The following is a 72,089-nucleotide window of genomic DNA, read 5'->3' as shown; positions in this document are numbered from 1 at the left end:
TATAGCAAAAAGTCAATTTATACTATTTCTTTTAACTTCAAGAAAGCTGGCAAAATGGCCGAGGGGTCCCAAACAGCAGATGGCCCATCTTTCATTCCACGTGACGCTTCTTCTGGCTCCCCTTCTCCCAACTCAGGGTACTCACTGGTGGTTATGTGCAAATCACTTAAAAAGCCAAGTTTATTCCATTGTAGTCACATTCCACAATTTCACTTTCACTATGGAAAAACTTAGAGAAAAATTTACCCCTGAGGGTCTTATTACTAAAATTGGACTCACATTCTAAGTACCACTAACACTCTGAAATGGGTTTTGAAGTTGGAACTCATTTATCTGCTGTTCAGTAGGTGTTTGTAAAACACCTGTTACATACCAGCAGCATAGTAACAAGCTGAAACGACTCAGGGCTGGCATTCAAGAAGCTCAACACTTAAGTGAGGAAGGAGCAGTTAGATACTACACACCAAGTAGGTGTATTAATGGAGTGAAGAACAACTCAAATAGAAGCATAAAGAAGCATCTAGACAGACCCAGGGGAAAAGAGGTTACAAAGAAGGAGAGGAAGTAGAGGCATTTGTGCTGGGATTTAAAGGTGGAGTTTGCAAAGGGTTCCAGATATAGGAAGAGGAAGCAGCCCATGGAAGGGCTGGAAAGAGGGGCCTGGGCTTTGCCCGTCACAAGCACAAAGGCAGCACATGATATGTAGAGGCTAGGAAAGCCCACAGAATGAACATGTGTGGAGGACTGGGTCATGAGGCACGCTCTCCACTTTGTAAAGGTGTGCGGAGGTTTATCTCACATGCCCTCAGTCTTAAAACTCTGCTTTGGATCTGCGCCTCAGCTCCATTAGAAACCCCTGTCTGCTCTATGCTGAGAGTCTGTCCTACATGCGACCCCTCCTGGTCATGCCAACCTCTCTCTCCTGCTGTTCGGAAATGGCCTGTCCTAAATGATTTCCTGTGTCTGTTAAACTTTGTTTAATTTCTTCTTAACTGTTCCTTCTATGTCTACCATGGCTAGAATGCAAGATCTGTGAAAGAGATGCTTAGGTTTATCGCAGCCCACTGGTTTATTCCCAGTTCCTTGAACAGTGCTCACGCAGACTTGGCACTCAGTAAACATGTACAAAGCGTGAGTGAATGAGTCCACCAGGGAAGAAGAGGAAGGCCAAACAGAAAGTCGTCTGTCCCTCCTTCTCCGGGCTTTACCTGTTTTACATATCAGTGTTTCTTAGAAGTTGTAAATGCAAATCAGATTCCAATGCTTAAACAAACAATCCTAGAAGGAAACAATTATGATGGCCTCTAAGATTTCTAAGCACTGTGATGTGATCCAACTTGATGTTGAGATCCTAATGTGCAGATGAGACAGAGGCTCTAAGGCTAGAAGGAGGGAAGGCAGCTAAGGAGGGCCCTACTGGGCTACAGGACAGGAGCTGAAACCTGTATTCAAGGGGAAGCAGGGAGAACTTGGGAATAGATGAGATAAGTGAGAGGGACTTTTAGAAGGAAGAATCCTCAGATTTGGATGTGGAGCAGGTCAAGAGAAGAAAAACTCTAAGAACTCCTCTCAGTTTCAGGCTGAGACAAATTGCACAGAAGGTGACAACATCAAGTGACACGGTGGAGATGGACGGGGCAGTCTGGAGCTTAGGGGGTACCTGGGTGACAGTGCCCAGCTAGGCATTTGAGTATAGATGGTCCCTGAACTACAATGGTTTGACTTACAATTTGTTTTTACTTTATAACGGTGTGGAACTGATATGTATTCAGTAGCCACCATACTTCGAATTTGAATTTTAGTCTTTTCCATGGCTAGTAATATGTAGTATGAGATTCTCAAGACGCTGGGCTAAGTCATCTAACACAAAGCCTGTCTATAATAAAGCACTGAATAGCTCATGTAACTTATTGAATTCTGTGCTGAAAGTGTTTTGAGCATGTTTAAGGTAAGCCAGACTAAGCTATGTTGTTCAATAGGTTAGGTATATTAAATGCATTTCAACTTATTATATTTTCAACTTACAATGACTTATGGGAACATAGCCCAGTCATAAGTCAAGGAGCATCTGTACAAGACCCTAGAACTCAAGAAAGAAACAGAAGTCACTGGCATTTGAGAGGTGGATGGAAGCATGACCTAGAGTGAAGTTATTCAAGGAAAGTGTGAAGAATGATAAAATAAGAGCACAAAAAACACTCAGTGAGAGGCACAAGCATCCAGCCAGCATGTGTTTAGAGCTTGATGGGCCTCAGTTTTTATCCTGGCACCACAATACAGTGTCCAGTACACTGTATCCAGTGTATTGAACTCTTCAGAGCCTCAGCTTTCTCCTCCTCCAAACAGTGGGAATGATACTTCCCACTATTGAGATACTTCCCATTTGAATGATACAAATTCAAATAGGAGACAGTGTAAAGAACTTAGAACATATGAAGTATTTAATGCATCTGAGCTGTCAGCATTACATATCAGGTAAAATGATGCCAGATAAATTAACACTTAATAGGAAGAACAGAGTCACCAACCTAAAGAAGAAAAGTGTTTCAGAAAAGGAGTGAGTGGTCAACTGTGAAGTATTGCTGACAAAACAGACAACATTTCGGAAATGCCAGTCAAGTCTGCAGCTGAGTTTTTTGATGACTCTGCTAAAAGCAGAGCAAAGGGAGTGGTGAGTACAGAAGCCAAATGGAGTTGGATGGGATGAGAACTCAAGGAAATAAGATTTAAATCAAGCTCAGCCTCTCTGTAGCTCTGTGATGTTGGAACAATTACTTAGCCTCACTGTGAGTTGTAGTATGAATATTTGTCCCTTCCAAAACTCATGTTGAAATGGAATCTCCAATATGGCATATTGAGAGGTGATTGTGTCAGGAGCCTCTGATGTTATGAGTGTATTAATTCATGCGTGGGTTAATGGATTGATGCATTAATTAATGGACTATCATGGTAGTGGAACTGGTGGTTTAATAAGAAGGGAGACCTGAACTTGAACACTCAACCTTTTCACCACATGATGCCCGGTGCCATCTTGGGACTTTGCAGAAAGTCTTCACCAAGAAGGCTCTTGCCAGATGTGTCCCCTCAACCTTGGACTTCTTAGCCTCCAGAACTGTAAAAGATAAAATTCCTTTTCTTTATAAATTACCCACTTTTACAGAGTCTGTTCTAAGCAATAGAAAACAAAACAAGACATTGTGTCTCAATGCCCTCATTATAAAATGGAAATAATAAAATGCTTATGACCGTATCTGGCCAATGACAGGTGATCTTCCATTGCTTTGTCTCTTCGTTCCAATAGCAAAAAGAAAAAAAAATGGAAAAAGAACCAGCCATTGTATTTGATGCTGCTTCAAACACTTCAGCACAGAAGTACATTGATAGTTTAGAAAATAGCCACACAGGAAGAGAACATGAGATGCTAAAAATGAAATTTGCATAAGGTATCCAAATAATTGTGTAAAAATTTAATCACTCTATGCAGTCAATGTTTTATTTTTCTCTTTTCTTAGATCAGGTTTCCTTACCCAATGGTTACTCTCACCATAATTAACTGTAATTACACAGTGACTGGACAAACCCCCAAAATGTATTTTCTTTACATTGGCCATCAGTGAAACTGACTAACATGCTCACAGTCTTAATTTAATTTTAACTCCCTTTGACTTCAAAGGACCCTGTTTTGAGTTTGGCAGTAAATTGCTATGTGCCCTGATGAGGAAGTATTTATAGGGTTTCTGGGCCCTACTATTAAATGACCAGTCTGCTATTTTTCTTGCTCAAATGACCTCATTTTCTTAGAGCCAAAAAAAGGCTCAGCAGCCTCCTTTTCCTTCTCAGCCATCTTACTTATGGGAGCTGAAAGAAAAGGAGTAAGAAGCTACATTCCCCCAAGCCCAGAGTAGAATCTCAGTGTATTCATTTCCTGCCCGGCCTCCCTTTGGGGAAAGGTGAGCCTTTTGTTCCTCTGCTGGTGGGGACAGAGTTAACATGACCCAGAAGAGACAGAATAGTCTTTCCCCTCTTCTTATTCTGGCATGCCTGCTCTTCACTTCAATGTCTATTTGCACAATCATAAATTCTGAACTCAGGAGGATAATCCCAGCCAAAGTCTACATGTGCCGGATACCATAATGTAAACTGCATATGTTGCAAGAAGCTGTTAAATGCAACCAGTGAATGAAATCATGGCCAGCTGAATATTTGGGGCTCTGGATTTCCTCTCCTCTGTAAACCAAGGCTTCTCCTCTCGATTCTAACTTTCTGACATGCCCATAAACAAAGGTATTTTTGGCTACCAGAGCCCCTTGAGATACTCAGGAATAGCCTCAATTCCAGAGTTAAAGTTCAGGCTTTGCTCAAGGGTACCAAGGGTCAGCCCAGCAGCTCCTTTTCCTCCTTAGAGTCAGCAGACAGTGATGTGCACAAAAAGTACCCAAAAAAGCTTCACTTCTATTCTTCACGGGCCCATCCCCACTGCCTTCCACTGAGAAGCTGACAACGCAGTCTAGTTTAGGAGGGATGAATCTAGTCCACAAAATTAGGTTAGTAGTAATCCGAGCTTCTATCCCGCTAGGGTGGTATGTGAGCCATTTTAGCTCTCCTGCCTCCCACCTCCCTGGGGTTGCACCCAAATCTCAAGTGCTTAAGGGTTTTATTTCATTTTCGTGGCTATAAAGGAATACCTGAGGCTGGGCAATTTATAAAGAAAAGAGTTTCTTTTGGCTCATGGTTCTGCAAGCTGTACAAGATGCATAGCACGAGCATCTGCTTCCAGTAAAGGACTTAGGCTGTTTCCACCCATGGTGGAAAGGAAAAGGGAGCTGGCATGTGCAGAGATTACATGACAAGAAAGGAAACGAGAGAGTGGGGAGGTTCCAGGCTCTTTTTAACAAGTAGCTCTGGAGGGAACTAATACAGTGAGAACTGGCTTGTTATCTTGAGGATGGCACCAAGACATCCTTGAGGGCTCTGCCACCATGACCTAAACACCTTCTGTTAGGCCCTGCTTCCAACACTGAGGATCGCATTTCAGTATGAGTTTTGGAGAAGTCAAATATCTAAACCATAGCATTAAGCAATCCCCAGGTGTGAGAGGCAGACATCTGGCCCTTGATGTCCTCTACATGGAACAGCATCCACTGAAGCACACATCTCCCTCCCTGATCCCTGGCTATTGGTCTATGCAAGGTGATGCTAAGGCATCCATTCATCTTCATCTGGTCCCTTCTGCTCCAGCTGTATTTAAGCTACAATGTTTGGTATTCCTTCTGCTATTTCCAAGCCTTTCATCTGAGTTCTAAGAATTTCTGTAAACATTACCTTTCTGAACTTGTCTTGTCTCCTCAGGTCACTGCCCAGGCACTCTGTGGCCTGCTAGCTTCTGTGTTCTTGTTACTTTCCCTGAGAGTCCAGAATCCAGCTCTGAAGCTATTGCAAAATGCCACTCTGTAGTTCAGTAAGTTTCACTCAAGAGAGGAGGAAAGATTATACTCCCGGAGGCTAAATGTAAACCTCTCTAAATATATAACAGGGAGAGGAGAATTAAAGAAAGTAAGACAACTTTATTGCAATATGTATATATATATATATATATATATATATATATATATATGTATGTGTGTATTTGGAGCTGGGAAACCATGATTCCATGATTCATTGTCCTCAGGAATCATATCTCATGCCATGTTCTCTTTTGCAAGACATTGTCTAAAACTGATTCATTGCAATATTTTTCCATATATATTTATAACATATATGCACGTATAAAACTATATATGTCTACATATATCTCTATATATTTATATAGAGATGTGAATAGCTTCAAGCAGAAAATATTGAAATATGTCTAGTGCTCTGGGTACAAGGTTTGAATTTTTATTATTTAGGGACAGGCAACTTTGAAAAGTTGCGCCTGTTGCACATTTCACATAAGAAGAATAAAATGGAAATATAATAATAATGATAATTTTAAATATTTCATTCAATATGAAACATCAATCTTTATATATTAATATTTTATCTGAGAAATGAGTTATCTCAAGTCATGCAGCCAGTACATATGCACATATACTCAGGGAGAAGGAAGTAGAAAGACTCTGGGTTCTGAATATGGGGATTCCACAGGAACAAATACCAGACTGAAATTCCGTAGCGTCAGACAACTCACAAAACCCCTTTAGGGCTTCTCCATGCCCGTTTAGCCCCGTCCAATCACCAAGAGCCCAGAGCTCATATACAAGCTATATCTATATATCCCATTAACACAGTAGCATAAAAAATTAAAATCACCATCATCCTCTCCTCTCAACACTGCCCACTCAATTCATTCCCCTTTGGTTAAGTGATTAAGTGGTTATGAGATTAGAATCTCAGTATAACAGGAATAGGAGAATTAAAGAAAGTAAGACAAGTTTATAGCAATATACATACATATTTAAGTATGTGTGTGTGTTTGCATATATATTTTCTTTTAATATTTTTCTGTTTTTTATGTGTGTATATATGTGTGTGTGTGTGCGTGTGTGTATATATATATATACACACATCTTACAACCCAGAAATATTTACACATAATATTATGAAGTGTGTTTCTCCAGTTGTGTGTGTGAGTGTGCATTTATTTGTTTTCAAATGTATTTAACAAGATTGGAATAAAACAGTTTGGCCTTTCATGCTTTGCCTGCTTAGCATTTTGTCACGTTTACTTTGCACTATCTCAATATTTTTCAAGAAATGAATTTTAATGTATGTTTGGCATATTGTACATTTATGAAAAATGATGAACATTCAGGTTATTTGCAATGTTTGATTATTATAAATAGCACTATAATAATACTCTGATGATCACCTTTGTGCATAGCTTAATCACCTTCACTTGAGAAATATCTAAACAAAAAAGATAACATTCTTTTAAGTAATTTAATGTATGTTGCCAAATTACCCTCTGAAAACAATTTATTAATATTCTATCATCCAGCCCCCTTATGAGCACTGGTTTTATCTTTGACCTTCAAATAATTAAAATAAATATATCTGTATATTTGTATATATCTAAATATATATTTTATATAGATATAGATATCTTCAGTCAGAGAGAACTGAGATATGGCTAATGCTCTGAGTGTAGGGTTTTCATTTTTTGTTTTGTTTTGTTTTGAGACACAGTCTCACTCTGTTGTCAGGTTGGAGGGCAGTGGCACGATCTCGACTCACTGAAACCTCCACCTCCCGGGTTCAAGCAATTCTGCCTCAGCCTCCCGAGTAGCTGGGACTACAGGTGCGTGCTATCAGGTCCAGCTAACTTGTATTTTTAGCCGAGACGGGGTTTCACCATATTGGCCAGGATGGTCCTGATCTCTTGATCTCATGATCTGCCGGCCTTGGCCTCGGGATTATAGGCGTGAGCCACCGAGACCAGCCAGGGTTTTCATTTTCGTTATTTAGAGACAGGCAACCTTGAAAAGTTTCACCCACTGAGCATTTTACAAAAAAAAAAAAATAAATGAAAATATAATGATAATTTTAAATATTTCATTCAGTATGAAATATAGATCTTAATGTATTAATATTTTATCAATAGGTTTAATTTTATTTGATTATTAATTATGTGTAGTAGGCTATACATATCTCTAAAAGTATCAGGTCTGAATCCCTGAAGTATGCAAATGTTAGCTGTTTTGAAAAATTGATTTTTGCAGATGTGATTAAGTTAAAGATCTTGAGGTGAGAGGTTATCCTGGATTATCTGGGTGGGTCTTACATGCAATCATAAGTATTCTTAAAAGAGAAAGGAAGTAGAAAATTAGACACACGGAATAGAAAGCAGAGATTGAAGTGATATGATCACAAGATAAGGAATGTCTGTGGCCACTAGGAGCTTCAAAAGGGATTCTTCCCTAGATCCCACAGAGGAAGAACAGCGTTGTTGTTGACCCAGTGAAACTACTTTCAAACTTCTGAACTATAGAACTATAAGAGTATAAATGTTTGTTGTTGTAAGCAGCCAAGTTTGTGAAATTTGTTACAGCATCTATAGCAAACTAGTACAGGTTTAATCTATCTTCATGTATGTATCGACCACTGTGTTTCTTCCTGTGTTTAAAATGCCTATTCATTACATTTCTTGCTCATTTTTCTAACAAAAAAAATTGTTTTTTCCTTTTGATTTTTCAAATACATTGATAACTTTGCATTTATACATTTTTATTTATATATTTATAGCTCTGTCTGTCTTGGTGGTGCAAATAGTCCCCAAATATACAATAATACATCTTTTAAGTTTTTGGATGAATATGGGTTTTGAGTTTTTTGTTTTAAAATCTTTCAACATGTTCATCTATAATTTCTTATTTTGCTTTTATGTGATGTCAGATGGATGCCCACCTATATTTTCTTCTGGTCATTAATGATTTCATATTTTATGATTATCTTTTTCTTTCATATAGAATTTCCTCTGGGGAGTGATATGAGCCAAGTATCTAGCTATTTTCTCCAATAGTTACCCAATTGTTACAGAACCATTTATTCAGTAATCATCTCTTTTCATTGATTTAAAGTAGTATCTTTATCCTTTGATTAATTACACACTGTGGTTTGTTTCAGTCTTTTTATTCTATTCTATCATCATCTATACTTAATTATAGCTGCTTTATAAAAATCCTTTAAAATCTAGAAACACATGTCTCATATGTATTGTTCTTTTTTAAACATTTCGAAAACTTTACAGATTAACTTTAGGATTCCTTTGTAAAGTTAAAGAACTCATTTAAGAACTTTTATTCGAATTGCATCAAACTTACCAACTGATTTTCAAACCTAAGTCTTTGGGATCCACATATGCATTTAAAATGCTGGCATGTTTTAACAGGAACATAGGGTGGCTGCATGCTAGTAGGGAGGTAGACCCAGATGTAGACAGGGAACGTTGTTCTAAATGCTAGATTTCGTCAGGCATGTGTAAGTATAATTTTCATTTGTTGCCTCTGAGTAGTCTATGAACTCTCTCAAAAAAAACTTCTAGCATTTCTGTTGGCTTTACTCTACTGGGCAATCCTTACTATGAACGTTTTGGATTTCCTGAGTAAGACTTTTTCACAGTTCTCTTACTGGTTTCATTTATTTTTTTTCCTTTGAGTTCTGGGAGAATTTCTAGAATTTTCTTTCATTTTCACTCATTCAGTTTATCAGTAGTTGCTCACTTCTACCTTGTGGTTTTAAAGTCTCTACTTGCATTTTTATTTTCATGTGGTCTTTTATGATTTCATATTGTTACCTAAGACATTTTAAAATTTTGCAAATGAAATATCTACTTGAGTAAAGTCGAACATATACATTACAAATGTTCAGCAATTTCCATATCCATTGCAGTAGTTTGAGCCTCATAGAAAGAGTGCTGTTCTAAATCTAAAGAATGTTTTATTTTAAAATTGCTCTAAATCTAAAGAATTTTATTTTAAAATAAAAATATTTATTTAAAAAATGTTTTTATTTTAAAATGTTTTTGTGCCATTGGTTTTTCTCCATTTGTGCTTTTTTTTCTTTTTTCGTTTTTGACAGAGTCTTGCTTTGTCACCCAGGTGGAGTATAGTGGCATGATCTCAGCTCACTGCAACCTCCTCCTCTCGGGTTCAAGCGATTCTCCTGCCTCAGCCTCCTGAGCAGTTGGGATTACAGGCACCCACTACCACACTTAGCTGAATTTTTTATTTTTAGTTGAGATGGGGTTTTGCCATGTTGGCCAGGATGGTCTCAAACTCCTGACCTTAGGTGATCAGCCCACCTCAGCCTCCCAAAGTGCTGGGATTACAGGCATGAGCCACCCTATTGGACTATTCGTGTATTTTTAAAATGACTTGTATATGCTTGTTAAGAGCTGAAAATTATAAACTATTAAGAACTGACATGGTTTCTCTCATAGATTTTGTGAGTTTCTACAAGAAAAAAAATACCTTTTATGTTTCAAAAAGAAAAGAGAAAGGTACAGATTTACACTGGTTTTATATTTTACCAGTGTAGAAATTCATCAGTATTTGGAGACTATGGACATGCCAAGCTGGAGGTAGTACATTCAGAGTGACTTGGTATTTTCATTGATGAACTTCTCCTAGGTGAGGTGAGACAGTCAGTAATTGTTGGGAACCATTCTCCATATTCTGTTGTCTATGCCAGGATTATGAATTGCTGTCAGCCAATTGCTCAGTGCAGTCTTTGTAACCAGACTGGTACCAAGGACAAACCGATGAGACACAGATGTCTTTTCAAATCATCCCACACTATGCCCAAACAAAAACCTCCATCACTCCAAACCTTGGGTGGGTGGGGAGATTGAAGAGATTTGATTGGGTCTCTTTGGTTTACTTATCTAGCAAACTTCTCTTTCGTATGCAGGAAAATGCACAGCTTGTTAGCCAGATAAGGTAGATTTTGACCCACATGATATTAAAATGTTTTTCAAGTTTCTGGAACTTGCTTTGCACCCTTCACTAGTTTTCAATGCAGAATAAACCCCATCATTACCAATAGGTAATTTTTGTGGAACTCTAGAGGCAAGAAGTTACTGGCATGTGTTTAAGTTCTTAAAAGTTTGGAAACACATTTTAGAAATTGGAAAACACTATAACCTATTTCTGTCAATGTCAACACCATTCTAACTGTCATCTAGGTTTTAAATTGGTATTGTTACTTTTAACTATTCCCTCCCAGTCTTAAAGCAGGCCCCGAGTTTTTGAAACTTTACTTGCAGTTCCATCTTTCTTTTTGCTTCCTGTGACTAACATAGACTAATTTCTTCCTCTCATGGAATCTCATGTTTCAAGTTATTCCCAGCTCTGCTCCTCATTCCAGTCTATCCTACATACCTGTCTCAGTCCATTTTGTGCTGTTATAACAGAATACTGAGTAATTTATAATGGAAACCCAAGATCAAGGGTTTGCATCTGGTGAGGACTTTCTTGCATATCATAGCAGAAGGCACCATGTGGTGAGAAAGTGCAAGAAAGGGCCAAATTCACTTTTATAACAAATCCACTCTCATGACAATGAACCCACTGCCATGACAACAACATTCATCTATTGATGAGGACAGAGCCCTCATGACCTAATCATCTCTTAAAGGCAAGGCCCTCTCAACACAGTTGCATTGGGGTTTAAGTTTCCAGCTCATGAACTTTCGGGTACCCATTCACATTATTGCAATGTCCCTGAGGTTGATCTTCTCAAAATATCTCCAACCACCAGTGGCTTCCACTATCAACCAAATACAATTAAACTGTTTTTAAGTTTCCTTTCCCATTATTCGGTTTCTTCATAAATAAAAAACTTTATTTCAATCACTCCTTGACACAAATTATTCTCACCTTTAAGTACCGTATCTGAAATAAGCAATGCTTGATTTCAATTCCAAGCTATAGTTCATGCTCTTTAGCCTGCTTAGAATCTCCCCTTCAGGCCCCTGTGTCAGACTGTCAGCATCAGGAATACATGGTCACGTCCTGTGTATCTTCACAAATCCTCAGCACCTAGCACAGTGCCTGGGTCATGGTATTAAACAGTTACTTATTGAGTCATACTGTCTTCTATCTTTTGTATCTTTTCTAGTCCCACATTATACCATAATCTTTGACATCTGTGATAAATACTCAAGGCTTATCCATTGATCCAGATTCTTGCTTTTTATAATTATTTTTTAAGTTTTTCTTTGGGACATAATATAGATCAATATTTCATAAATGTTTTATTGATGATGAAAATAAAGAATATTCTCTGTAGGATACAAAAATCAATATATGCACATTTACACATATAGCCATATTAATTATATTATTCAGGACTTACATAACTAGTTTAATTTTTTCTATTTGATCTATAAAAGGTGTAGATATGTATGTTACAGTCTTCTACTACCATTAAAATTCTGTCAATTCCTCCATTTTCTAAAATTCTCTTATCTATTACAATGAAATCTATGTCTATCAACTTTCAAATAGATAAGCAGAATAACTATAAATTGTAGACAAGGGATTTATTGTAGCCATTAGACAGTATATAATTGTGGGAGGAACTAGGGAGGAGGGCATGTCTGATGAGGGGATTTGGAGGAGCAGAGAAGTAATTAACAAGCTACTTTGAGAAACCTAGTGCATCCATCATTAGAGTGAAGCCATGGAGAAAAGAAATACGTGGAAGAAATCTACAGAGCCACAGCCAAGTGTTTAGGTATGGACCAGCTGGAAAGAAGAATTGAATATACAGTTGAAACATTCAAAGACAAGGGGAACTCTCTGACCCCTCTAAATCTGTTACCACTACTGACCACCATAACCTTCTGTCTCCAAAATCTCATGCAAGTACTCCTCTATTCATCACTAAATTGGAAGAGGATTCCAGGAAAGATTAAACAACTTGATAATACAATCCAGCACAGCTCAATCTTTGTCAATGTGGCATCCATACACACATTTTTTAACTGTGTTTAACTTTTAAATAAAGATAATACAAAACCATGCTCTATGTTGTATGATGCAAATAGCCCTCACACAACCTAAAGGTATCCCTCTTCCCAGAAAGATGACACCAAGGTCTCCAAACTCCCATATCATTTCATCCATTTGGGGCCAATATTTGTAAACACAAGGTTAAGAATATGGAAGGAGGTAAAAGATATTAGCACATCTTATGTTAATTGGTATGGAAATTGAACAGTTAAAAACATAAATAAAACTATATATCTATGAAATGTATTTAATGATGTATACATCTATAGTTACATATCAAAATGGATATATAGATATATAGCTGTACATATGTACTTACATATCGATAAATATCAAAATTTGCCTCTAAGCAAAGAAAAAATGATATTTTTGGTTGTGTTATTATTGCTAGTGTTTATAAGTTCTTTATTTATTCCACATTCTCTTTCCTTCAGCTGGTCATGATTCCCTAGCTGGACTGACATCCTTACTTCTGGGGCATCTGTACATTAGCAGCCCTACTTATCTTAACTATCTGCCACCATGTTATCTGTCAGTATCAAGCTTCGGTGGTGGCATTTTTTGAAAAATCTTATTTTAATATCTTAATCAGTATTTTAGTAAGAATTATTTTAGTAAGAGGCTACACAAGGAGTCTTAAGCCAACTATCATTTTGAGTTACAATTTATATTAACTGATATGTAAACAGACATATAAGCCCCCTCAAAAGCATTTATTTAATGGTCACTATATTCCAAGAACTTATGCTGAGCTTGGGGAACACTGAAATGTTCCCAAGGAGTTCGGATATAGTAGGAGGCATGTGCAGTATAAAGCTGTGATTTCAGTAGAGTGGAATCTATTATAATCTGTGGAAGCTGAAATAATTGGCTTTGCTGAAATACTGAATGGAAACATTACAAAGGAATAGGTATTTTCCTAGGTCTTGAAGAATGAGAAGGAGTGTCCCAAAGGGACATTTTAGGGAAAAGCAATCAAGGACAAAAAGCAGCATATGCAGAGACAAGAATAAATATCAAGTTGAAAAGTCATCTCTGATGATATAAAAGCAAAGGTGTAACAGGCAATAGTTAAGAGACAGAAAGAAGTATAGAAATGGAGGGATGAGATATTAATGGTATCATCATAAAAAAGGGAGTTAAGAGAACAAGTGTTTGCAGAATATGATATGAAGTTTTAAGTATAATGTTTGAAGTTGCAGATGGAGGCAAAAGTGGAAACTTAGAATTCTTACTTAACTATATTACAAAGAAGTGGGAGAAGTCAGGGAAGGTATGAGCTATGCCAATCTCCAGAAAGGTAGGAGACTTCAGACTGCTATAACAATGATAAAGAAAATAAAGCTATGACATATTTAGATGTTTGGCAAGAACAAAAAAGAAAAAAGAAATAGTTAAAGTTAGATTGACCAAAAACATGTTATGCAAAACATGACACTTTTCAGAGTAAAAGCAGATGCTATTAAAAATTATGCATGGAAAAAAATAAATAGGCATAAATCTGTGCTGAATTGGGGAAACTGGGAAGTTTTGACATTGCCTTAGTCCATTTTATGCTGCTATTACAAAATACCACTGATTGGGTAATTTATAATAAACAGAAATGTTTTGACTCACAGATCTAGATGTGGGAAGTCCAAGATCAAAGTGCTCGCATCTGGTGAGGGCCTTCTTACTGCATCATAATATTGCAGAAGACGGAAGGACAAGAGGGATGGAGAGAGCAAGAAGGCACCAAACTCATTCTTTTATAATGGTATGAATTCAACCAATGAGAGGAGACACCTCATGGCCTTATTTTGTACATCACATCTCAAATGTCCCAACTCTTAATACTGTTACAATGGCAATTAAATTTCAACTTGAGTTTTAGCGGGGACTCAAACCACAGCAGTCACCATACAGGAAAAGGATCAGTTGACATTTTCTCTATCACTTCATTTTTCTATGTGCATATTTTTGATTGTGAGAACTAACAAAACCCTCATTGCTTTGCCTTTTCTTTTTTATTCTTTTTTTTAAAATTGTTCTTTAGGTTCCGGGGTACATGTGCAGATCATGCAGAATTGTTACATAGGTACACACGTGGCAATGTGGTTTGCTGCCTCCATCTCCCTGTCACCTACATCTGGCATTTGTCCCCATATTATCCCTCCCCGACCTCCCCACCCTCTACCACTGTCTCTCCCTTGCCCCCCCCCAGCAGACCCTAGTGTGTGATGCTCCCCTCCCTGTGTCCATGTGTTCTCATTGTTCAACTCCTGCCTATGATTGAGAACATGTGGTGTTTAATTTTCTGTTCTTGTGTCAGGTTGCTGAGAATGATGGTTTCCAGATTCATCAATGTCCCTACAAAGGACACAAACTCATCATTTCTTATGGCTGCATAGTATTCCACGGTGTATATGTGCCACATTTTCCTTGTCCAGTCTGTCATTGATGGGCATTTGGGTTGGTTCCAGGTCTTTGCTCTTGTAAACAGTGCCACAATGAACATACGTCTGCATGTGTCCTTGTAATAAAATTTTTTATAATCCTTTGGGTATATACAAGGGTAATGGAATTGCTGGGTCAAATGGAATTTGTATTTCTAGGTCCTCAAGGAATAGTCACATTGTCTTCCACAATGGTTGAACTAGTTTGCACTCCCACCAACAGTGTAAAAGTGTTTCTTCTTCTCCATATCCTCTCCAGCATCTGCTGTCTCCAGACTTTTTAATGTTCACCATACTAACTGGCATGAGATGGTATCTCAATGTAGTTTTGATTTGCATTTCTCTAATGACCAGTGATGATGAATATTTTTTCATATATTTATTGGCCTCATATATGTCTTCTTTTGAAAAGTGTCTGTTCATATCCTTCTCCCACTTTTGGATGGGTTTGCTTGTTTTTTCTTGTAAATCTGTTTTAGTTCTTTGTAGATTCTGGGTATTAGCCCTTTGTCAGATGGGTAGATTACAAAATTTTTTTCCCATTCTGTTGGTTGCTGGTTCACTCTAATGATTGTTTCTTTTGCTGTACAGAAGCTCTGGAGTTTAATTAGATCCCACTTGTCCATTTTGACTTTTGTTGCCAATGCTTTTGGTGTTTTAGTCATGAAGTCCTTGCCTATGCCTATGTCCTGAATGGTTTTGCCTAGGTTTTCTTCTAGGGTTTTTATGGTGTTAGGTGTTATGTTTAAGTCTTTAATCCATCTGGAGTTAATTTTAGTGTAAGGTGTCAGGAAGGGGTCCAGTTTCTGCTTTCTGCACATGGCTAGCCAGTTTTCCCAACACCATCTATTAAACAGGGAATCCTTTCCCCTTGCTTGTTTTTATCAGGTTTGTCAAAGATCAGATGGTTGTAGATGTGTGGCATTGCCTCCAAGGCCTCTGTTCTGTTCCATTGGTCTATATCTCTGTTTGGTACCAGTACCATGCTGTTTTGATTACTGTAGCCTTGTAGTATAGTTTGAAGTCAGGTAGTGTGATGCCTCTGGCTTTGTTCTTTTTGCTTTGGATTGTCTCGACTATGCAGGCTCTCTTTTGGTTCCATATGAAGTTCAAGGTAGTTTTTTTCCAGTTCTGTGAAGAAAGTCATTGGTAGCTTAATGGGGATAGCATAGAATCTATAGATTACTTTAAGCAGTATGGTCATTTTCACAATATTGATTCTTTCTAACCATGAGCATGGAATGTTTCTCCATGTGTTTGTGTCCTCTCTTATTTCCTTGAGCAGTGGTTTGTAGTTCTCCTTGAAGAGTTCCTTTACATCCTTTGTTAGTTGTATTCCTAGGTATTTTGTTCTCTTTGTAGCAACGGTGAATGGGATTTTGTTCATGATTTGGCTCTCTATTAGTCTGTTGTTGTTGTATAGAAATGCTTATGATTTCTGCTCATTGATTTTGTATCCTGAGACTTTGCTGAAGTTGTTTATCAGTTTAAGGAGATTTTGACAAAATAGACAGACCACTACCCAGATTAATAAAAAAGAAAAGAGAGAAGAATCAAATCGATGCAATAAAAAATGGTAAAGGGGATATCACCAATGACTCCACAGAAATACAAATTACAATCAGAGACTACTACAAACAGCTGGATGCACATAAACCAGTAAACCTGGAAGAAATGGATAAATTCCTGGACACTTGCACCCTCCCAAGCCTAAACCAGAAAGAAGTTGAAACCTTGAAGAGACCAATAACAAGGGCTGAAGTTGAGGCAGCAATAATAAACTACCAATCAAAAAAAATTCAGGTCCAGATGGGTTCACAGCTGAATTCTACCAGACGTACCAAGAGGAGCTGGTATGATTCCTTCTGAAACTATTCCAAACAATCAAAAAAGAGGGAATCCTTCCCAAATCACTTTATGAGACCAGCATCATCCTGATACCAAAACTCGGCAGAGACTCAACAAAAAAAAGAAAACTTCAGGCCAATATCCATGATGAACATAGATGCAAAAATCTTCAATAAAATACTGGCAAACTGATTGCAATAGCACATCAAAAAGCTTATCCATCACCATCAAGTAGGTTTCATTCCAGGGATGCAAAGCTGGTTCAACATATGCAAGTCTATAAACGTAATCCACCACAGAAACAGAACCAAAGACAAAAACCACATGATTATCTTAATAGATGCAGAGAAGGCCTTCAACAAAATTCCACAGCCCTTTATGCTAAAAACTCTCAATAAACTAGGTATCAAAAAAACATATCTCTAAATAATAAAAGCTATTTACAACAAACCTACAGCCAATATCATACTGAATGGGCAAAAACTGGAAGCATTCCCTTTGAAATCTGGCGCTAGACAAGGATGTCCTGCATCACCACTCCTATTCAATATAGTATTGGAAGTTCTAACCAGAGAAATTAGGCAAGAAAAAAAAAAATACGGGGTATTCAATTAGGAAAGGAGGAAGTCAACTTGTCTCTATCTGCAGACGACATGATTGTATATTTAGAAGACCCTATCATCTCAACCTTTTTTTTCTTCTTTGAGACAAGATCTCACTGTCACCCAGGCTGTAGTGGAGTGGCATGATCACGGCTCACTACCACCTCTGTTTTCTGGGCTCAAGCGATCCTCCCACCTCAGCCTCCTGAGTAGCTAGGACTACAGACAGGCACTATCACACCTGGCTGATTTTTGTGTTTTTTGCAGACGTAAAGTGCATTTACCTTTTCACTTTTTGATATGCACAAATGATGGGGTCTCTCGTCTGTCTGTCCAATATGGTTGTTAATTCCTGGAGAGTAAATTCATGTTGATCATCGTTCTATACCAGAGTAGCTAAAGATAGAAACTGCCGCATTTGTTGAATTAGCAAATATATTTTAACTTTTCCTTCTGAGTTCCTTATTTGGTTTTCACATTTTATTGCATATCTTTTTCTAAAAATTAGTCAAAAATATCTAATGGGTATGAGTTCTAGCAATAGAAAAGAAACATTCCCTGCAGCAATTATAGGGATTATATGAAAGGAACTCTGCTTTCTAATTGTCCTAAACTTGAAGACATAGGTTTTTTCATTTGATCTTCGCAGGAACTTTACTTTGAGAGAATGTACTATATTCGTCTTGCAGATGAAGGAAATGAAGTTCAAAGAAGTTGAGCAAATTGTTAGGCATCATATGAATTTTTAATGGAAGAACTAAACCTGGATCCCAAGAATTTTAATTGCCATCCCTGCTTTCAGCCCACTAACACCCACTGCCTTTCTAATAAATCATTCTTCCTCTTCACTGAAGAGTACTGGCAAGATTTGGATTTCTAAAGGCAGACAACAATTTTTGCAAGCTTCCTTCATATTCTCCTCCTGCACTGGGCTCTTTATTCTACACTGCCAATTTCCTATGATTGAAATTTGAAAGCATGTAACTGTTAATCTAGGAGTGATTAAGGAGTTTCATTTCTCGGAAGAGTCAGTACTCATCATCAGCTATGATGAATGAGACCCTAACATCCCCTGATCCCATTATATTGTGATTAATTGTGCCAGTTTAAGTCAATAATTCATTTGTTAAAAATAGGTCTGCAAAGTATCATTTGTCTCATGGGAGATATCAGAATAAAAAAAATTCATTTGATACTTCTCATTAAATTAGCATTGGAAGTCATATTGAAGAGCCCTGTTCATCATATACTTATTGCAGGCTTATTTGATAAGAAGTTGTATTTGTCTAAAATTATGTCTGCTAGCTGTCATAATGGTCTTCATTTTCCCTGTGTTAATAAAAGAATAAAAAGTCTAAATATGTGCATGACTGGAGAAAAGGGTGGGACTTGAAACTGGGATTAGACTAATCTTTAAATATGTGTTTTTTAGATAATAGATATTAAAAATGTTCTCGGTTTTATGGCATTACAATATCTTTTTAAAGGAATATAAGAGTAACATTGAATAGGGTGTCTTCGTCCTGGGATCAGATACTGTTCCTAGAGGTGCTGTGCTAAACTCCTAAGAAATGGAGCTTCTCCACTGTCTCTTATATATAAATTATTGTAAATGTGTTCAGTCTCCTTGGTCCATGAAGGTATTTTCAGCTGTGATTCTAAAAGAAGACAGAAGTGAAGAACAGCTTGATTGCAAATGATAATGGTGACTATCACATGAGACACAGGATTAATATCTTAATATTTCCAAAGCAACATCATAGTTACCTTGGAATGACTCCCAAAATGCTCCTAAACATTAAGATATGAAAGAGGAGATGGTGACTCATGAAATGCTAGATGCCTTTGAGAAAAGGGTTGTATCCTCACAATTTGGTGTGATTGGAGCAAAGGAGAACTGAATTGGGGTGATCCTATCACAACCGGTCAGGGTAATGGGGGTACAAGGACAGGTGCCGGGCACATATTGAAAACTTAATGTTTGATGAAAGAAAAGAGAAAGAGGAAAAAAAAAAAGCAAATGGCAGAGGAGGCAAGATATAGGTGGGAGAAAAGGAAAAAGAAATGAAAGGACAGAGCAAACTGGATTGGCCATAGCAAGAGACTGAACTTCACAGGGGTAGGTTCTAATGGCTAATACCTAAGACCAGCTACCTAAGCACAACATGCGAAGAGCTTTAGTCATTCAGAATCATAAGCCCTATACCCACCTCCCTCCCCAAATTCTTATTAGGCTTGATAGGCCACCCAAAGGAATGAATTTTTTAAATGCTCCTAAGGTAACACTGGTATACAGTGTCTCTGCAAAACAGAGACAAGGAGACTATTTAAATGTTGGAAACGGTGCTCGAAGCTGCCTGGGTAAGAGGTGCTAGTGTCTGGTGCTAATATATGGCCCAAGCCTCTTAGGATGATAAATAAAGAAATCGTTGTGCGAAGGATAAAATGTTGTACAAATATAAAGGGTTACATATACATAGGTCATGCAAAAGAAAAATGCAATTTCATAAAATAAATTATTGAGGGAGTGATAAATGTTGGTTAATGGATACAAATATAGGGTTGGGAGGAATAAGATCTAGTGTTCTTTAGCTCAATGTGGTGACTATAGTTAACAGTAATATATTGTGTATTTCAAAATAAAAGAGTGGAATTGGAATGTTCCTAACACAAATAAATAATCAATGTTTAGGGATATCCCAGTGGCCCTGATTTAATCATTATATATTGTATGTTTGTATCAAAATAGCCCATTATCCCATAAATATGTGCAACTCTTACATATCCATGAAAATTAAAACTAAAAAATTAAAAGAACATGCTGTGGAAACGCTTCCTCATGACAGAAGAGGTGCTAGGTTCCTCTTAGGCTCTCTGGATAGATTTCCGGTTATACAAAAGTAATAGTAGCATGATTATGATACCAAATCAAAATCACCCAAAAATGTTGATGAAAAACTTCCCAATGGCAAGAAGTCTGAAAGCATGGTTTCAGGTTATATGCTATTTTGTACTGTACTGTAGTACATTTCACTTTCATGGTACTTCATTTTACCTCTAGATATGACTAAGTCTGTTGGACACTGACATGGTTTGGCTCTGTATCCCCATCCAAACCTCATCTAGAATTGTAATCCCCATGTGTCAAGGGAGGGACCTGGTGGGAGGTGATTGGATCAAGGGGGTGGCTTCCCCCGTGCTGCTCTTGTGATAGTGAGGGAGTTGTCATGAAATCTGACAGTTTTAAAAGTGGCAGTTTCGCCTATGTGCTCTGTCTCCTGTCTCCTTATTAAAAGGTGCCTGACTCTCCTTCTCCTTCCACCATAACTACAAGTTTCCTGAGGCCTCCCCAACCATGTGAAACTCTGAGTCAATTAAAGCTCTTTTATTCATAAGTTACCCAATCTCCGGTAGTATCTTTGTAGCAGTATGAAAATGGACTAATACACACACAATAGCACTGATTTATAAAGAAGGAAGAGTAAGCCCTTCCAGAGAGAAAATACTATGGGGAAGGGACCACAGTTGCAGGAATTTAAAGAGAAAAGTAGGGACCACTGGCTGACTTTGGCGTAAGAACTTGGTGTAAAAGGTGACAGGACAAATCAAGCCCATACTACTTCCCTTCTACTCCTGGACACTTTGGGATTCTTCAAAAATATTTGGAAAGTAGGCTGGGCATAGTGGCTCACACCTATAATCCTAGCACTTTGAGTGGCTGAGGCAGGAAGATTGCTGAAGACCAGAAGTTCAAGACCAGCCTAGGCAACATAGTGAGACCCCATCACCACATTCTAAAAAAATTGCATGGATCTGGTAGCATGTACCTATAGTATCAAGCTATTCAGAAAGTTCAAGTGGGAGGATCACCTCAGCTCAGGAGACTGAGGCTGCAGTGGGCTGTGACTGTGCCATTGCACTCTAACCTGAGTGACAGAGTAAGACCCTGTCTTGAATAAATAAATAAAACAAAAAATTGGGAGGGGACTGGAATTCTCACAGCCAACCCGTAGTTAGGCTTCTGTTACCTTCAGAGAACAGATTTATACAAGAAAAGCATTTCACTTATTTTAATCTAAATTCTTTCCAAGTGTTGGCAGCAATAAGATAAAGATCTCATCTAAGGAACCCTGAGTCTGTCTTTCCCAGGCTTCATCTCTTTCTGACGCATTTCAGCAGCCATCTCTTCTTTCCTTATAATTGGCTCAAAATCTCTTCTTGATTCAAAGAAGGCAAGTTAGAAAAAATAAAGTGATACATTTATCCAATATTTTCCTTTAAAGACTACCATTTATAGTTATCTGAACCACACTTCATCTGCTTTTAAATGTTTGACAGAGGTAGGGAGCCCTGCCAGTATTTGCACTTTCCTTCTCCAATTTAGACCCCAGGCGTAGATCCATTAATGCACAAATTAACGATGCTATTGGTACTATCCACCATGGAGAAAGATGCTATAATTCTTAATGGGCCTTAGAAATGCCATTGACCCAACTTATTCTTAATATTTCTTCCGACAAGTCTTAAGGCCAGTTTTATTGCTTCTCTGGTGCAGTAACCAAATCTGGGTAAAACCTAACCTCAGACATCTCTAAATAAGCAAAAGGATTTTAAAATATTGAAGCTAGAAGGAACTTCAAAAATCATCTAGGGGAAGTCCTTTTTTTTTCGAGATGTTGAATTAGAAGCTCATAAATATTAAGTGATTTGACTAATGCTGTATATTTCTTGATTTCGTGTCTAATATCAGAATACACTAATACTACTCATTCATCAGTAAATATTTGTTAAAGAAATCCCATGTGCCAAGCACTTTTGGAAAATTGATTTGAGAAGCAAAAATAAGAGATACAGTCCTTTGACTCAAGCTGCTTATACACCAGAGACCAATATATAAAGGATTGCATTTTCTTAAATATAATTATCAATAGTATACATTTCAGTAATTTAATCTGCCAGAGGATCAATGATGAAGCGGGCAGAGAGGAGAACATTGTGACACTTGGATCTCAGTAGTGACACTTGGATCTCAGTAGTGACACTTGGATCTCAGTAGTCATGCCTTCTGACCTCTAAATCACATTAAAGATGACGTGTTTTTGAAAGCAACAGTGGTTGTGGGCTTACTTGTACTCTAAATTTCTTTGGGGTGCTTGTGTTAGCAACTTGTAAATAAACACACTAGAGGGCTATCCTAATGGTGTCTTTTGTGACTCCATGACTCACTGCAAATGGAGAAAGGGAGTTGGAAATGGCTGCCTTCAAAGCCATGAAGATGTCTTTCTGACCACAGTTTCAAAGCAAAGAGTTCAAATAATGCATGGGTCCATGAAGTCCTGAGCTCAGGAATTTCTGTAGTTTGGTAAATATGGAATGGAAGGATCAGAAGTTAGAGAACTACATGTTTTTTTCAGGCCATGCAGGTTAATACATATCTATCTATCTATCTATCTATCTATCTATGAACATCAGGGAGGGAAATTAGAAACCCAGCCATGCCACCACAGAGCAAGTCTACAAATCTAGGTGCTTCCCTCTCTGAATTCTGGATTCCTCTGGTGAGTAATTGGCACCACAATGGTTCTGCGGTGCCTGGCAGATACTTCACACCTCCTAAATCAGACTAGCTGGGATCTGCCCAAGCAGGCACACTCATTCTGCACAGTGGCCTAATTGTCTGATATAAAACTGCCAGAAGGCTCTGAATGCATCTTGCCTCCTTCCCCACCCCACCAAGAAACCATAGTGCAGCAAACTTCAAGCCAAAAATATAATACTGCCCAGAAGAGGTGATAGGACAGAGCTTTAGAATGGAAAGGCAAGCTGCATTAGTCAGGAGTGGAGCTATGCAAATGCATTAGCCCAAAGGCATGGGAAGGCCCACAGTAGTACTGGTCATTCACCCACTGCGAGGAGACAAGAGCCTTGATAGTGGCTGTGGTCAACTTTCTGGGGGCACTCAGCCAAATAGCCCTAGCTCTTTGCTCCTATGCTAGAAAAGAGATGGTCCAAGGTTTCTAGAGGTTTCTTGAGCTTATAAATCATATTAGCCCAGAGATCATTTCCAACAAATCTCACATGTAAAGGAATGTTAGGATTATTGCCATGTTTAGAGCAAGAAATAGGTGTGGGGATGAAGGAATTCAGTTCTCTCTTCCCTTAAAGACTATCATGCCATGAATAGCAAAGATCTGTAGAAGCAACAGTAAATGTATATCATCGAGTATTTATTTTTTTATATGTAAAACCAGCTATGCACAGCCCTTTTAAAATCAGGGATAGATGAGTCTACAATTATACTTTCGGAATCATTAAAGGTTAACTTTGCACATCTCATGAGCATGCTTTTTAGGAGATCTAAAACACTTGATTGTGACACCGGTCTGTGTATCTCTTGGTCTGAGGAATGTTCTCTCATAGAATTATGGTCGATTTTCAGTGTGGAAAAGTCCACACATCTGAAAGTATTTGAAGGGTTTCTGCATGGTTATGGCCTTAGACTAAGATACCTGGTGCCTTGCTTTCTTTCCTTTGATATCATCTTGCCCTACGCTGTCATTTTACAAACAAAAAAGACTGAAGCTACATGGTGTGGCCTGACTTCAAAGGTGACAGAGGCAGAGCTAGAACTGTAATCCAGCCCTCCAGTCCAAAGCTTTTCATCTATGACAGTGACTCATTTCAGGTCATGATCAGATCGATAGCCACTACACATTCCACAGCATTAGCAGAAAGTTTCACAAAGAAGGAAATGAACAATACAGAACAAATGGTAATAATATTCCACCAAAAGCTTAATTTAGAATAAACATATTATAATCTTGCAGAACTTCTGTAGAATCGGCCTATGACCTAGGAAGAACAGGGAGTGGAAAAAGCAGGTTATGTGTGCATGCGTGTGCTGGGGGAAGAGGGACAGAATTGGAGGTGGGCCAAAATCATAAGAGAAGCCTTCCTCATAGATTCTGCTTTTCTCAGCTTCCCATGGAGCCTAATAGGAAGAAAGAAAGCTCGTGTCTTTGCTGTGTGTTTACTTTCCAGTGGGCTATTTTACTACTTTCCTGTTTTCCTCCCCCCTCTATTTATTCAGGTTGGGTCCATGCTTGGGAGATGAGGGTGGGAGGAAATTCAGAGCCATGTGGAGGGGCCTCGGTGACTCCCTCTGAGATTTCCACAACTCGGTTAGACACCTTCCTGTTTGCCAAGTTTCCCACCAAGGCCATTGAGTAAGGAGTTAACTACAGATCTATACATGTCCCTCAATCGTCAAGCTCCAGTGCCTGTTAGCTTTGTGCTGAGGAGAGCATAGGCCCTTTAACAAGGATGGTACAAGAAGAAAAACATTGAAAAATGTAGCCTGGAAAGAATGTTAAAATTGGTCCTTTAGTATGTCTTGACCACCGATTGAGCAAAAAGTTTTCTATTAATATATGAGCCTGCACTTACGTTTTTTCACTCATAGACTGGATGCCTCTAGCTCTCCATGATGCTCTAGTGCCTTGGTTTTATTGCATCCATGAGAAGAACTAGGTGAACTGCTTACAAGCCATGGCATGTGGAAAGGAAGTAATACACTGAGTATCTTTCATGTGGCAAACTCTGTTCTTAATACTTTACGTACGTTACCTCATCTTATTCTCATGGAAATTCCATGAGATCTTAACTCCTTTGAGGCTCAGAGTCAATGTTTAATCCACGTTTATCTGTGTGTTATGCCAATATAATGCCATCCTTCTAGCTTGAGTGACACAGCAAGAAAGTGTCATTGAGGAAAGAGTCCAGTGTCACTTTGTCCTAGAGACAAGATCTCTAGAAAGTCACTTTGATTTCTATTTATATGCATTCCTCAGCAAATAATGAGGATAATAACAACGACCAGTACCTACTTCATGGGATGGCTTTGAGAATCAAATGAAATACTTTGAATAAAATCTTCAGTGAATCATAAAACATTATGTAAATATTAATTACTAGCAGAATGGAGTTTTTGCTTCTAATTTAGGTGAAGATACAAGAGACTTATGAACTATGTATAAGTTAAGCATTTGCAAGTCTACAGAATAGAATCAAAGGCTAACTCTGTCCTGATCAGAGTGCAAATACAATGGATTCCATGTCCGGGTAGTCTAATGTTCTTTTTAGATTTAATTCTTTTAAACCATTATTTTTATTGCATTTTAGGTTTTGGGGTACATGTGAAGAACATGCAAGATTGTTGCATAGGTACACACATGGCAGTGTGGTTTGCTGTCTTCCGTCCCCTCACCTGTATCTGTCATTTCTCCCCACGCTATCTCTTCCCACCTCCCCACCCCCCCGTCCCTCCCCCATTGCCCCCCAGTGGACCCCAGTGTGTAGTGTTCCCCTCCCTGTGTCCATGTGTTTTCATTGTTCAACACCCACCTATGAGTGAGAATATACGGTGTTTGATTTTCTTCTCTTGTGTCAGTTTGGATAGGGAAAATGCGGTACATATACACCATGGAATATTACGCAGCCATCAAAAACGATGAGTTCACATCCTTTGTAGGGACATGGATGAACCTGGAAACCATCATTCTCAGCAAACTGACACAAGAGCAGAAAATTAAACTATTTTTTTATCATCCTGAAGAAATTATTTAAAATATATATATATATATAAAAACTACTGACCAGGCACAATTGGCTCATGCCTGTAATTCCAGCACTTTGGGAGTCTGAGGCAGGAAGATCACTTAAAGCCAAGAGTTTGAGATCACTCTGGGCAACATAGCAAGACCCTGCCTCTACCTGCCCCAAATTTTTTTTTAATTACCTGATCATGGTGGCATGTGCTTGTAGTCCCAACTACTCAAGAGGCCAAGGTAGGAGGATCACTTGAAGCCAGGAGTTCAAGGATGCAGTGAGCTATGATCATGACACTGCACTCCAGCCTGGGTGACAAAGAAAGACCCTGTCTCTAAGAACAAAAACAAAAAACCTGCAAAGTTATAACCTAGCTAAATACATAATTTTAAAAGTCATATAGCACTCTATTTTAAGTCACACAATGGGGAAATTCAAGGAAAGCATTGCAATGTGTCAATATTCAAGCATGAATTACATGGGAGGCACCAGTACCCAAATACCTTCTCCTCTGCATGCTGCCACCAGGAATGTACCTGCCACAAATGAACACTGATGCTGACATATTTATTGTGATTTCAAATAACATAATAGCATCACTGTTAGTGATATATTTTCTAAAATGATGAAGAACTCTTGGAGAAGTGCCATATGATGCCATCCTTCCAGCTTGAGTGACACAGCAAGAAAGTGTGATTGAGGAGAGAGTCCAGTGTCACTGCATCCTAGAGATGAGACCTCTAGCAAGTCACTTCGATCTCTATTTGTATCAATTCCTCAGCATCTGTGTGCTCTGTGCCAACATAACACCATCCTATTGTCTGGCAATTTACAGATCTGATGCTTTACTGAAAGGTTCAGGGAGTATTGAAACAGTGCAAAAATGTTTTTGAATTTATACATAATGTAGACTGATGCTTAGATTATTCCAAATATATCTTTCACCCAACTGTATGTCCAGTGAAACGGCATGGTGGCCCATGCCTGTAATCCCAGCACTTTGGGAGGACGAGGCAAGGGGATCACCTGAGGTCTGCAGTTTGAGACCAGCCTGACCAACATGGAGGAACCCCATCTCTACTGAAAGTACAAAATTAGCCGGGTGTGTTGGTTCATGCCTATAATTCCAGCACTTTGGGAGGCTGAGGCAGGAGAATCACTTGAACCCAGGAGGCGGAGGTGGCAATGAGCCAAGATTACACCATTGCACTCCAACCTGGGCAACAAGAGTGAAACTTTGTCTCAAAACAAAATATAATAAAATAAAATAGAAAATTACATTTGAAATGGGATAACTTTTTTTTAAAACTGCATTTTAGGTTGGGGGTACATGTGAAGAACATGCAACATTGTTGCATAGGTACACACATGGCAATGTAGTTTGCTGCCTTCTTCCCCATCACCAATATCTGGCATTTCTCCCCATGCTATCTCTCCCCAAATCCCCACCCCTCTGCTGTCCCTCCCCTATTTTCCCCCAACAGACCCTAGTGTGTGATGCTCCCCTCCCTGTGTCCATGTGTTCTCATTATTCAACACACACCTATGAGTGAGAACATGCAGTGTTTGATTTTCTGTTCTTGTGTCAGTTTGCTGAGAATGATGGTTTCCAGGTTCAACCATGTCCCTACAAAGGACACGAACTCATCGTTTTTGATGAGATTTTTATAACTTATATAGTGCATTTAGTAGAATCCCTCATATACACCTGTCTTTAAGCCAGTACTATACTTTTTATTATGTCTTTGTAATATAATTTGAAGTCAGGAAGTATGATGCCTTCAGCTTTGTTCTTTTTCAAGGTTTGTTATTCAGGGTCCTTTTGATTCCACAGGAATTTAGGAATATTTTTTCTATTTCTATAAAAAGTGCCATTAGGATTTTGATAGAGATTTTGTCAAATACGTAGATCACTTTGGGTAGTACGGACATTTTAACAATGTTAATTCCCCCAATCCATGTACGGAACATTTGTATCTTCCTATTTATTTGTATCTTTTTCTATTTCTTTTACAAATGTTTTGTAAGCTTCAGTTTATAAGACCTTTACCTCTTTGGGTAAGTATTTTATTCTTTTTGTTGCCATTGTAAATGGGACAGTTTTCCTGTGGAGAATAGAGAACCCTTGTATACTGCTAGTGAGAATGTAAATTAGTAAAACTGTTATGGAAAACAGCATGGAAGTTCCCCAAAAACTTAAAAATAAAGCTAACATATCCAGCAATCCTCCTTCTTGGTATCTAAAACAGTTGAAATCAGGATTGTGAAGAGTTCTCTGCACGACCATGTCCATTACAGCATTATTCACAAAACTAAGATGTGGAAATGGCCTCAATGTTTTTTAACAGATGAATGGATGAACCAAATGTGATATATGTGTGTGTGTGTGTGTGTATGTGTCTGTGTGTGTGTGTGTGTGTATATATATATATATATATATATATATAACAGAATACTATTTTAAAAAAAGAAGAAAATCCTGCTGTTTGCTACAACATGGATGAGGCTGGAAGACATTATGCTAGCTGAAACAAACAAGACACAGAAACAGGAATCCTGCATAATCTCATTTATATGTGAAATCAAAAATAGTCAAGTTTATAGAAGCAGATAGTAGGATAGTGGTTTCCAGAGCCCGGTGGAGGAAGAAATAAGGTGATACTGGCCAAAAGATACAAAGATTCAGTTATGAAAGATACAAATAATTTCTAGAGACCTAATGTACAGCATGGTGATGTTAAATAACAAAACTGTATTGTATATTAGCAGTTTGCTGAGAGGACAGATCTTAAATCTTCTCACTACACACACTCACACACATGCACATGCACATACACAATGGCAACTATGCAGAGGCAATGGATACGTTTAATTGGCATGATTGTGGTGATGATTTAATAATGTAACATTAAAACATCAAGTTGCACTTCTTAAGTCTATACATTTTTATATGTCGATGTTGTCTTAATAAAGCTGTTTAAGAATGAGACAGCCAGGTGGAAAGCTCCATGGAAGCAAGACAGAACTCCCTGGGGAAGTGGAACCTGAACTCTGCCTGAGTACACAGTTGGGAAGATGATCAATTTTGATGTCTGAGTCGCTCGGACTTTAGCAAGGGAAAAGAAGGCTGTGAGCCAGTTGCTGGGGTCACTTAGGAAAACAAGGAAGTGTTAGAAACAGTGCTATATGGAGTCCAACATCAGCAAAGCTCTTGGGTAATAATCGCAGAACAAGGGGCGGGAGAAGTACTAGAGAGAACAGAAAAGCCGATCCCACTTCCGTTCAGTTAAGGGACGGGAATAAGAAACGGATACGTTGGGGAGATTACAGGATCGGAGAAAAGGCAATGATCGCCTAATTGTAGAAGTGGAAAGAAGTACAAATAACTTTTTGACAAGATCTGTGCAGGTTTTTTAAAATATAAAGAGTCTCAAAGAATAGGCCGTACAGGTTCAAGTTAGACACACGTAAGACAAGAGGTTAAGGCTCTCTGGATAGGGAGGAAAACAAGGGTTCAGCTGCGGGGAGGGTGGAATCCGAGATTTAAGACTTTAATGACCAGGGCTCGGGAAGAAGAGGCTGGAGGAGGGACTTGCTACCAACGAGAAAAAGAGGAATGTAAACGAGGCAGACAGCAATGAAGGTAAGAATTGTTGGGGTTACATGACGACCACTGGGGGGAGCTCCAGCCCACTCCTCCCTTCGGAGCACAGGCTCCGGAGCTCTGCAGCGGAGTTCAAATTCCCAATCTCTTCTCTAGTTGTGGGACAAGCCATTTGATTGTGTTGTAGGATTAGCCACTTAATCTTTTCTGCAAATGGACGTCATGAAACGGAGATAATTACAGTTGCGAGAATTAAATGAGATACTACATGTCACGTGTGTTTGCGTCGTCAACCCAGAAGTTGTGTAGTGACAGCAGCATCAGGACCAAGACGGTGAGTGCTACTGAGCAGTGGCGCTCGGGGCCTCAGGCTTAGTTTGACAAGAGAAACTGTTAGCAGGTGTGGACTCATCCTTTGGGACAAAGCGCTCTTTGGGGGTTGTCTTTTGCTCCAACACTGCGACCCGGCCTCTGTAGTAAAAACAAGGTGAAGGTGCCATCAATTGTCTTTTCAGGAAAAGTCCACGGATACGGAGTCCAGGACCAGGAGCTCTGGCCTCCTCCCTCAGGCTTTGAATGAAATCTGCTCTTTCTCTGAGGTATGCCTCCCCCTCCCTTGCCTCTTCTCGCAGTAGAGTGGTGGGATGTTGGGACTGTGGTGAGCGTCCCAGCAACAAGGCCAGGGATGCACATCAGCCTGCTTCAGACCAGGCCTTGGGGCTTGGGAGAGCTCATGGCTCACACGTGGTGCAAGACCGCCATGGGCACAAGGCCTGGAGCTAGCGCAGTGGGCCATGAAGACAGAGCCGTGACATCAAAGGGACCGCCTACTCTAGCGGGAGGCAGGAGGAGAGAAGGAAACCCACGTCTGCTCTGTTTCGTTCCTGGAGCATCTCTCTGGGCACACGATCTCTCCGCTTTTGCAGGGCTGTCTCCACACACATTGGGTTGGGATAAGAATACGGGCTGCTGGGCACCACCAGCAAGGGCTGGACGAGCAGCAGGAGGTTTTCTTGAAGTAACTGCTTGCAGCAGTGCCCTTGTGCGGGTCCTGGGCCTCCTCATTATCATTTTATTGCATTTCTCTTCTTTGCACCCTGAGGACTTTTTCTGGAATAAACATAAGACCAGTTACTTTAGAAATAAAATGTGTTTTTCATTAAAACCCCGTTCTGGCTCCTCCAGTCCCAATAAGGCATTTCCTGCTTGAACTAATTGGGTTTCAAGTTATCAATGATACTGTTTCTCTGCAAGGAGGTAAAAATATAGGACATCCCTGTGTCCAACTAAAAGCCCTCCTACCACCCATATGAAATGAAACTTTCCTCTGGCACGCTTTAAGGAAAATGCAAGCATGAGAGGGAAAGTTGTTCACAACTTGAAGAGAAAGCCTCTCATTCTCCTTGTGGGTTGTACGTCCACATCCCTTCCACCTCCCCTCATCCAAACGATCCTCTTCCCCACTAAAGTGTCTCCCACATCCTATCAGCCAAGGAAATACACACCCAAGACTAAGAAAAACATGGTCTTTTAGGCTGCCCAAGTTGGAGGCACCCATGATTTGTCCAAGAGCAAACTTACCAGATTTCTCAACAGAGAAAACCCAAGCAGAGACCTTCCAGAGCAAGCCATTCTCTGTTGCACAACTGTCCAGCAGGAAGAGAGCCATGGTTGACGCAGACATCTACTGCATGGCACCCTGACTGCCCTTGAGCCACAGGTCTCAACTTTGGCTGCACATTACAATCACACACAAGGAACTTTTACAACTTCTGATGCAAAGGTCCCATACCAGAGACTAGGATTTAAATGGCGTGGTGTGGAACCAAGTCACTAGTACCTTTTAAAGCTCTTCAGAAGGTCCAGGTGCAGTGGCTCATGCCTGTAATCTCAACACTTTGGGAGGCCGAGACAGAAGGATTGCTTGAGCCCAGGAGTTTGAGACCAGCCTGGGCAACAGTGATGAAACCATGTTTCTATGATTTTTTTTTTTTAATTAGCTGAGCATGATAGCATGTGCCTATAGTCCCAGCTACTGCAGAGGCTGAGGTGGGGGAATCACTTGAGCCAGGAAGTTTGAGGTTGCAGTGACCCATGATTGCACCACTGCTCTCCAGCCTGGGCCACAGAGTGATGAGACACTGTCTCAAAACAAAAACAAAAACAAAAACAATAAAATTCAAATGTGCAACCTGATTTGAGAACCAGTATGGTAGCATGGTGCTGTCCAATACAGTACAACTAGCCACAGAGCCATTTATGGCTCCTTAAAGTTAAATCAGTTAAAACAAAATAAAGTTAAAAATTTAGTTCCCAAGTTGTACTGGCCACATTCAAGGTCTTAATAACTGCAGGTGACCAGTGGCTACTATGTTGAGGAATAGTGGATATAGAACATTTCCATCATCACAGTAAATTCTACCGGATGGAGATATTTTCAAACATCAAAATGTCAGCGTCAAAACTGAGTTTTTCTATTGACCCTTGAAAAGTGTTCTTTCCAAGTCCACCTGTCTCACCCTCTCCCTGAGCTACAGACCTCACAGCAGAATTCAGTTGTCTAGGAACCCTTGGCTCCCAAGAGCAGTGCCAGTAGTAAACTACAGAACAGGGGCTTTCCTCCATCACTGCAGCATGAACGATGACATTCAGTGATCCCCTGACTTGCTCTAAATCTCACCGACAGGAGCAGAGTCATGATTTAAAACCAGGCTTATTTCTGTAAAAACACAAGCTCGCTTATTCAACCCAACCACTCCTCCACGGGGACTCCTGGCCACATCAGAGCTTTGTCCTCCGAGAGAAAAGGCCCTGAGATGCACTCTGCTGACCACGGGGTTTCCACATCAGCCATTCATCTTACCTTCTGACCCCTTAACTGCTACCATCTTCAAGGTCAGCTCTGCAAGAAAACAACATGGATGCATTTTGGTAAGCTTGCCTTGTGGTAGCCAAGGATCAAAAGGAAGAACCATTTTCTACTTGGCTGGTAAGACTTGCTGGCAGGGGTACTTCTGGTCAAAACATTGCCTGGATCTTAGGAGCAAGGTGCCTTACAGGAATGTAAAGAAACGAAGCAGCTCGTGCAGTGGACAGGAGCTCAGGTAGCTTCTAAGACGGGAGCTTCCGAGGGAAAGGCCACAGGTTTCGGGCTCCTGTGGTGTTCTGTTGCTTGAAGCGAATTAGCTTATTTTGTATCATTTTAGTACCTGAGAGAAAACACCTGGGCTCTGTTTGACTGCCATTGGCTTGATTTAAACTTAAAATTGTGTGCAAGTATGAGCAAGTTTCTGTCTCCTGCTCTGTGTGTGTACGTGTGTGTATATGCACACGCACACACTAGCAGAAGGGAAAAGATTGAAGAAATGGGAGCTAAGAATATTCCTTAGCACAATAAATGTTTACATGTTAATTATTTTCACCTATGTTTTCAAAAACCATCAAAAATGGTACAAGAAGAGACGTTTAAGGAGTAGCTTTGGAGTACATTTATCCCAGTCTAGAACAAAAATAACTCAAATCATGATGGACTCAGACCACTGACTACCAGGTGTAGACTTTGCCCAGTATCTTCCATATTGTCTTATGTACCTTCTTTTTTAAAATTCATTTTTCGTACAGACGGGGTATTGCTAAGTAGTCCAGACCTATCTTGAATTCTTGGCCTCAAGCAATCCTCCCACCTGGGTCTCCCAAAGCACTGGGATGATAGGCCTAAGCGTCTGGCCTTATTTACATTCTTAAATGTATTCATAGTCACCCAGAGTCATATTCTCCTTTTACGTTGTCACCCTTCCTTGTCTAGTGAGTTGCCACAACTGTGAATCCCAGGCCAGTGGCCTGAAGACAAAGCAAATGGCTTCGAGCGTCTGGATCCTGGACAGGCCAGGTCTTCCTCTATTAAACACACAACAGTCTAACTAACCCCCAGTACATCATCTCTCAAACAATGCAGGATGGTTTTCTGTTTTCATGTCAAAATTATAATCCATATTACTATCTTATAATTTAGGACCATTTCTCAGAATAACGCTATTATGCAGTCCGTGTTTTGGTGGTCGTGATTTTATTCTCATAAAGACCCTAGTATGCAGTCCGTGTTTTGGTGGTGGTGATTTTATTCTCATAAAGACTAATGTGGCCACAAGCATGATATAAATAGATAAAAGCACTTGGTTAATTTCCTCAGTTCTACAAAAAACCAGGACACCAACAAGAACAAATTTTTGATGGAGAAACACTGACTGTATCCACTAAGGCCACAAACCAGGGTCTTTTTAAAAGCATGAATCAGAACCTAAAGCCCAGGTGGGAGGCTCCTCTTGCTATTGGTATGATCACTTGGCTCCACTTGGTCATGACCCCTCGGATCATGACTGTCAGCCAATCAGGAAGCTAGATGCAGGCTTTCTTTGGACTGAGGCCCTGGAAAAGCCAGGAAGTAGTGAGGAGGCCCACTCTGCACTTGGGGGGAGGGGGCTGCTCGCAAATCCAGCTCCCCTTTTCAGGATTGAAGTGAGAAGCAACTGCTCACTCCTTTCCACTCCCTAACAGCTTTATACCTGCTTTGTCTTGATTGCGGCTGCCTCAGACTGCTCCTTAATCCCGTAAAATGAAAGATTCTGCTACCCGTTGTAAGGCACGAACATGACCAGAGTCCAGTGCCATTTCCAACCCAGTGGGGTGCATGGGGTGCCATTCAGATGGTGCGTGCAAGTGATCAAACATGCAGATGTTTCTCCTCCCTTACTTGTAGGGATGGAGGTAGCTCAGACCAAAACTACATGAGGCATTTGGTTGAGTTTATTTGGGCTTGATTTCTGATTACTATGCCTGTTGCCCAGGGGACAGGCAAATCACACACAGATGATCTGATCTGATTTTTAAGAAGTGGTCTGATTAGTTCACTTGTTTTAACAACCCAATCAGATCGACTAGGTGGCAATGCATTGATTTTATGGCCCTGCCTGAATCAATCTGAATAAAACCATTTAGTGGCACATATAAACACAGCTGAATGCAGACAATTAGGGCGAAATCTTTCCTTTAAGCTCTTGAGGAATAGAAAATAAAACTACTTAGATAGTGTCTCTACCAAGGAGATTATGTATATAAGGCTAACACGACCCTGGTTTCCTTGGCTTCTATTCCATCCTAACTCCCTAAACAGAATTCAACTTCTTTTTCCGAGATTCATTCTGCAGACATCCCTTCTTTGCATACATTGAGCTCCCAAACCAGATATTCGTGATTGTGATAGATAAGGATGAGGACAAAAGGCATATGTGTAAACTGTCAAAAAGTTTATTTCCATGGGGATTATGAAATCCCTGACCTCTGACCCAGGGCCCAAAGACAGATTGATTTTTTTTCTGAAATAACATTGATCCAACAGAATTTATGCAAAACAGAGATTCTAAGAGATTCTTGGCCAACACTGTGTGACTAACGACTTACTCCCTCGCCTTATTAACAGTCACACTCCTTTCTAGTTGGACAAAAGAGTGATATGTGGGAGATTTTCCATGTCTTGGGCTTTTCTTTGGACTGCCCACTATGGAATGTCCAGGTCTCTGCTTCATGGCTCCTCATGCTCCTTAGACATCACTCAGATCAAAAGGCCAGTTGATTACAGTTCTCCTGGAATTAGAGTGCAGTGTGTATTGCTAACGACTCTTCTTCCCTGTCAGCTGTGCCCTCCTTACGTCTCAGTTTTCTCATCTGTAAAATGAGATGGTTGAAGTGGGTCATCTCTCAGATCCCTTCCAGCACTTGCATTGTATGATTTGATATGATTTGATTTGATTGGATTGGATTGGATTGGTTTGAGATGGAGTCTTGCTCTGTTACCCAGACCAGACTGCAGTGGCACGATCTCAGCTCAATGCACCCTCCACCCTCCACCTCCTGGGTTCCAGAGATTCTCCTGTCCCAGCCTCCCAAGTAGCTGGGACCACAGGCATGTGCCACCATGCCCAGCTAATTTTTGTAGTTTTAGTAGAGATGGGGTTTTGCCATATTGGCCAGGCTGGTCTCATACTCCTGACCTCAAGTGATCTGCCCATCTCAGCCTCCCAAACTGCTGGCCTGGGCGACCATACCAGGACCCATTGTATGATTTTAATAATACCCTATGCTGGTATTTGCACAGACATTTCCATCTCTACAGCAATTTTATATCTATAATCTGCAATGCTTCTACTCTGTTGTAGGAAAACAGATCCTTCAATCTCTTCAGAAATATTAGCCTGTCAGATCAGATCAGATCCTCAAGGACCTGTCAAACTTAATATGCTAAGTTCCTAGGGCTGCCATCATGCTGACCATTGGATTTGCAGCCTATGCTAGATTCCTTAGGCATGATAATGCCTTGTTTGTTTGAGAGTTAATGCCACCCAGCAGTGTTTGATGTAGCAAGGACCGTGGCATGAAGCAATGAGCTCTAACTATCTTGTGTTGAAAGACAGAACTTTTCTTCCTTATAGCTTAGCTTTTATCAAGACTTTAAAATGCAGCCAAGGCATTAAAGAGAGAGGAAAAGAAACTTTGGAAGGTTTTTATACATTCAAAAAAAAATCTTTCTTTCATTTCTTTTTAACCACTACGAAAATCTCTTCCAAACACACAGACCCTACAGTATCCCTATTAAATTATACAGAGCGAGTCCAGCCCTTGACTGTCAGTGGGGCCCATCAGTCCTAATTTATCGCCCCAGGAAACACAGTACAATTATGGTAATAAATAATAATAGGATTCAGTACATGACAACATGAATGATGGAGCCTCTCAGAATTCATTTACATTGCTTTGTGTTGCAATCATCATGCTTCTAATGTAATGCCAAGCAAATGAGCCCCTTTGAATATTGTGCAATCTATTGCAAGTCAACTGGCACAAAACTCACTCAATAAATCATGTTCAAACACATGCCTGTAATGACAGGTAAATCAACAATGAAGTAATTGCATTTAATGTATTGAAATACTGGACAAAAAAAAAAAGTGACCTCAAAGTGACTTTTTGTAAAAGGTATGATATAGTTGCAACAGGGAGTGAGATCCTTTCTGAGAGGCACGCCTTGCTTAGATGCGCATGCCAGAACTCATGATGATGCTGTTCCCCACGCAGACCTTGATTTACCTCTTTTCTCTGCAATAATCACAAGATCGGGATACCAGAGGCTTCGAGGGTTCACTACTTTGAATGTAATAGGCACAGGTAGAATGGAAATCAGCCTCAAGTACAGCCAGCTCATTTGTGCCTGAGCGATCACCAGTCTCTAAGTTTTTTGTAGCCAGCTCTAAAGGCAACCTGATCAGGAGGAGGAGGTCAGGAGTCAGAAGGGCTGCATTCCTGACCTAGGTCTGGGATTCACTAAATCACTGCATGACTCTAGCCAAGTCACATTCTCTCTCAGTCCTTCGTCTGTGAAATAAAGTTGCTGGACTACCGTAGCTGAAATTCATTGCAATTCTAACATTCATTGAAGCTCTGATTCTGATTCGAGGCCTTCACTTTTAAGCAGGCAGAAAAGATTTCCCCACTCTTCCTGGAGCTATGTTGTTTCTGAGCATCGAAGGCACTACCTTGGACCAGCATGCATCTCTCTTCACCAATGCTGTTGGCCAAACCAAGTGTATGTGCTTCAAATTTCTGTGAATCTTGGGCCTGCCCCTTTCTGGGCAAGCAGACAAGTCTGAAAATAGGGCCCCAGGGGCCATGTGGATGAATAACAGACAAATTAAAATGACAACCTTCCCTTCCTTCCCCATTGCATCCACCCCAGCTCCCCTCTTCCCAGGGACGACGTCAAGAAGAGATGAAGCAGAGCCTCTGCAAAGCCAAAGGCCACGTAAAGAACTTTCCTGCTCTTGTGAAAAACCCATTCTTGGCTGAAGGGCTCCCTAGGCCTCCCCACTCACCCGCCTTCCTCTCTCTGCTCAATCATCCGTCCCTGACTATTGTCAAAGTAGCTCTCATGAACCCTATAATCTTGGAAATGTGAAGACGTGGAAAATTAGGGAAGAAAGAGCATTAAGGAGTGAGAAGATCTGGCCTTAAGTCCTGGCTCTACAGTTTATTCGACACGTGATATTATGCAAATCCTTTAACTTCTCTGAGCTTCCATTGCTTCATCCATAAAGTGATAATATTACTCACTGTGTATCCAATGAGGTCGTTGTGAGGACAGGATGATATAGATGAAAAGGCTTTGCTAGTTGTAAAGCACAATACAAAAATCTCATTTTTGTCGTAATTTGGGAGAAAAGAACACTCTGACATGAGTTTACTGTGTTCTGCACTCTAACAGTGCTTTTTATCATAAAAGCAATCATCTTGTTTATTTGTCTGGGTATTTTTATTGTCTGACTCTCCTGAGAGTCAGAAGGAACTTGGAGGATTTGTTCATATTGTTTGTGTATTACCAGCACCTAGGACAATGTTAATACGCATTTATTGAATGAATGAATGAATGAATGATAGCTTTTCTTTCCTTTAGGAAATTACAACAAAACACTGAACTTCAATGTCTATCAGAAATATATTTGACACAAATCTGCCCCAACCTGTAAACACAGTCTCCTGCTTCATTTACTTTTTATGCTGAAATGGAGCTGTTTAGAAGGAGATGGCTTTGTGAGCAATGGCCTCCACTGGAAGGGTAGCAATTGGAAAGTCTTTCAAACCCACTAAGATGCTTCTGAGGCCAAAACTGGGCCGCGGTTTCCCAGGCAACAACAATCTAGAAAATGACAGCCAATACAAAGCAGGAAGGGATCTAGGTAGCTGGAAAAACTCACAAGCCTTTCCATATTAGAGAGGCGTGAGAAGTTATGGTTAATATAACCACTGAAAGCCCTTGAGTGAGAGCTAACAGGTTTCTATTCTTAGTGTCATCCATGCATAGACCCCGTCTACCTTCTTTGGGATGTCATTCTGTCACCGAACCATGAAGACTTACTCATAGAATACTCATAGATTACCCGTGCTCCTTCTCGAAGCAGGCCGGGCTGTCCTGATAGCTCCCATATGATACACCCTGATTAGCAAGGCAGAGTCAGGCAGAACAAAAGCTCCATTAACCAGGGCTGGTGGGCGGGAAGGCAAAACCAGGGGTCCTGAGAGGGGAGAGAATGAAACAGAAAAACTCTAATTTTAGAAAATTATTACCAGTTGCAGGATGATGAGAATGTTCCCTAAAGATGGGAATATCAGGAATGGAGGGACCTGGCTTTTCTACCTGACCTGTCAGACCTCCGATGGGAAATGCTGGCCATGTTGATCTTGGGTTTTTCTCAACACTGCTGGATTCAGAGTGCTCCTGGAAGCAAGACAGGTATTTGATAGCAAACTGCTACCAACTCCAAGGCCACACCCTCCACCCTCGGGATTCAAAGGTCCGTTTTAGAAAGCAGCCAAGAGCAAGCTGCCTCTAGGGCTAAGGAGGAAGAAGGTGGCACCCTGTGTCACAAGGCAGCCTCAGGCTGAAGGGATGGGTCTTCTGATAAGTCCCTTTCAATCCAACACATTATTGAAGCCAAGGGATTGTAGTCTGACTGCTTAGTATGAATGACAAATAGGTACCCCAAAACTCTCACAATTCAAAGGACCTCCCTCTCTCCCCAATTTAGTTTCCCCAAGTTGCTTTTCTTTACTCACATATCCACCATCAGCTCCCTCCCATCCCCATCATCTCATTCCTCTCGAGAACTCAGGGACAGGACATAAACTCCAGCCTTTCACCATTTGATTAAGCAGGTCCCAAGAGCCAGGGAGCTACGGCCAGGCCTGGGAAATGGTTCTGCTCAGGCAGCTTGATGAATGACGGAGGGCCAGCAGACGTCACCTCTCCCGCTGAATCCCCAGGGTGCACGCACAGCCCAGCTGGAAACAGGACATCAGAGGATTCTGAGTGAACACAAGAGCCAAGGGCAAATCCACATGGCACCCAACAGGAAGACCTTCCACTGGCTTTCTCCAGCTTCCTTTTAGAGTGGATGCTTAGTACTCATTCGTTAAAAGGACCCCTCTTCTTGGAGAACACCTAAATGAAACATGCAAACTGATGAGGACAAATTATGATTCATGATTACCTGGAAGCCCCAGGTCCTCAGGCAGGTACCTGAGGAATCTTAGTGCCTGAGAGGAATGCCTATAGATTTTAATAGGTATTTTCCATAGACAAGCATTCGATTTGGTTGTTGTTTTCTGTAAATACTCCCTTTCAACCCTACTTACAAGAAGCAATCATATATTCTGCTGAAATGGACTGAGAGTATACTTTCTATTTTTCAGCCACTCTCAAGAATTTCAGGCCGGTGGCTCATAACTGTAACCTCAAAACTTTGGGAGGCCAAAGTGGGAGGATAGCTTGAGTTCAGGAGTTTAAGACCAGCCCGGGCAACATGATGAAACCCAATCTCTACTAAAATACAAAAATTAGCTAGGTATGGTGACGTGTGCCTTTAATTTTCAGCTACTTGGGAGGCTGAGACACAAGAGTTGCTTGGACCCAGAAGGTGGAGGTTGCAGTGAGCTGAGGTCACGCTGCTGCACTCCAGTCTGGGCAACAGAGAGAGACTCTTTTAAAAGAAAGAGAGAATTTCAGCCCGGGTACCAAGAGTAAATTGAGCATGCAGATTAGAACCAGTGATAGAGGGAACTGCAGTGGTGAAGGGAAGCCCCAACGTAGACTTTGGTCCAGAATTCAAAGTGCCTTTGCTGTCTGAAATACAAACACCGAAGATATTACCTTTTCTTTCTAATTAACTTTTTAGAAGTGTTTACCTGAAACTTTGAATTTTAGGATTCCAGGCTATCCATTATGAATTATTCTCATACTTGTATTAATATGCTTTTTCTGAGCTGTTTACTACTGAGAACAATCTTTCCATACAAAACTCCCTTAGAACCTGAGAACTTAAGATCAATCTCCTGAGTGGGAGACTGGGCATATCTCCTCTCCCTTCATGATTCCTCCAGGGTCAGACAGAAAACAACCACATCTCAAACCCAGAAATAGTAAATTAGTCGAAGGGACCTCATGGGTCACGGAGTCCAAATCATCATCTTCCACATGAAACAGCTAAGGTCTAGAGAGGTTAATGGTTGATTTGGGGAGGGACAGTTGGATGTGCCAAGACTGAGGTTGGAACCAGGTTTCGTGTTCATTCCAAAATAAAGCATTTTTCCTGGTAGTTGACAGGTGAAAAGTTATAGGCCAAGACGAGTAAAAGCATGCAAACTCACTCACTCAACCAGTCAAAAAAAAGGACTGAGCTGAATGCCAGGAAGTATTACCCGCAGTGTGTTCTACAGAAGTCATCGTTTTTGAGATGCTACAACCAAAAAGAGTGATCAAATTGTGAGAGAAATATCACTGCAAACAAACCTGTTTAACTTAGCATAATCCAACATTTTCTAAAGTTCTTTAAGATTCCCAAAGATCACTCTTTCTCTCTCTTTCTCCTTCCTACCCACAGCTGCTTTGCATAAAATGCATTAACATACTATATAGAATTGGCGTTTTTCCACAGTGGACACTTGGAGAAATCCTGGTAAAGGGGAAGGAATTCTGCAAGGAAAACAGGATTATCCTCTGGTCACAGAATTTAATTATTCTACTAATCACCTGCAGACCTTCAGTCAGTCATGTAATTCCTGTGGGTCTCCATTTCCTAATCCTTTAAATGGTGGTTGTTAGGAGTGTGATGGTGGACAAGATAAACCCTACAGTCCTTCCAGTTCAAAATTTCTACAATGACCTAACGTTCAGCCTTCCCAGCAAGGTTAAGAGATTGTGCCAATCAGAAAAGGCTGAGGTTTGCCCTCTACAGACAGCTTAGGCAAGGCACTTGTTTTTGATATACTCTTCTGTTGAGATAAGGAAAGGAGGAGACCTTAAAAAGACCTTAAAAAATAGGATTCTCGAGTAGGTAACAGTCAGTTCCTCAGGGGCACTACTTTGAGCCTGGCCTTATCAAGGTAAGATGGGTTTTTGGTAAACTTATTATGTCTGCTGTGTATTCAGAAGAACTTTTTTAAAAAAATTTTTTTCATGAAGAAGTCAACAAAACATCCAGCCCTTTAATTAAACCCTCTGCCTCCTCCCCAACTTCCCAATGCTGAAATAACCCTTTCAAGCATCGCCCAGGGGAGATGTCACCTGGCTTCATAGGAAGCTCAGAAAGAGCCTCTCCTATTAAATCACATAAATCTCTGAAACTTTCCATCTTGTTTTTTTTTTTCAATAATTATTAACCTTTCTTTTTTCTTTCCTTTTTCTTTTAGGATCCACTTTGTGCTGCAAGCCAACAGCCTGGTTAAGCATCTGGGTCCCCAGCAAGCACTCTGTGCTTTTTTAAAAAACGCGCACATGTTCTGCCTCTTATTTCCTGAGCAGTCTCAACACCTGGAGTGGTCAGAGTCCAAAAAAGTCAGGCCAGGAAATTGAGTTCTTCTTGACTCCTGGCTGGGATATTGAGCCAGGGACATTATGAATGTGTTTCGTAACTAACCCTTTACAAGAGAAGACCAGGCCCCTGCCAAGGAATTCATGAGACCCTGGAGTTTGCAGAGAGGGAAGAGAAGAGAAACCTCACTGATCCATCCGACAAGGAGCTGGACAATTTGTGATTTCATCTTAAATGTTCCCTTATCTCCTACCAAGCAAAAGAAAACTAAATAACACTCTCCCTCCTACATGCACACATACATAAAAGAAGAAATTTTTTAAAAGACAGGAAAAAAAAACCTGGAAGCATTTTTGAAGGCAAAAAGCTGTTTATTGCTGCCAAAGTGCTGATTTTTTTTTTTTTTTTCTGCCTCTGGCAACTGTATGAGAATTGGAGACTTCAGCAGAGAAGAAATCCATTCACTTGTCATCGCATAAAACCTCTGTGTTCCACAGAGGAAATGGCAAAATTTCACCCTTAACTGGATTTGTAAATTCTTACAGGGGGCTGGGAGAGGGGGTGGAGGAGAGGTCAGGCTGTTCTACATCCTGGGGCGTTCGGTGACCTCACTCTGCCGTGTGAGAGACCAGCTCGTCCACAAGAGCAGCCTTAAGTCAGCAGCAGACAAAGGTAGAGGTTGAAGAGTCAGGATGGGGCAGGCACTAGTCCTTAGCCAGGCCACAAAAGAGCAATTCCAGCCTGTGCCACTGCAGGGGGTTCCACCTAAATGTCTTTCAAGTCCCTCAAGCACTGGGGATGCTTTCTTTTCCCTGGAGTATATCCCACAGCCTTTTTAATGACTGTTTGAAACAGTTGCTTGTTACTACGCTGAATGTAGCCCTGCCACATTCAGTCATTGTGCTAAGTCCAGTATTCATTTCCTCTTTCTCTTTCCTGCATGTGATTTTTCTTACTACCCATCTACTACCTATCCTACTGGATTTACCCCCATTCACAGAGTCTAAGTAAAAACAGCAGGAGAGACCCAAAGATCATCCTGTATATCCAGCCATTCTTATCAGGTCAGCTAAACCATTCTGACCCTCTAAGTGTGATGGTCCCATCTCTTTTGTCAAATTCTCTTTGTTCTGATGTTTTCCATTTTGATATAAAAGTCAGAGTGTGGTGATGGCAATATTCCTAAGAGTCCCTGTATCAAATTCTCCTGAATTTCAAAGTGCTGAGGTCAAGATCCAGAAAATTCGAAACCAGAGGAAATGAGATTGCTAGGATGCCGGGACCCTTATGATGCTCTCAGCCTTAATTAGGTGTAAGTAACATCTTGTCAGTGTTCTGCCACATATGCTAAAGCTTCCAGGGCAACTTTACTGAGTCTGACAGCTGAAATCAGAAACAAGAGAGTCAACATGTCAATGATGAGGCTGGACATGATGGATATATTAAGAGGAGTCTGGAAAATTCTGGACTTCATTACATCAACTCCACTTCTCAAAAGTTTCTGTCAAAAGAATCTCAGCTTCATCAGAAAAGTGCCTCTGGGATTTGATTACACCCAATCACAGGGCCTCCCACAGCCACCTGGACACAGGGGTTCTTCGCCAGCAAACTCATTGGAGGAGTGATTGAGGGAAGATGAGAACAAGGAAATTGCTGATTTTGGTATAATTTCTACAAATAGATCTATTGAGATTTAAAAGGTGCAATAACGTGACGTTTTTGGTAAGTTAAAAACTGCTTAAAAATTGGTTTTTAGGTTGTTTCTTTTTCCATCTTGGCCCTGGGCTATTTTCAAAATGAAAAGAATGGGATCAAGTCCTGAAAACTGAGGTGGAGTTGAAAGCAATAATAAAATTTTAAAGACGACAAAGAGGAAAGTGATAATCTCTTCAAAGTGTTAGAGGCACACTTTACTTAGGATGGCAAGTTTCTCAGAAGGAAATAATGAGGGCAAGAAAAAGGAGCTTCTGCTAAGGGGTTGGCGCATTAGCAGGTTGGCCTGAACATGACTCTTTCTTGCCCAGTCCCTGGGGAGCTGCCCTCTGGAAGGCATCTTCAGCCAAGACCCCAAGTACTGGCACATCCTGAACTGCCATTGGCATGTCACTTTAAGGACAGGAGAATGCTCGCTACCCCAGCCAGGGAGAGAGAAGATGTAGTAACCAGGGGCATAGATGGTCATGCCGATATGGCATCATGTTCCTGGAAGATTCCGTATCTGTCAATCATTAAATAAGGGGATTGAGCCCAGGCTAAAAATACAGCATCACAAGTGCCTTGCAGAGGGACTGAAGAATATCTTTTTGCTTCGCCTATTCCTTTTAAAAGTAAGACTTGTCAATCAAAAGCATGTGTTTACATTGCTGTACGATGAGGTTTTAAACCTCAGACTTGCTGCAAAGACTCATGTCTATGTATTGCAGTGAGTGGAAGGCTCACAAGGAGGGAGACTCTCCATGGATTCAACAGAAGGGAGCATCTAGCTTTATAATGGGCCTTTCTATATCACCGTTTTGGCTAGTGGTCCGTATGAATTTGTTGTGATATTAGGCAGAGGCTCTGTGGCCTGGCAATGTTGACATTGCTTCAGAAGTTTAAACAAATGTTGCGTGAGTTTGAAGAAATGAAGAAATGTCAATGAAATGGTTTGGAAACAACAGTGGGATGGGAAAAGCAGTTGTACATTACCTAGTAAGGAAATCATGCCTTTCTAATATTTTTCCCCACAAGAAAATTTCCTCCATTAACAAGTTATGGATCATTTTTCTTTCTTTTCCCTTTCTCAGTAGTGTAAATGCTAATTGTTTCCCACTTTGACTCATACTGAATTGGATTGAAAACATCTTTCCCAAATCACTCCGCAGGCAATGAATCCTAAGTCCAGGCGGTTAAACGGCTCTTCTGTGAACCCAGCAGGTGTGTAACAGGCTATCTCTAAGTGACTTGTCCTGTGTTTCTTCCCTCTTAGAATTCCAAGAAAGGAGTCAGGGACACATGAAAGCTCAGAGGTTCTCAGTCCTGGTCCAGTACAAAAGAAATTTTTTCCACTAAAGAAAGCACAAGGCTCTGTGTCCACAAGGACCTAGATTTCAATTTCTCAGCGATTAATGCTGCAGACCAAGATTAGGCCGATTAAAATCTCTAGTACTCCTCTAATGTGTCCTCTACCACATCACATGGCCAAGCATAATAATTCACTTAAAACAACACTATTTTCCTTATTTTTCAAGAAATATCTATTGAGTTCATAATGCATACTGTGGCCTATGCTAGGTTCTAGGGAATCTGGAAACTAACATAATAGCTAATATCAATGGGTTATTTACTTTGTCCCCAGCCATATTCTAAGTTCCTGATATACAATAACTCACTTGATCCTTAGATCAAGAAATAAGTACTATTATGATATAATCATCTTGGTTTAATAGATGAGGACGTTGAGGCGTAAGTTAAGAAACTGGAAGAGCTAGGATTCATATCCATGCAGGGTGATTCCAGAGCCACAACCTAAGACCACAGCCTATGACCCTGCCTGCCAACAGCAAGACATGATCCTGGCCCTCAAGGACATCACAGTCTATTGGCTGAACATTATCTAGTCATATAATTGAGTAATTGGACATCTAAATATAAATAGATCATGCTGTAAAACATCAAGACATAAAACCTCATCAGACATTTGCTGAAGCCTCATCTTCATCAAATCAGGACTATGTTGGTCAATCTATGAAACGCTGTGCTCCTGCAACACATACCACCTCCTCACAAAAGCTGACTTCCACCGTTCCTTCTTCAGGAATTGCCATGGTTTGAATGTTGTGAACTTCCACCCTGGCCACAACCGACAAGACCAGGAAGCCTGCTTGTATTCATTTGCTAGGCTTGCCATAACAAAGTACCACAAAGCTGGTGGCTGAGAACAACAGAAGTGTATTGCCCCACAGTTATGGAGGCTAGAAATCCAAAATCACGGTGTCAGCAAGGCTGTGCTCCCTTATAAATCTGTAGAGGGAGGATCCCTTCTAGCTTCTAGTAGCCCCAGATGTTCATTGGTTTGTGGAAGCATAATTCATTCTCTGCCTCCAACCTCACAGGGCATTCTCCCTGTCTCCCTTCCTATTGTCTTCCCTCTATATATGTCTGTCTCTGTATCCAAATTGTCCGTGTTTATAAAGGCACTAGCCATATTGGATTAGAGCCCACGCTTACAACCTCATTTTAACTTGATTACCTCTGTCAAGACACCATTTCCAAATCCGGTCACATTCTGAGGCACAGGGGCATTAGGATTTCAACACATCTCTTTTGGGCAAACACAATTCAACCCCTAACAATACTCTAACCAAATGTGAGCCAAGAAACTCCACAGCTTCAGAGCTGATCTGGCCCAAGAACTCTGCCCAATAAGAATGCACCCTATTGAATGTTAACTGATCCACCCCATTAGATTCTGTTTTGGGAGTTTTGGATTCTAGCTGGTGTTTAACAGACAAGTCCATGGGTATGAGGTTGTCACTGGAGCTGCTTCTGATAGACTTTGAAGACACCCCCATCACTAAAATAGCTCCAAAGCCTGAAGGGGAGAGTCAAGTACAGGTTGTCTCCTGGGCCAAGGCAGCTGCTGAGGCCCCTTCCTGGGCTTCCTTGTTTTTACTAAATGTGTCAGTTAAACAAACTAGCCAACTTTATTTTTGGTCTTTTTATGCAAAATAATAAGACTCCTGTCTAACCGATTCTGACTTTTTTCATCCTGTCAAAACTATACTTAAAATTCATATACTATGGAGAACCATTCAAAGTTCATCTTCTTTATCTTTGGTCTCTAATCATTCCGACACATCCTTATCACATATGTACATATATATTTCATATACATGGGTACAGTGTATATGATTAACAATACACACACATATGTACATATAAGTATATACACACATATATATGCATATGATAGTATCTTCTTCCACGTTCCAAGCAAGATTTGTAATAATTGCATTTATGAATATATGTCTACACATAAATGATTACAACCTTCTTGAGATGTTCCTTTGGTATTATAAATAATTATGATAACAATAACAAGAGCTCTTACCCAGTGTTTAACATACACCAGATATTTTCCTAAGGATTTTACATGTATTATCTAATTTGGTCTTCACAGGAGTTTGGAGAGGTAGGAATTATTATCCCCCTTTTACAGATGGGAAAACTGAGGTTAGAGACTTCAAGTAATCTGTCCAGCATGACATAGCTAGAATGTAAAAGATACGGGATTTGAACCCATGTGGTCTACCGTAAAACAGATGCTGTTATCACTTTATAATGCCTGTTCCTTAACCAATGTGGCATCGTAGACACTTGAAACTAATGGGGACTCGGCAAGTCATTAGATCCTGCGGCTCCATTTTATTTACCAGAATACTGAGCCACCAGTAAAGTGTGGGGCCCAGTGGCTTAGTGGCTGGCAAAGCTGGAAATGAAATCTAATCATCTACCTTCAAAGCTGATGCTTTTTCACTTCAACTGTGGCGCTTCTGGGCTGTATCCAGCAGAAATGTCTTCAAATGTTTTCCCCATGGATAACTTCCCTCCTCTGTTGCCTGCACTGTTACAGGGTTTCTCCTATTTTTAGAGCATGTTGATCATTTCAATTAGAACCACTAAGAGGGAGCTAGATGTCATGCTAGGGTCTCTGTCTTTCCAGAAAGTTTGACCAAGATTTCTTTAAACCTTGAAACAAAAATTATGATGGCTCATAGAGGGTTCAGCAGGAGCTCACCTGAAATCTAATTAAGCAGAACACGCACGCCTCAAGCATTGGTAGTAATCAAGGGTTTCCTGGGCTTTCTCTGTATTGCTATCCCCAGCTCAAATACAGCATTCAGCTTCAAGTGGGGGCTCAGCAGATAGTTTTGACTGACAAAAGCAATTAAAAACATAATATAAGTTCCCAGCAAACCTTGTTATTATTGTGAAGGTGTCTCACATGTGTAAGGCAGTTTTAACAATCCTTTTGATTAGTCATTCATGTAAGTATTTGAATAAACATTTCAAATCAAGTCAAAATAATCACAGAGGATAATAGCACTTATGGTGTTGCTTAGAGAAATTGTGATCACAGTGTGCCTTTTTTTTCTTTTCTTTTCTTTTCTTTTCTTTTCTTTTTTTTTGGGGGGGGGGAACTGAGTAAATACATGTAACCTCCTTTGCCTACTTTTCAGTTTCAAAATGCAAAGTAAATTGATGTTTTTCCTCCTGGTAACGATGTCCTCTAGTTGGCCCTAACAGGAAGGCTGAATGCAGCTCTTTTAACATACGTGACTTCACGAAGAGAAGATGGAATTCCTGCAACAACCATTTTCTAAGGATTTCATTCGCACTAACAGCAAACCCATGAAAAGAGGGTAAACGCAGAGTAGAAATGTAGAGGCGTCACCAGATGCTGCCTTTGCTCTCAATCCCAGGTATGCCTGTCTTCTCTGAAATACTTGGGAATACTTTTATTGGTAATTATCATCAATATCCTCATGCTTAGTGGACAGTCTCTCATAATTAACCCATTTGATCCCCCAGAAGTATTGGACTCTCTGCTAACCCTGCCCTCTCTAAACCTCCGTCCTTCCCCTCTCTGTCTTTCCTCCTTCCTTTCCCCGCCTGCTCCTGTCTGCCTTTTTAATCTATATTCCTTCCTCCACCATACCTTAAACCCTGATGGCCTGCCCTCAAGTTTCTATTGTATTGATTCCATTCTCACCCTGGAAGAGGGCCTCAGCTCCTGGATACTCTGCAAACACTGTCTGACAGCAATCCCCATGTTCCTCTCAGCAGTCTAAGATTCTTGCTCCCACAAGCCTTCAAAGATGTGGACTTCTCTATTCCAGGCAGGCTTTCATGCCACCATCCCATAATGATCACTCTGTGCTGAAAACCAAAGGCTATCAATCTACTTCTTAAGATGAGTCAGGAGTCTCCACCACCTTAAGAAGAGAACTCAAAGTCCTTGGCATGTTATGCAAAGACTTCCATACTCTAGTCTTTGCTCATGTCCCTAGCACCTTCTCTCGCCATCACCACACCACACATTTACCCAGCCTTCCTTTGTACAGGTCTGCCTGCAGCTTCTCATCTCCATGACTTTCACGTGCTTCCCTTCGTTTCTTCCCACTGGGAAGAAACTTCTACTGGCCTTTCAAGGATGCGGTTCAAATAACTTCCAAGAAAACTTACCTGACCACTCCCACCCCAGCTGAACTCAGAGGTCTCTGAGCATAGCTCTGCTTGTTCTTCTGTGCTTCCTATGAGACACTATGGCTACACACGACTAGGTACACAGTGTTAAATTAAACTTAACCTAAAATTGCCTCCTTACATATTATCAGTTTGGCCCAAAGGTTTCTCCATACACAGTAAACTATAACCTAATTCAGATGTATAAACAGACCGTAACCTACCTGACATAGCTGACTTCACCTTGCTTCTAACCTCAAAATCTGTTTATGTTCATTCTTGAGCATAGGCCATGTTAACTACAGGAGAAATTTAGTTTAGAATTTAATGTTAAATCAAAGATGATAACAGCCTTTTCCAAAACTAACCCCCTCCTTGCTCAGGGGCCAAATCACCTTTGTAAAACTAACAAATTAGCCAGAAGGTTAAAATTATCATTCAAGGAAAGGGAAGGGGAAAACAAACAAACAAAAAAATTATCCTTCAAGAGTCATGTAGCTGGAGGACACAAGATGCTCCACAATTGCACCTAGAAATAGCATCACTCTTATAAAACCTAAGATTATTGTTTAAGGTATTTTCCAGAACCTTCATTCTGATGAACCAGTTACACCACCAAGATTAGTAACCCATACCAAGAAACTGACATAAGTGATCTTGTCATCCCCACATAGGGAACTAACTCAACACAAGAAGACAGCTTCAACCCCCTATGATTCCATCCCCAACCCAACCAATCAGCATTTCCCATTCCCTACTCCCCTGCCCATCAAACTATCCTTGAAAAACCCTAGCCTCTGAATTCTTGGGGAGGAAGATTTGAGAATTAATCTACCATCCTTCCACTTGGCTGACCCTCCAATTATTAAACTCTTCCTCTCTTGCAAAACTTGCTGTTCTCGGTGCATGGACTTTTCTGGGAAGCAGGCAAGAATAATCTGGTTGGTCAATTGCAAATCCAGTTGTTTTGTACCTGTTCTGCTTTCTGTATGTCATCTTCCTTTTTCTGTCCATAAATAATCTTCAACCACACAGCAGTGACAGAGTCTCTTGGAACCTATCCTGGTTTGGGAGGCAGCCTGAATTATGAATCATCCTTTGCTCAAATAAGTTCTGTTTAGACAACTTTAATTTGTCTAAAATCTTCCTCTTAATAACATTTTACTTATTTCTGTGCCTCCCCGTACTGTGCCACCAACACACACTTGCCACAGGAAATAAGCCACAGCAGATATTTATAAGTATTGGTGTATTAGTCCATTCTCTTGCTGCTATAAAGAAATACCCAAAACTGTGTATTTCTAAAGAAAATAGGTTTAATTTACTCGCATTCCATATGACCGAAGAGGCCTCAGGAAACACAACCATGGTGGAAGGCACATCTTTCCAGGGTAGCAGGAGAAAAAATGAGTGCAAGCAGGGGAAATGTCAGATGCTTATAAAACCATCAGCTCTCATGAGACTCACTCACTGTCAGGAGAACAGCATGGGGGAAACCACCCCCATGATTTAATTACCTCCACCTGCTCTTGCCCTTGACATGTGGGGATTATTACAATTCAAGGTGAGATCTGGGTAGGAACACAGAGTGAAATCACATCAGCTGGATAAATAAATGATGGTCATAGTCACACCATAAGTTGTGAAGCAGGTATTCAAATGCAAGTAAGTCCAAATTTATGATTTTTTTCATTACAATGTATGGATCCCAACAAAAATGGAGATACCATGTGTGCACCCAAGAGAGTGACTTTGGTAGATAGTTCATATACATAATAAGAGAAGACTCAGTTTTCTACCATTAACTTTACTGATATTTTCTGTGCATAATTATAACAATGCAATCCTATTGATCTACCCACAAATAACACAATTTTCAACATACAAACAAAATTATTAAAAATTTATTTTCCCTCTGTGTGCCACTGGTTAAAATGAGTATAGTAAAAAATTTCATTTTGAGAGAATTTCCCCTGCATTCTTCATCCCAGTGGGTTTGTGAGGGTTGACACATGTTGAAATCAGTGTGACTATGGACAGAGGGGCAAATGGTTCTAAGACCTCCTTCTATTTACTTCCTCATTTTATTTCCATTTCTCTGGTAAAAGATGTTGAAAATTCAAAGAACTCTAGGGTTGGTTAGATGAGGAAGAAACAGACCAGCCTAGAACCCTGTTTTAGGTGCAAGCATCTCAAATCACCCAAACTGGGGAAGTTGGAGATTTCAGACTGAAAACCACAACTTCCTTTGGAAGAACTTTGGAGCATTCCATCTACAAAGACGTGTCATCCCTACTTAGGGCTCGAGAAGTTTCCATAGAGGATATGCCTCGTTCTCCAGGAGGCATCTTCAAAAGGCAGTCATGGGTAGTCTAACTGCCTTATATGCTTGCTGGGAACCATCCTGTTTTCCAGTCAACTGAAAAACTCTCAGGTTAAAGGCGGAAAATGGCAATTTTTTTTTTTTTCCTGAAGTCTCCCTCTGTGGCCCCGACTGGAGTGCAGTGGCGCAATCTCGGCTCACTGCCTCCTGGGTTCAAGCAATTCTACTGCCTCGGCCTCCTGAGTAGCTGGGATTACAGGCGTGCGCCACCAAACCCAGCTTATTTTTGTATTTTTGGTAGAGATGGGATTTCACCATGTTGGCCAGGCTGGTCTCGAAATCCTGATCTCAGGTTATTCAAACACTTCGGCTTCCCAAATGGACAGGATTACAGGTGTGAGCCACCACTCCCGGCCGAAAATGGTGATTTTTAACTGAACTACTTTTCTTAGAAGTTGCCTCTGAATTTTTAGGGCCATAGGAAATAAAAGCACAAACACTGAATGTTACGACAAATCAGTAGAATTAAGGAAACATTGTTTATTTCCCATGTTTAAATGTTAGTCAAGAATAGGTCGGTATAGTACTTACTAATTTTGAATCCTAGAATACTTCCCTTCCAGATGAATGACTTTTCCTTATCTGCTTTTGGGTAGATGTGTTGTATCTTAGGGAAGGCCAAAACATTTTGGAGTGCTCTACCACCCACATGTTCTAGTTGACATTTGTAGCATTAACAACCACCAAAATAATAACAGGCATAACTGAAAGTCTTTCTGCAGCCGTTTCTCTTAACTTCCCTCCCTTTTTCTCTTTCTATTCCTCTTTCCTACTACCCAACAAGCCAGGATAATATCATATCAAAGAAAAAAAGATGACTAGGAAATCCTTTATATGAACTTAGAAATAAAGATATGTTTTGAGTTTGGAATTAGAATCAAACATGAAGGATAAACGAAAATAAAATGTGTACTTGGTGCTTACAATATGCCATATCCTTTAATAAGAATTTTGCTTACACGTTCTTATTTAATAGTCAAATTAACCCTATGGAGTCAGTGATATTTTTCTACAAATAGGAAAAATGAAGCTAACGTGACTATTGCCTAATACTATGCAGTTAGTAAAAGAGAAAAAAACCTAGATTTTTAACCTAGCTCCAGTTTCCAAAGTCTGAACTACTACAACTTTCTTCTGCCTGAAATAAAAACCATTTTTCATACCAGGCCCGGGGGCTCATGCCTATAATCCCAGCACTTTGGGAGGCTGAAGCAGGCAAGTCACCTGAGGTCAGGAGTTCAAGACCACCCTGGCCAATATGGTGAAACTCTGTCTCTACTAAAAATATAAAAATTAGCTGGGCATGGTGATGCATGCCTGTAATTCCAGCTACTTGGGAGGCTGAGGCAGGAGAATTGCTTGAACTCAGAAGGTAGAGGTTGCAGTGAGCTGAGATTATGCCACTGCACTCCAGCTTGGGTGACAGAGCAAGACTCTGCCTCAAATAATAATAATAATAAAGATTTTTAATAGTAATTATTAAAAATAAATGTTTTGATAAATGTGGTTAATTTGGAGGAAAGCCTTAACACAAAAGAAAGGGAATTTAGCTACTGGACTGTCAGGATTGAAGGGGACTTTCCAGAGCTATGCTTACTCAGAACTAAAGTACTAACTGCACTTTGATTTACTCCTTTATCAGTTGTGACACACCTGCCTGGAGTTCACTCCATCTAACCTTGGGCTAGGCATCCAAGAAGGTAGGAACTGAGAATAGAGGACCAACTTTTGCAAGTTAGCCCTTCCTTGTTAATATCTTTTTCTAAACAAGTGGGATGGCCAATGACAGCCACTTACCAGCAACCTAATAGGATTCAGAATTGTAATGGGTGCCAGTTCATACTAGCATTAAAATCAGCTGAAGGAAAAAGCTAATCATTTGTGTGATATAAGTAGGCTAGGCAGTTAACCCAAGCATTAGCAGGCTCCTTCCAGACAGCAGAGGGCACTGAACTGCAAAAGGAGAAACCAGAGGAGAGAAAACCGCATTCACAGGCTGCACTCAGTAATTCTGACATTCCCAACTACTGTTCTAGTTATGTGTATTGCCCATAAAAGAAGGAATAGGCTGGGTGAGGTGGCTTACGCCTGCAATCCCAGCACTTTGGGAGGCAGAGGTGGGCAGATCACGAGGTCAGGAGTTCGCAACCAGCCTGGCCAACATGGTGAAACCCCATCTCTAGTAAAAATACAAAATTAGCTGGGTGTGGTGGCACACACCTGTAGTCCCAGCTACTCGGGAGGCCGAGGCAGGAGAATCACTTGTACCCAGGAAGCAGAAGTTGCATGAGCTGAGATCATGCCACTATACTCCAGCCTGGGCAACAGAGTGAGACTCCATCTCAAAAAAAATAAAGGAATATCACAAAGTTTAACTCTCAATATATCCCCTACACAACACAGAACACTTAAAATGTGGAAAAAAAAATGTGATAAGGTTTGACATAATTAAATACTGAGCCAATTGTTCTGAGTAATACGTTTTATTCCCTTTGAGAAGAGCTACTGTTTAAGAAAGAGAGAGAGAAAGAGAAATTCTAGTGACACTTTCACGGCTCAGTTATTTGCACAGCCAAAGACCCTTAGTCTAATCCTGAAATTTTATCGTAGATCAGTTTACTGTGTAGGAAAAATGAAGATAGCACCTGTGTTGAAATTTAGAAGATAGGAACAGCTGATAAGAAAGAAAATGTGAAAGAAAATTGCATCAAAGTTTTGTAGGCTGTTCTATTAAATTTCTCAGGCAAAAAAAAATTGCTCTGAGACTGGCTGTGATTCAGTTCAGCTATTTCCTGATACACTTCTGGGTTTAGTTTATGTAATAACACTCCATTTCCATGGCATGTCTTTTGTTTAAGGACCTCAGAGCACTTTAAAATGCATCATGTCCTTCATCCTCCCAGCATCCCCGTGAAGTGGGTTGTAGGCAGCAGGTGGCTACATCTGTCTTTTACAGATGAGAACCCAAGGCCCCAGCTCAAGGCCTCCACCACTTACCTGCACAGCTTCTCCTTCAAATCCACAGTTCGTCTAGGCTGATGCTTCTTTGTTTCTTAAACCTATATACCCTCCATAGAAGTCTAAACATTAAATCTCCAGCGATCTTCTTCCCAGAGGGAAACATTGACGAAAACACAGGAGAGTAAGCTTCCATTCATTCCAAAACATGTATTGAGCACCTGGTGCATTCCAGACACTATTCTAGTATCAGGGCATACAAAACAGGAAAAAAAAAATATTCCATGTTCTTTTAGAGCTAACATTCTTATGGGGAGATACACAATCTACATGATAAGTCAGTTAATTATGTGGTATGTCAGAAGACGGTAAGTTCTCTGGAAAACAAAAATAAAGCGAAGTCAGGGGAAATGAGGAGGAGTGATTGTTAGGAATTGCTGGCCTCACCAAGCAGGTGACATATGAGCAAAGGATTAAAGGAATGAGCCAGGGTGCTGCCTGGGTCCCAACCTTCCAGTCAGGAGAGGAACTTGTGTGAGGGCCTGAGGAGGGGGCTTGCCTATGAGTCTGAGAAAAGGGGAGGCTGGAGTGGAGTGAGGACTCGAGGCCAGAGGGGAGCTGGGCAGAGGAGCAGGTTTTGGAGGCTGCCATGACATGATGGCCATGTCTTACTGCAGGCCAGGTGACATGTGGAAACACGGGAGGGTCTGAGCAGAGGGCTGTCGCCTTCTTCTTGTATACAGAAGCCTAGAAGAATGTGGGAGCTTTATTCTGGATACTAGTTTTTTGAGAACAAGAGGATTTTGTTTTGGTTTTCCACATAGAAAATTCAGGTAAAATATTAAATACATCTCTTTTTTCCTTCAAATTATGCATATGTACTAGTTTCCTGGGGCTGCCTTCACTGAGCACTGTCCATAAACTGGACAGCTGACAACCACAGTTAAGCACTGGAGGCTAAGACTCCGAAGTTCAGGTGTCGGCAAGACCATGACCGCCCCCCGAAACCTGTAGTAAAGTCCTGCCTTGTCTCTTCCTAGCTTCTGGTGGTGCGCAGACAATTCGTGGCTTTGCATGGCTGGCAGTTACGTCAATCTCTGCCTCTGTTGCCATGTGGACCTCTCCCTGTGTGTCTCTTCTTTTACAAACATACCAATTATATTCGATTGGGGGCCCAACCTACTCCAGAACAAACCCATCTTAATGTAACTACAGGCACACCTTATCACACTTTATATTCTTGCCCTTCACAGAAATTGCATTTTTTACAAATTGAAGGTTTGCGGCAACCCTGCATTAAGGAAGTCTACTGGTGCCATTTTTCTAGCAGCATGGACTCACTTCATGTGTTTGTGTCCCATTTTGGTAATTCTCCCAATATTTCTTACGCCTATTAGTTTGTCTGTCTTGGCAATCTGTGTCAGTGATCTTTGATGTTACTATTGTAATTGTTTCAGGGCATCATGAACCACACTCAAATAAGACAGTGGACTTAATAAATGTTGTATGTGTTCTAAATGTATATAAACTGCACGGGACCATTCGTTTCTCTATCTCTCTCCCTCTCTTGGGGTTTTCCTGTTCCCCGAGACACAACATATTAAAATTTAGCGAATTACTAACCCTACAATGGCCTCAAAGTGTTCAAGTGAAAGGAAGAATCACACGTCTCAGCTTAGTGAGGAAGGCAGGTCAAAACCTGAGACGTGCTGCAAGCTAGGCCTCTTACCCCAAACAGCGAAGTCGTGAATACAAAGGAAAAGTTCTTGAAAGAAATTAAAAGTGCTATTCCATTGAACACACGAATGATAAGACAGTGAAACAGCCTTATTGCTGACATCAAGAAGGCTTTAGTGGTCTAGATAGAAGAGCAAACCAGCCACAATACTCCCTTAAGCCAAAACCTAATCCTTAACTCTCTTCAATTATGCGAAGTCTGAGAGAGGTTAGGAAGCTGCAGAAGAAAAGCTGGAGGCTAGCAGAGCTTGGTTCATGAGGTGTAAAGAAAAAAGCCAGCTCTATAAAAGTGCAAAGTGAAACAGCAAGTGCTGATGTAGAAGCTGTAGCAAGTCATCCAGAAAATCTAGTGAAGATCACCGATGAAGGTGGCTACACTAAACAATAGATTTTTAATGTAGATGAAAGCCTACTACTGGAAGAAGATGCCATCTAGGACATCCACAGCTAAAGAGAAGTAGTCAATGTCTGGTTTCAAGTTTCAAAAGACAGCCTGACTCTCTTGTTAGGAGTGAAAGTAGCTGGGGACTTTAAGCAGAAGCCAATGCTTATTTCCCATTCTGAAAACCCTAGGGCCCTTAAGAATTATACTAAATCTACTCTTCCAGTGTTCCAGTAATGGGTCGACAAAGCCTGGATGACAGCACATCTGCTTATTGCATGTTTTACTGAATATTTTAAGCCCACTGTTGAGACCTACTTCTCAGGGGGAAAAAAAATTCTTTTCAAAATTATTGCTCATTGACAATGCACCTGGTCGCCTAAGAGCTCTGGTAAAGATGTACAAAGAGATTAATGTTGTTTTCCTGCCTGCTAACAAAGCACCCATTCTACAGCCCTTAGATCAAGGAGTAATTTTGACTTTCAAGTCTTGCTATTTAAGCAATACATTTTGTAAGATTATGGGTACTCCAGGAATTGATTCCTCTGATGGGCCTGAGCAAAGGGAATTGAAAAATTTTTTGAAAGGATGCACAATTCTAGATGCCATTAAGAATATTTATGATTGGCCGGGCGCGGTGGCTCAAGCCTGTAATCCCAGCACTTTGGGAGGCCGAGACAGGTGGATCATGAGGTCGAGAGATCAAGACCATCCTGGTCAACATGGTGAAACCCCGTCTCTACTAAAAATACAAAAAAATTAGCTGGGCATGGTGGCACGTGCCTGTAATCCCAGCTACTCAGGAGGCTGAGGCAGGAGAATTGCCTGAACCCAGGAGGCGGAGGTTGCAGTGAACCAAGATCGTGCCATTGCACTCCAGCCTGGGTAACAAGAGCAAAACTCCATCTCAAAAAAAATAAAAATAAAAATATGTATGATTAATGGGAGGAGGTCAAAATATTCTTATTAACAGGAGTCTGGAAGAAGTTGATTCCAATCCTTCTGGATGACATTGAGGGTTCAAGACTTCAGTGGAGGAAGTCCCTGCAGATGTGGTGGAAACAGCAAGAGAACTGGAAGTGGAACCTGATTCAGTCAGGAATGACTGAATTGTTGCAATCCCATGATAAAACTTAAACAGATGATTAAATTATGGATGAGCAAAGAAAGTGGTTTCTTGAGATGGAATCTACTCCTACTAAAGTTTCTGTGAACATTATTGAAAAGACAATAAAGGATTTAGAATATTATATACACTTAGTAGATAAAACAGCAGCAGAGTTTGAGAAAATTGACTCCAATTTATAAAGAAGTTCTACTGTGGGTTAAATGCTATCAAACAGCATGACATACTACAGAGAAATCTTTCTGGAAAACAACAGTCAATTGGTGTGACAAACTTCATTGTTGTCTTATTTTAAGAAATTTCAAAATTTTAAGAAATTGTCACAGCCTCCCCAACCTTCAGCAACCACCACCATAAACAATTTGTGTGACTCCATTTATTGTAATATTTGCTTTATTATGGTGGTCTGGAACTGAAGCCTACAATATCTCTGAGGTATGCCTGTAATTCCACCTACAATGACCCTATTTCCAAATAAAGCAACCTCTGAGTTACTGGGGGTTTGAAGTTTAACATTTCTTTTGCAGGAGAAGGAAACAATTCAATTCACAGCACCATGTCTCTCAACAGTTTTTACTCTGGCCCCTGGGTTGAGCACCTGCCTCCTGAGGACAAGGATAGTCAGCAAACATCCAGAGTGCAGAAGATTAGCTCTGGCACTAGGAATCTCAGCAAAAGATTGGGGGTGGTACCCAGCACCTGATCTCAAAATCTTATCCCTCCATGATGCACTGGGGGAGGAGAGTCTTTCCCAAGACCCAGCAAGGTGTGCAATGCTACAAACGCCTCTGCTGCATTTTTTATCTGGGTTGGTACTTGTCTAAGTGAGAGAGAGAGAGAGAGTGGGTGTTTGTGTGTGTGTGTAAAGAGAGAGAATCAGTGTGCCTTTGTGTTTGTATATGTGACTGTGTGTGGATGTACACATGCCTCGGACCATGTGCCTGTATGCAACTGTGCGATAACTCTGTGTATTTACATCTGTGAGTATATGTGTCTGTGAATATGTGATGGAATCTCCAATTATAGATACAGGTTTGTGCAGGCACATGTATGTCTCTTAGTATTTATACACATGTTTATAGTACAGGCACAGAATCTGTTGAAACACTCAATGCTATATTGAGCAAATTGACAAAAGAACAGGTATGGATTGTCTGGGACTGTCAGCCCCAAAGAGAAGCTTCATCTTTCTAGAATCCACTGGTGTTGACGCTCACTTCTCATTGAAAAGACAGCAACCCCAATGGCCTTGCCCTTACCCAGAAGCTGAAAAGAGAACTGCAGGACTTCTACAAAAGGTCAGATCTTCTAAACTCACAGCCCCCACAATCACTTGGAACAATCCGTAGCAAATTCCTGTAGCAGGAAAAATAAGTCATAGATAAATCAGGCAGATGTGTCCAACTTCCCAAGATAATCCAGAAACTCCCTCATTAAATCTGGCTCACAGGAAAAGGAAAGAGAAGAATGACTGTCCTATATTCATCAAAGCACACATGAAACAAAAAGATAATGTATAAGAAGGTACTTGAGAGAGGTGAAAGTACTACACAGAAGCGGAATATTGTTTGAAGGCTGAACACCCCACCTTTAGTAAGAGTGGTGTGCTGAAGCTACTGTGAAAAAGAAGATGACATCCTGGGACCTCTCCCTATAGCACCAGCCAGAGTGTGGAGGCCAGGTGGCCTGGGTGGCCTCGGCCAGCACCCCTAGCCTTCTCACCGGTTTCATAGCGACCTCCTCCTATCAGCTCTTAGCCATAGAGTAAGAGCCACAGTGTGCTCTACAGCTTTGCTCTAAACATTTTCAACCCATGGACTCAATAGGGAGGTCACGGTCATGATGAAAGAAGGACAAGGTTGTCAACTCCAGAAGAATGGTAACGACATTTTGAGTGGCTACATAGCAGGCACTGGTCACAAAACTCATTTGATCGTCACATCAACTTACAAGGTTGAATGATTGTCATTCCCCTTTCACAGATGAGAAAACAGACACAGAGCGATCGGGTAACTAACTCAGGGTCCACAGCGAGTAAGTTTCAAGGAAAGCACTTCCACAGAGGTTAGTTACGTGGCAAGTCTTCCTTAATTTTCTTGAAGACTAGACCAGGTTACCATCCTTCTTTCCTGTCAGCTATTAGATAGCTAGTGCTAACTAAGTCTCTGCTCTACAGAAAATGTTCAACTCTGCGTCACACCTGTGCATTTGAGTAGGGTCAGACACAAGACTAAGTCATCCCACCTCTCCAAACCACCAATATCACAGCTATGGAATTTAAACACAAGCAATGTCCTTCGAGGCAGTGGCGGTAGGAAATTCCACAGGCATTTTTTTAATCATCAGTTTAATGATACCCCACACATCGTCGACCCTTTCTGGCCTAGCTTTCTCTATCTGAGATTTGAGGAGTTTTGAGGAGTTTTGAGTAGGCTAAGCTCTAGCATTCTGTTATACACCAGAAAGGTGTGTCATGAAAAACGAGACTCCCCCAGGAGGGACCCAGGACTTGCACGGAGCTTTGTAAACAAAAAAGCATTAGACAGTCATCAGGCATTATGATTGTTTTATGATTTTAAAGCCTAGGCAGGAAGCACTTACAAATGTTAACAGGAGCAGCATCAAAGCCCTGGCCACATAAATCTTACAGGAGTGTTTAGTAAAAAAGAACGCTATTTTTGGAGGGCAGTAAGGGAACAGCCCAGGTTTGCCAGCTCCTAGTGCACTGCATCCCAAATATTGCAGGCATCGCAGAGGACCAGGCAGGCCTGTCCTCAGTATTAAGTGTTTCCCAGTATTAAATATGTCCCTCTCTTTCTCCTCCTTTCTGCGTTTCTCACCACCTCCAGCCCCAACAGCCCCATCGGTTCAGGCTGCATTTTTCAGTCTAGACCCATGAGCCCTGATCACAAAATTGTGGCGATAAGGACAGATGTGAGGACTCCAGCATTGCCAGGGAGGGAAAACTAAGGTCTTGTCGGCATCCTTCCCAAACTGCCATTCCTTTCAATACTATGAACTCTGCTGAAAAAAATAAATGAATGCAAGAAGCAGCCCTGTCCAAAAGAAGGAGATTGATGAGCCTGGCGCCAGCAGAGGCTCTCTTCCTCCTTCCGGAGATTCATCAAGATTCCCGAGCTGGGCCCCAGAACGCCCAGAGCTGAGCCCAGGCTTGGAGGCGCTGCAGCCCTTCCCAGACTCCAGTTTCCCCGCTTCCCGCCCCTTCCTGTCTGCTCCTCCCTCCCAGAGCCCTTAGCTCCTCCTAGATGTTGTTTACAAGGCGCTTCCCAGCTCTCTAAATTAAGCCCCGTAAGGTCTGCCACTCTTGGAGGCCATGTGTTGAGCCCCATGAGCCGAGTTGTGGCATTTATTAGCGCAAGAGGAAAAGTGCTTGTCTCATCAGAGAGCTGCTGGAGGCAGCGAGCTTTTCAAAGGCGTGTAACTGACCTCTAGCGCAGCTGCAGGATGCCTGGGGATTGCAGACTCAGATGATTCTCATCCTCTCTCTCCCTCTCCCTGTCTTTCTCCCTCTCTCTTTCTCCCTGTCTCCACCTACCTCCTCCTGCCAGCCTCCACCCTCCACCCACTCCTTTCAGTAGTGTCCTGACCTTGCAAGGCCTGAATCCCCCCCATCCATCTCCCTACATTGTGTCTCTCCGGTGAACTCATGCTGGGAGATTAATTGCTGCTATCACCCCTAATCCATCACACTTCCCAAAGATTGTTTTGACATCTAGTTAATTTTTGGCTGATGATTTATCAAATTCTTATTACTGTGCTCTGAAGGGGCTCATTTATTGTGTTGATTCATGGTAATGATAAAAGGGAAGCATTTTGAATTTTAACTACATTTCCCTCATGCTGCTTCTACCACGGTAGTAAAAAAAGGGAAGGGGGGGCGGGGAGGGGACTGTAGCCAGGAAACTCTTAAACAATTCAGAATGTGGAAGGAGAGGGAGAGGGGAAAAAAATTCTTCCATTATGTTAAGGCTGATAAAGGTTACACACACACACACACACACACACACACACACACACACAAGTATTTTTAGCATCTGGGTCTGAACTACATTTGGAAAGCTCATACCCGTAAGGCTCTTAAACATTGATTGCCCTGTAATATTACCTAAATGTCTACTACCACTTTATTCAAATAGAACTTAATGGTAAATGACTTCAGTCATGTACCAGTGGAGACGTAAAATGACTATCTCTGCCAGGCCAGATGGCCATCCCACCTTTTAAAAGTGCAGAGAGACTTTCCCTCACTGCTTCGGCTCCTCTCCAGATCTTCCAAGTTTCTCATTTGCCACTCAGCTTTTTTAAATAAACCAGATGGTGAAAAGGAGCCCAAGGCCAATGTCCACCCTTTTTGCCAAGACTGAGGGAAGCTGATGTCTCAAGGACTGAGCTCAGAGGAGACTTGGGAGCCCCAGGGAAAAGGCACAGTCCCGCAGGGCTGGCTGCAGGGGGTGCCCTTAGCCCAGGCAGAAGGGCCAGGAAACGCCCTGCACCACCAGGGACAAACTCTAGACCATGCAGATCCACAAAGATAAAGAATTCTGATGAAAAGGAGAGAATGTGAGGGAATAAAAGACTATCATAAGTCTTTCCATCAGGAATCTCCAACAGAAAGCTTCCAGCAGAAAGATTCCGTATAAGAGCTTTCATATTCCATATATGACTATATGAGCTTCCATATATAGACAAGCTTTCTGGAGATAGAACAGACCCATTTTTGGTTGTCCTTAGCACAAGAATGTATCAGGGAAGTGTCCATCCCATCTCTCCACCTTCCTTTCAATACCTGGCCCAGGTTTCACATCCCCGCCCACTGCCCCTCCACTACCCAGCCTTCCCCCTTTCTTTCTGTCTCACTAGGCACAGGGCATGATTGGAGAAAGTCAGGATTACCCCCAAATCTTTCATGCATCAATAGGTGTTACAGACCTGTGCAGAGAAATGCCAGAGTTCCACAGTGCCATGACTTGGTGTTTAAGGTCGTGTGGAGGGAAGAAAGGATCAAGTTCCCTCCCTGAACCTTTAGGAATAAATTGGGAAGCTTTCCTATTTTCCATTTTTTGAAAAATTATATAAATGATCTGTGTCTTCAACATAATGAAATTAGCATATAAAATAATCAAGGCCTAGAAATATATTTAGTTATAGATCTCATATGTGTGTGTGTGTGTGTATGTGTTTACATATATATACACACTGGGGGAAAGCAGTCATTGAAATTATTTTAGTTTTAACATAGTTATCAATTTTGTCAGATTTTAATTTACATTTTGCCAATTTAGATACTGTTTTCTAAACATGTTCTATTTTGCCTCTGTTTACTAAAATATTGACTTATACTTGCTTAAGCTTTTAACATCTAAAAACACCTAGGGTACCTATAGATCAGGCTTGTTTGAATTTATATTGCACATTTTGCATCTTTTTAATCTTGATCAGTCCTGCTAGAGATTTGCCCACTTCGCTGACCATTTCCACTCTGAATAAGGTCACCATCATTCAACTAGCTACCCAGGCTAAAGTCCTGAGCACCAAACTGGCTGAATCTCATGACTTACATCCAATCCATCTACAAACCATTTAGGGTGTATCCAGCATTTGGTGACTCCTTAGCACTTCCCTCTTAACCACCCAGAGCCATCCCCCTCTAACCTATGTGCCCCCGTACCTCCTGTTTCCTCCCCCAGCCAAGAGCACTGGCCACCCATCCTTCCTCTCACCAACGCTAGCCTCTTTTCACTATGTCTGACATGAAGCAGGTCTCACCTGGGCACATATTATCTCCACTTCTGCTCTTTCCCTAGGACAGCTCACCTGGCTAGTTATCTCCTCTGTGCTACCCACTGTCACCCCCAACTCACTCCCCCACTGCAGAACCTTCTCTCATCAGCATTAAAGAAAGGCAAGTTTAATGCAGCCTGCAAAGAAAAATACCCCTTGGTTCTTGTAGCTTCCACTCTCTCTGACTCTACCCCATTTTCAAAAGAGGCCAAGATTCTCAAAGAGGCATCTCACTCCCTGTCTCCACTGCCTCACCTTCATCTTACTCCTTAATGCACCATGGGCATGATTGCACCCCACTACTCCATCTCTTGCCCAAATCCCAATGTCTTCTTACTGCTGTACTTCTCAAGCTTGATTTTCCTGACTCTTGGCAGCATCTGACACGATCCACCCCAGCCTTTTTCCTGAAATGTACTACCCCTCAACCTCACCCCTTTCTCCAGCAGTCAAGGATGGTGTCTTTTAGGATTTTGTTACTCGCACCCCATGTTAGTTCTTGGATATCTTCTCTCTTGGATTCTATGACTCTGCTCACGGTTTTCTCTTACCTCTCTGACTTCTAAATAGTCTTCTCTTTCTCAGTCCATACCTTCAATGACAACCCTTAAATATGATTTTTCCCAGTGGTCTGGGCTCAGTCCCCTTCTTTGCAAAATCTTCCTGGTTGGTCCTGTCCTGGCTCCAATAGCTACCTATAGGTTGCTATCTTCCAGATACAGATGTTGTGATTAAACTTAACAGTTAATATTCTTTCTATGAATTGAGGAAAATATTACATCACCTTATTAATTCAAGTTATCTTTTATATGTTTGCATAAACGTGTAACATTTTCTTCATGTAGATCTTGCCTATTTTCTGTTTGATTTTTTCCCCAGAAATTAAATGAAATTACTATTCACATATATTCTTTTCTTTTCTTTTAAGACAGAGTCTCATTCTGTTGCCCAGGCTGAAGTGCAGTGCTGCAGTCTCTGCTCATTACAAGTTCCTCAACCCAAGTATAAGGAATTGTTGTGTCTCAGCCTCCGGAGTAGCTGGGACTACAGGTGTGTGCCACTGCTTTTGGCCAATTTTTGTCTTTTTAGTAGAGACAGGGTTTCACTATATTAGTCAGGCTGGTTTCAAACTCCTGACCTCAAGTGATTTTCCCACTCTGGCCTTCCAAAGTGTTGGAATTACAAGTGTGAGCTACCACGCCCAGCCTATTCACGTATTTTCTAATAGGTTGTTTTTAGTGTAGATGGAAGCTATGAATGTTTGTATATTTACTCTGGAGCTAGCCACCTCATTAAGCACTCTTCAATGCTAACAGATTTGCAGATTCTTCTTATACATTTTCCATGTTATTAAGAATATAATCTATAAGTCACAGCAACTGTTTTCTTCCCCTTTCCCATATTTAAGCCTCATATTTTCTTGTGCTATTTCTGGGACTCTCAGATACTATTAAATGATAATGCTGGTAGCCAGTATGTTTAATTTTTCCTAGATTTTAATGGGACTGTCTCTAGTGTTTCATTATTTAAATATAATTATGGCTTTTTATTTAATATGCATATCATTCATGGTGTTAAAGTATCTTTATACTTCAAGTTTAGTAAGAATTGTGTTTGTAATTAATCAGGGATAGAAATTACACAAATTCTTTTGGAGCATCTATCAAGATAATATAATTTTGCTTGGCTATTTGTTCTGGTGAATTTTATTTAAAACAGCTTAATGTAAAGCATCTTTGCATCTCTGGAACAATCCTTTCTTGGTCATGTATAATCATTCTTAATATTGTGTTAGATACAATATGATAATATTTTATTAAAAATATTTGCACTTACATTCAAAAGTGAGATTGACCTGTAGCTTTTATATCTAAAGTATTAATTGTCATGTCATGTTTTGGGTACAACATTTTGACAGCTAGTCAGTTGGAAAGATTTCCATCTTTTCCTATGCTCTGGAGTGGATTAAAGAGTATAGGAAGTATTGTCTCCTTAAATATTTCCCCATAAAATAGTTTTGGAAAATAATTATTTTGTTGATTTTTTTTTTTAGACCAAGTCTTGCTCTGTCACCCAGGATTGAGTGCAGTGGCATGACCTCGGCTCACTGAAACCTCCGACTCCCTAGTTCAAGCGATTCTCCTGCCTCAGCCTTCCGAGTAGCTGGGATTACACGCATGTGCCACCACGCCCAGCTAATTTTTGTATTTTTTTAGTAGAGATGGGGTTTCACCATGTTATCCAGGCTGGTCTCAACTGGTGAGTTCAAGCAATCCACCCACTTCAGGCACTCAAAGTGCTGGAACAAGCATGAGCCACTCCTCCTCATACATAACTTAATTCATTAGTCATAGAATAAATAACTTGCAGTTCCACTTTTCTTTCTTCTTGTTTTAGGGTTTTTGTACCTGCTACTCAGAACCCGGAACACATTGCCTACCTTCTGTTTTGGCCTAGTTAGATCTCAGTTGTCCTTTAGGACTCAGTTTAAATGTCCCTTCCCATCCTTGGACTGTGAGATGAAGCTTCTGGAAGCTTCCTCTGATTTCAGCTCGTATTTTTTGCTGTCTTTAGCATACATCTCATTGTACCATAATTGCCCCCCTTCCTGATTAGGCTATGAGCTCCTGTGTCCAAAGATTGGGTAAGTTGTTTAGTGCCTAGGGTAGTGCCTCTCATAAAATCAATGTTCCACAGAATCACATCCAGGATCAGTCTGCTAAATTAATTCCAGCCCCATAATTTGTGAGTCCACTGTGCTTTTACCAGACACTGGGCAGAACTGAGCTTTCAGGTTGAACACATTGTAAAACTAACGATTACAACTGACATCTTTGAGGACTGACTATATTTCAGGTATTGAGTGGAGATATTATTATTCAGGGACTGCTTCATAGGTGTGTGATCAGTGAAGTTTCACAAGGGCACCATGCTTGGTAGGGGTGTCATTTTCAGAGTCTGGTCACTGTCTTGAAATTTGTGTCCATAGGTAAAATCTGATGGGACAATGGAGTGGGTGTTGGCAGCTGTTTGGAGTCTCATCTCATGTGTGGTCCCATGTCTGTCTGCACCACACCTATACCTGTCCCCAGGATGGGTTCTCACTTGCCTGTTCCCACAAACCTGTCCAGTCAGTGCTGCCATTCCCTGCTCCTGGTGGCAGCCTGGGCACAGCAAGGGTTGGGATCAGGCACTTACACATTGCATGCTAATCACAGAGTGGGGCCCTGGGCACCTGGGAGGTCTGCATTGCCCTGAAAGCATCTTTCTTGTCCTAGAGGGCATGACATTAAGTTGCAAAAAAAAAGAAAAAGAAAAAAAAGCGAGGGTGGGAGGAGAGAGACAGGTTGAGAGAGAGACAATAGAATAAAGGCAAAAGCTTTCCTGCCTTTTCTTCTTGAACAGGAGCCCCACAGATTATGTAGCCAGCCCTGCTGTTATTATTCTTATTTCGAAGATAAGGAAACCAGAGCCACACTGCTGGTCTTATATGGTGACTCTGTGAAGATGAGAAAGACATCCCCTCTAGGCAGACCAATCATGAAAACATACCTCTTTTTATCTGGCTTCACAAACAGAATGCTGGATTTCAGCCCATTCTTGCCAGGTTATCCAGATTCCTTTATGTAGGTCATAAAACACACAATCATCTGCATTGACCCTGAAGGTTATAAAGGAATAAAACCTACTCAAGCAACAGGGCTCCTAGATAGTGTATTGATATTCAAACCTATGCTTTCTGGCTTCAGCATCTGTGCTCTAAACTACAATACAAGTATTTCAAAATTTGCCTGTTTCAAAATTTGTATATATATATACACACACACACACACACACACACACACACACACACGTATACACCCAGACAAATTTTGAAACACTATATATACAGAGATAGATATATATGAGGTATCTTTTGAAATACAAATTTCCAGTGTCTACCTAATACCATGGAAATCAGAATGTCTCGGGGAAATGTCTGGGAAGCAAGCTATATTTTTTAACAAGTGCTGCAGGTGATGCTTATTATTTTAGAAGCTATTGAAAAATTGTTATACTACAAATTTTACAAGATCTGAGTATTTAATTTGCAGAGGACACAACCAGAAAGTACATAGCAGAGTCAGACAGGCAGAAATGTGAAAAATAAAAATCCCAGCCAGTGGTAAAGTATTATGGTCCAAGGAAGAATATGTTTTGGTTATGTTGTTGCTCTTAAAATATGTGCAATACTTAGTTTATTTTTAACAAAATCTCTTATCTTTAACACCATAATTTTCTTCTAAATTGAGAGGCAATTAGAAAAAGATAAGAGAACATCCCCTTCTGTTCCATAATAGAGTATTAGTTTAAAATTGGTCTTGTTACCATAAAATCCTACAAAACTGAACAAAATATGTGAAACAACCCTTTTCAGATGAGATAATACAGGTTGTGGTGGATTATGAACTCTGAAAGAAGGGAAATACTTGAGATGAGTCATGCAATCATCCTGATATCCCGCCCTGAGGCTTTTAAGAAGCCCTAGTCCAGGGAGAGAAAACCTAAATATAACAAACAGAGTGCAGAGATAAGGAGATCAAGACTGGAGTTCAGAGAGGTTGTGAACATTTACATTTATTAGAAAGAATACCAAGAAACTGCACAAAGAGCTCCAGAAATCCACATGAGGAAACTGGGGAGTCTTTGGCTGACACTAAATTTTACATGTGTAATGTGCGTATCTACAAGGCTAGGCAAAGACATTTCTCTGGAAAATGTAACCTCAAAAACTACTAAAGCTCACAAAGGATGGGAAAGTGTTTGAGTTATAATCAACCTGAATAAAAGAGTTTTCATTGAATACTCAGCATATTCAGTAAAGATGCCAGAAGACCATGGCTTATAGGTAGGGTTATTAGTGTAAAGGCAATTTTAGATCTGCCCTTAAAAAAAAAAATCTTATAACAAAGCCTCAAAAGCCTTAGAGTAATTCACAAGTAAATTAAGTGCCTGATAGAACAAAACTCAACACACATTAAAAGAAGACAAAATTCAGGCATGTAACAATGCAAGAATTAAAATGTCCAACACCCATTCAAAATTACTAGACACCCAAAGAAGGAAAAAAAACACTATTTGAAGCAATTACAAAATATTACAAACCAATAGACTACTCTGTTTATTCTGTTCAAGGATTTAAATAAAAACATGAACATAATGATGAGTAAAATGACTACTGTAAAGATTATTAAAGTGGAAATGCTATTTCAAAAATAAAAAATCTGAAATTAAAAATTCACTGGAATTAATACCAGATTAGGCACAGTAGAATAAAAGAAAAGTAAGTTTGAAGGCATAGCAAAAGCAATGATCGAAACTGAGGCATTTAGAGAAAACATGCTGGGAAAAAACTTATTAAGACCTTAGTGGTTCTTGAAATAATATTCAGTAGTCAACATATATGTAATGGAGTCCCAGAGAAAATGGTAGAAGGAAGCAAAATAAATTGCTTAAAAAAGTGGCTAATTTTTTAAATAATCAATGAAATATATAAATTAATAGATCAAAGGTAATCTAAATAATCAATGAAATATATAAATTAATAGATCAAAGGTAATCTAGAGACCCCAAGGAGAATAAACACAAAGAAAACAGTTTATTATTTTAAAATGTTTTGAAGCCACAAAATACTTGCAAACTAAATCCAGCAGCACATCAAAAGCAAATTCACATGCTCAAGTAGGCTTTAACCCTGGGAGGCAAGGTTTATTCAACATATGCAAATCAATAAATACAATTCATCACATAAACACAACAAAAAAACACATAGTTATCTCAATAGAAACAGAAAATACTTTCAATAAAATTAGCATCCCCTCACATTAAAAACTTAAAAAACTAGGCATTGAAGGAACATACCTCAAAATAATAAGAGCTATCTATGACAAACCCACAGCCAACATCATACTGAATGGGGAAAAGCTGGAAGCATTTCACTTGAGAATCATCACAAAACAAGGATACCCTCTTTCATCATTCCTATTTAACATTGTATTGGAAGTCTTGGCCATGGCAATCAGAAAAGAGAAATAAAGGGCATCTAAATAGGAAGAAAGAAAGTCAGACTATCCATGTTTGCAGATGATACAATTCTATATCTAGAAAACCCCATAGTCTTGGCCCAAAATCTCCTTCAGCTGATAAACAACTTCAGCAAGGTTTACAGGCACAAAACTAACTTAGAAAAACTATTAGCATTCCTGTATAGCAACAGTAGCCAAGCCAAGAATCAAATCAGGAACACAATACCTTTCACAATTGCCACAAACAGAATAAAATACCTAGGAATACAGCTAACAAGGGAGGTGAAAGATCTCTACAATGAGAATTACAAAACACTGCTCAAAGAATACAGACCAAAGCAATGTACAGATTCAGTGCTATTTCTATCAAATTACCAATGAGATTCTTCACAGAACTGAAAAACACTATTTTAAAATTCATGGGGAACCAAAAAAAGAGCCGGAATAGCCAAGGCAAAAAGAATAAAGCCAGAAGCAACACATTACGTGACTTCAAACTATACTACAGGGCTACAATAACCAAAACAGCATTGCACTGCTACAAAAACAGACACATAGACCAATAGAACAGAATAGATAGCCCAGAAATAAAGCTACACATCTACAACCATCTGATATTCAACAAAGTGACAAAGACAAGCAATGGGGAAAGGACTTCCTATTCAATAAATAGTGCTGGGATAACTGACTACCAATATGTAGAAGATTGAAACTGGACCTCTTCCTTATACCATATACAAAAATCAACTCAAGATGGATTAAAGAATTAAATGTAAAGCCCAAAACTATAAAATCCCTGGACCACAGCCTAGGCAATACCAGTCTAGACATAGTAACAGCCAAAAATTTCATGATGCGGATGCCAAAAGCAAACATGACAAAGCAAAAATTGACAAACAGGATCTAAATAAACTTAAGAGCTTCTGCACAGCAAAGGAAACTATTAACAGAGTAAATAGACAACCTACAGAATGAGAGAAAATATTTGCAAACTGTGCATCTGACAAAGATCTAATATCCAGAATCTATAAGGAACTTAAACAAATGTACAAGAAAAAAAACAACCCTATTAAAAAGTGGTCAAAGTGTTACCAGTGGAGGGCCTTGACTACAAGTCATTGAGGTTCTTGGCATTTTGAACAAAGAATTGGACAAATACACAAACAAAGAAACAAAAGAGTTAAGCAACAAAAGCATACATTTATTGAAACAAAAGTACACTCTTTAGAATGGGAGCGGGCTTGAGCAAGTAGCTCAGGAGTCCTGATTACAAAATTGTCTGGTTTCAAATATTCCCTAGAGGTTTCCCATCTGTTTACTTGGTTACACCATATGTAAATAAAGGAGTGGCCCATGACCAGTCTGACTGGCTCTAGGAAGGGCCCAATCAGTAGCTGAAGCAGAGTTACAAAGTTACACACGAGGACTTGGCTGGCAACCCATCTTATTCGTTGTGAAACAGGTCCAGTCAGAGATACTTTCCATCTTTCATCTGTGATGCAGTGCAAAGGGAGTAACCTCTGATCCTTTTGTTACTTGGGTGTAGAGAGGTGGAGGTTTTCCTTTTAATTCAGTTCTAAGAAGTCAGTGAGAATCAGCCTTAGGCTCCCTGCATCTAGATGCTATTCTTCTGCCTCAAAAGAATATGAACAGACACTTTCAAAATAAGAGATATATGTAGCCAAAATTATATGGAGAAAAATCTCAACATCACTGATAACTAGAGAAATGCAATTCAAAACTACAAAAGTAAAAAATAACAGATGCTGACAAGATTGTGGAGAAAAGGGAATGCTTATGTACTATAGGTGGGAGTGTAAATTAGTTCAAAAATTGTGGAAAGCAGCATGGTGATTCCTCAAAGAGCAAAAAAATGGAAATATCATTTGACCCAACAATCCCACTGCTGGGTATATACCCAAAGAAATATAAATTGTTCTATCATAAAGACACATGCATGCGTATGTTCATTACAGCACTACTCACAATAGCAAAGACATTGAGTCAACCTGAATGCCCATCAATGACAGGTTGAATGAAGAAAATGTAGTACATATACACCATGGGATATTATGTAGCCATAAAAAGAATGATATTATGTCCTTTGCAGGAACACAGATGGAGCTAGAGGCCATTATCTTTAGCAAACTACTGCATGAATAAAAAACCAAATATCATGTGTTCTCACTTAGAAGTGGTAGCTAAACTATGAGAACACATAAACACAAAGAGGGGGAACAACAGACATCAGGTCCTACTTGAGGGTGGAGGAGGAAGGAGAGAATCCAAAAAAAAATAACTATTGGGTGCTGGCCTTAGTACGTGGGTGATGAAATAATCGATATAATGAACTCTTGTAACATGAGTTTACCTATCCATTAAATCTGTACATGTACTCCTGAACCT

General features: G+C 40.4%; 2 long non-coding RNA genes across 2 annotated transcripts; one reads left to right on the top strand and one right to left on the bottom strand.

Moving 5' to 3' along the window:
- Positions 1-29,557: 29,557 nt before the first annotated feature.
- On the top strand, positions 29,558-43,355 carry LOC141580947 (uncharacterized). The gene is made up of 3 exons (XR_012513373.1): positions 29,558-29,629; positions 30,106-30,189; positions 41,882-43,355. It is a non-coding gene; the product is annotated as an uncharacterized LOC141580947 (long non-coding RNA).
- On the bottom strand, positions 29,576-61,326 carry LOC104652898 (uncharacterized). The gene is made up of 3 exons (XR_746183.3): positions 61,264-61,326; positions 30,457-30,700; positions 29,576-30,061 (listed from the first exon to the last, which is right to left on the bottom strand). It is a non-coding gene; the product is annotated as an uncharacterized LOC104652898 (long non-coding RNA).
- Positions 61,327-72,089: the final 10,763 nt, after the last annotated feature.

This window comes from Saimiri boliviensis, chromosome 13, assembly GCF_048565385.1.
Source record: "Saimiri boliviensis isolate mSaiBol1 chromosome 13, mSaiBol1.pri, whole genome shotgun sequence".
NCBI lineage: Eukaryota > Metazoa > Chordata > Mammalia > Primates > Cebidae > Saimiri > Saimiri boliviensis.
This window is presented reverse-complemented; position numbering and strand designations above follow the sequence as displayed.